Source organism: Grus americana, chromosome 3, assembly GCF_028858705.1.
Source record: "Grus americana isolate bGruAme1 chromosome 3, bGruAme1.mat, whole genome shotgun sequence".
Classification (NCBI taxonomy): Eukaryota; Metazoa; Chordata; class Aves; order Gruiformes; family Gruidae; genus Grus; species Grus americana.
The window spans coordinates 41,673,401-41,745,489 of record NC_072854.1 but is presented as its reverse complement, the minus strand read 5'-3'; positions in this window follow the sequence as shown (position 1 = coordinate 41,745,489).

Genomic DNA, 72,089 nt, shown 5'->3' with positions numbered 1-72,089 from the left:
TGTATTTAACTCTTCCAATGTTATAATTCTTGGGCTTTTATAACAAAGACGTGTGCTGTAGCAAAACGAAACAAAAAACCATATAGTTTTACATTAAAAGAGAGAATTGTGTTCTTTAAGGGTGGTTTTTTCAGCAATATCTGATAAAATATCTTTTACTGATGCAGCCTTATGTATTGGCTTTTATCAGAGGTTTCTATATATAGTTCTGTAGAAGGTCAAAAGTCCCTTTGGATGTGTGCATCCTAACAAATCAACAATAAAAATTCCCACTGTGTTACAATTTCTGGGGAAAGCTATACATTTCACAAGGTCCTTGCATCTGATTTCAGGAGCTTAACAGCGCAACAGTTGCACAGGTGAAATATATAAAAAGCTTAAATTTGCCTGTCTCCTCTGGTGACTAAATGTTGTAAAACTGCCCTTGACAAAGAAAGTACACCTCATTTGGCACAATCCAGACAATCAAAGACAAGATTTAATCAAAAATGCTTGGTTTTTTAGAAGTAGTCGTGTCTGCACAGGCTAAAAACCATTTGCCATTAGTACACTGGCACATCTCTGTGTGATGTCTCTATTTGTAATATTTATTATTTAATAAAGATATTTATTATCTAATGAAGGCCAGTTCTTTATTTGTGAGCTCTTAAGAAGAAGTTCATGATCAGAAAGCTCAGGTTTGAGTCCTGTTTTCCTTCTGGATAGTAAATAATGCAAAGATTTTCCCACTGATCTTCAACAAGTTGTCCAACTGCAAACAGTTCTGTTGTATTTAATTTACATGGCCTTAAAGGATATGAAATAGACTTTGTGAATATCACCTGAAGTTAAAGTAAAGATTTCAAACAACTATTTTTCCCTACAATATTGTTCTTTCTACAGAGACATTTAACCAACAAGATCTCAGTCTTTTCACATTCTTCACTCATTAGTATATTTCTCAAAGTTTTTGTCAGTGTCTTTCATTTCTCTCTTTTCCATTCCATTTTCTAGCTCTCATTTACTTTAGTACTTTTCTTTTGCTATCTTAAAAAATTTTCCATCTAAAAATTGAATTACACAGCTCTGGCTTCTTAGGACTTTCCATGATAACAGTGGTCTCAGTCAGCCATTCATTTCTTAAAACCCTAGATGAATCTTTTGCAAAGCTATTGCCTCAGGAACACATCTTCCTGTCGGGTTCTGTGTAGGCTGCTCTTTGTTCAAATTGCACACATGTAAATCTTGTCTTAGGTCACAAATGGAGATTACTCCACTACCATCTTCATGATTTCCCAGTACTAAATATAACAGTATTACTCCATAGTTTAATATGACTGTTGACATCTCTGTTGGAGATGTCCCAGAGTAGAAGATAGTTGGAAGGAAGACATTCTTGCAACCAGAAGCAGCACAATCCCAGGTAGAAAACACAAGTGATCTCCTGTTTCACAGAGCAGTACCAGCTCTAAGTTTCACCTGTGTGGTTTGCAGTAGTCAAGGACACAAATGAGCACAAAATCGATTGAATAGAGCTGTTCTTTTAGGATTAGTCCTCCTAGGCAGAAGAAAATCTTGGATGGCTTTGTAACACCTCTCTGCCAGACTCATCCCAGGGTACTGAAGGCACTCCTAAGAGACTGAGGTACCCCCTGTGCTCTAATTGACCATGTACCTCGATGTACTAGAGATGATAAGTCTGTTTTCGTGCCCCCTGTTTCACAGCTGTTGCCATGGTTAGGTACAAACTTAATCTTTTTTCACTCCTCCAATGATTCAAGCAAGGCATGGGAAATAGGTGAAAATTCAGAACTGATAATGCAAAATGAAACCATGACTCCTTTTCACTTCTTTCTTTGGAAAATTGTCTGAATACCCATTTGGAGTACTAGTTTGGCATGTAGTGACCAGTGTGTATCCTAAAATGCCTAGTCTTGTCAAGGAGGGAGTTACAGGGGGGAATGAGTACCTTGGACATGAAAGCAATAAAAAGGCAAACTGTGCTGAGCCAGACTGTGGCTTTGAAAACTGTTAAAGTGCCATTATTAATTCCTGAGCCCAGGAAACTCTCATAAATGTTCAAGCAATCAGGAGTACACCCTGGCAAGCCCTTAGGTGTTAGCAACTGTGTTGTTATTTGTAATTTGATCATCGTTGTCTAAAATCCATTCTGCCATAGTAAAAATTACTCATCCAAATGCAAAAGTGAAGAAAGCCATTGAGTTTTCTTCCTGTGTGGAAACAACAGGTGAACATTGCATTCCTATTAATTCAATGAACCTAAGGTCATCAGTTCATGTGCAACCTAGAAAGACTGTCTGATGGCTTAATTTGAGCTTGTCTGCAAGACCACTGGTCTCTTAAACTAGGAATCATATGTAGGTCACCGTTCTCCTACCACTGCCAAGGTTTTCAGATAGGTTGAAAGTTGAACTCAGTGCATTTGTAAACAGTTCCCTCCTCATTTTTATTATGTCATTTTTAAGTGACAGGTTAAATCTCAAAGCACTGCATCACTAGGTATCGTGAAATTCTTTTTAAATTGAAGAACAATTATTTTTGCCCTGTTGAAATTTTCTCATAATAAAAAAGATCAAGATTAGAATCCATGGATTTTTCCCCAGAAATATCTTAGGTTGTGATGAATCCTGTGATTTCCAATACTCTGCAGTTTCACCACAACCTATTCTTCTTTTCCACACCCTCATTTGACAAGTCCTCTCTCTCTGTGGAGATTTAGAAGTATTCCTTGTAACAGACTCCATAGAACTTCCTGTGAGGAGCACAGGCTAGAGAGGGTATTTGGAGAAAGCGTCAGGAATATGGTCAGCATGCGGAGGACTAGAATTTTTGTACTTGTTCTTTAAAACAGTTTTCCTAATTTAAAGCCAGATTATTTTTATGAGCATGAGGCCTAGCTGGTAATTAGCCAGCATTCAGTCCACGGAATACATAAAATAACAAGGTCTGGAGTAATGTAATGCCATATCAAAATGCATAAGATATGCAGAATGTTTTATGCAACTCCCTCTCATAATTAATGTCCCAAGCCACTCGAGCCACCACACTAGACTAGCATTCTGACATTGAGAGTAAACAGCTGGTAATTTCTGAGAGATGTTTATAGGTTGGGTTTTCTATGAATGAGTTTTCTTTCTCCTCTGTCCCTTTTCTTTGTGAGACGGAGGAGAAAGCTGTTTTTAATAAGCAAAAAGCCAGATTAATTTGTTTTGTTTTTTTTTTTAAAAGGAAGTGAAGGAGTGAACAATGAGCATAGCAGTTTCTTTACTTCATTTGTCCTGCTGTTGAAGCAGCTGCCCTTTTGCAGCTCCTGGTTCCTGACCCATGCCAGAGACCGGTGTGCAGAGAGCACTGCATCTAACCAAGACCCCAAATTTCTGCACTTATCTCTTGCCTGATACTAGTTTTTAGCAGAATGGGGAACTGCTATAATTTGGGACTGGGCTCTAAGTAGCACATCTGGTTTGATTTGCATCTGGAAGGAGCAACAGTTCGGCCAAAAAAGTTAACGCTGTCGTGATATAATTAAATCCAACACATCTGTGAGAGGAGATGTATTGTGTAGTAGGAAAGTGTCAATAATATTTGGCTAGGAGGACTTTTAGGAAATGAGGCAGCTAATCAAGACAGCCTTGAAGTCTGAAGAAGAAAAATCTGTATGTACAGCAAGAAGGTTCCTTACATACATTTTAACGGAATCACAGAAGTGAATACATGTGCCAAACGAAGTGAAAAACCCAACCTTTGAGAAGCCAATATAAAGATGCACAAACAATAGCTGTCAAAACAGACCATCAAAAAATTGCACAACTGGAATAAAAAGGGTATGAAGACCAAGCAATTATAGAAGAAAATACCAGGTTTATCTGATATGCAAATTTTTGCATAAGAACTTGCATGAGATCCTTTGGAATGTAAATGAGCGGTAGTCAATATTAAAGTGTCTACCTTACCTTTCCTATCTTCACTTTCAACTTCCTTGTTCCAGGTAATAAATTGAGGTTCTGCTATAAAGGAAGATTGTCAAAAACAGAGGTGCCAAAATTCTGTTAAGATGCCACCATCTGTTACGACGATAGGACAAGGATACAGGGGAAGATATTAGAATGCATTTACAGAAATTACTCCTCTCAGAACTGAAACCTGAGGTTTCAGAAACTGAAGATGGAAATAATTAAAGGCAAATGTCCTGTGAAGAGGTACTGAAAAGGTTATGGCCTTTACATCATCGCAAACATGTTCTGGCACAGATCCTTTCAAAATATATGTTTAATGCGTAACAGTGAGAGAGCAGCTGAACAAGATGAAACAAACTAGAGTGAACAAATGTGCAAAGCACTTTTATCATCATAATCCCTTGATACTAAGTATGTTAAAGATACTTCAACACAGTTTTCTGGAGAACAATATGTTTATTCTTTCAGTCCCTGTAACAAATGGAAATGTTTTAATTCTTTCTGAAGCTTTTAGCATTGAGATTTATGCAACCAATTCAATATAATTGACTGAATCACACTTCGTACTATGTTCTGTCATTATGCTTTACCAACACCTCTTTAACAGAATCCCATGTAACTTTTTTTTGTTTTATTTTAATAGCAAGATTCTGGATTAAGTACATCCACATGGTGACAGAACAATCCAAAACAGAGTATCCAGGAAAGTCTGCAAAGTCACAGTTGTACAGCGGTAACCAGATTATGTTTATATTTGTGGCTTCTATTTGGTCTCTTATTGGAATCACATTTGGCTCTCACTACACTCTTTCTCGTGAGAATTTAGACATCACAGTTTGATTTGTTCACTATCTGAGCAAAAGAAGGCAAAGTATGGCTGGGAATGATGCTGCAACATCACTGACTAGGGTCTGTCAATGCTTTAATGTGATGCCCAGAAGAACTTGCTTCTGGGAACATCAGGCAGAGAAATAAAAAACATGGATGATTAAAGCACATTTCCTCTTTGGAAAGTTATTGTATAAACATGGAAGCGCTTTATCGAGCAGATGTGTAAACTTTGTGTTTTTTGAATCATCATATCTGCTTATCTGAAGAACATGATTTATTATATTTTATTCCCATGAAACTCCGCGATCTGGGTTACATATACAAATTTAGAAATAAGTTCATCCTGACTTGCATGTGATTAAAATAACTGTTAACTGAGGGACAATTCTGAAATATGCAGTACATACGCATATTACATCCTAAGCATGTAAGCAGTCCCAGGGAAATCATTGCATAAGTATATATTAAGCAGTGACTAGGGAAACATTCAAATATCATAAAAGAGGTTACTGGTCTCAGTTGCAATAGATAGAGTCATAACTTCTGAATGTAGAACTTTTATTCTTAATAATGTTAGTATTTAAAATAACAGTCTAACATGAGAAACATTTATACTGCAGTTAGAAAAAAAAGATAACTTCTTACAAAATAAATTGAATAAATATGATTAGAAAGAAATATAAAGACAACAAGTATAAACATTCACAATACCACTTTTCAGAGTACAAGCACACTTGGAGGTGACCAGGTTTCCAACAAGGCTATTTTCCTGTTCACTAACATCAGCATTTTGACCTTCTCGTTATTACATGTATTGATGGACTGACTATTTTACATCCTACTCACAAAGTACCAAAATTAGAAATGGAGGAGATTGGAAATGGCTAACACACCAAATTGAAAACATTTAATAGGTCAAAGTCATAGACTTTGCTACAATCTTCTCTGGAATATATGCAGAGGTAGTGCAGTCCATCTTTCAGTTTTGTGCTAATCATTGTAAAAATTCTGTGAAATGTCAGTCTATGAACTCACTCCCACAGCAAAATAATTTTGTGAAAAAAGGAATGAAGTAAAAATGCAATCCATACTTACAGAATTTACGGTACACTTAAAATTGAGTAATTCTTTAGTCTATCTATACACAAAATGACAGGAAAGAGCTATAAAAACCAAAGTAGACTGAAGTCAATAATTTTCCTGTGCAAAACCTTCCAAAGAGCTGTCAACTCCTTCGGACAGAAGCCTCTTCTTATTGGGAATACTGAACCCTTGGCTACTCATCCTAATTAAAATGTAATTAAGTGTAATTAGGTAATAATACCACTCAAAACACTTAGCCTGTTTTCCACAATTGAATCCACAGTTGAGCTCACTACGGCATAAAATTCTGAACTCGGGTCTCATGGCACTAATTGCCTCTTCACCCCAATTTAATCTGACATGTAGGCAGAAGCTTAGAGCTGCAAAGAATGTTTATGGTATGAACCATGAAACAGATCTGGGGAATACATCCATGACCCATATGGTAGCTATGTGACAAAGGCAATGAAAATGCTGGCTGTTACATTTTGTGTTCTCTGAAGAGAACCTAGAAAGCCCATCCCACAGCTGCTGAACTACCCCACCCTTCACGGGCCAGTCACATCTCTGCCTTACCATAGCTGCATTGTGATGTATCTGCAGCAAACCACAGGGCTAAATGCACGTGCACACACGCACGTGCACTCACACATACACACACATGTCAATGACTGCTTGCAAACATGCGTAGAAAAAATCTTCAAGCTCCTTGGGCTGGCCGCAGCCCACGGCATCCCGGCTGAGCAGCTCCAGCTGACACTGCCACCAACCACAAACTGGTGCAGACAGAAGGAACCACCATCAGTTCCATGGCTAAAAATTCCTTTAGGGTGTCATGGTTTAACCCCAGCAGGCAACTGAGCACCACACAGCTGCTTGCTCACTCCCCCTAGAATGGGATGGGGGAGAGAATTGGAAGAGTGAAAGTGAGAAAACTCATGGGCTGAGATACAGACAGTTTAATCGGTAAAGCAAAAGCCGCGTGCACAAGCAAAGCAAAGCAAGGAATTCATTCCCCACTTCCCATGGGCAGGCAGGTGTTCAGCCATCTCCAGGAAAGCAGGGCTCCATCATGCGTAATGGTTACTTGGAAAGACAAACACCATCACTCCAAACAACCCCCCTTCCTTCTTCTTTCCCCAGCTTTACATGCTGCGCATGACGTCATATTGTATGGACTGTCCCTTTGGTCAGTTGGGGTCAGCTGTCCTGGCAATGTCCCCTCCCAAATTTTTGTGCAGCCTCCTCGCTGGTGGGGTGGGGTGAGAAGCAGAAAAGGCCTTGGCTCTGTGTAAGCACTGCTCAGCAGTAACAAAAACATCATCATCAACGATGATGAAAACATGTTATCAACACTGTTTTCAGCACAAATCCAAAACATAGCCCCATACTAGCTACTGTGAATAAAATTAACTCCACCCCCACCACAACCAGCACACAGCTTTTCTTATTTTCTTAGTCTATACAACTATCAATGTTTTGAATGCCTAGAGGAGAGCAGCACCTTAATGAAAAACAGCCTTTCCAGTTTAATATATGCAAAACTCGGTTGCTAGTGCCATTCAGACAGGCTACAAAGAGCTGCTTGGACAAATGAACTCATCTCCTAGCCAGAACAAATGCAGTCTCTTTTACCTTGTGCCATCAGGCTTCTGTGAAGCCTTCAGAGCCTGCTGAATTTGTTAGTAGTTGCCAGTTACTAATCTGTGGTTGGCAATGCAGGATCATGGCATCCTTTTCCTGACTGCAAGCACTTTTGCTCCCCCTTTATCTTCTCACACACTCCAGCCTGCTTCCGTGGACCATTCAGAGGTTTGGCGCTTACTACCAACGTTTAAAAGGGATCAGCACCCGCCTACCACAATTACATCATGATCTACGATAATGAATTGGCTTCTAAGGGAAAATGGGTATCCAAAGAAACCAATAAAAAAGCCCAACAGGATAATGCATGTTTTCCTCAGAAAAAGCATCTTGCTCAGAACGTTGTAAAATCTCAGTCAATTACATAATGAGCTATTAGAGGAGAGCAGACAAATGTAAACATGGTTTTGCTTGTGTTTCTGTTTTCATATGAACAATACACAAAGGTCAAGACCTAGAACTGAAAACGGTTGCGTACAAAGAAAAGATATGGGTTCATGATAACTTTTGAAGAATCAGATGATAAATACATATATCTTTGTACTTTATACCTTCTCCAAGAAGGTGAACAATATATGCACCTTAGCTGGCCTTAGTTTTTATCATTCATTGAGAATGCAATCATATTCAAAAATAATACTGAGCATGCTGCTCATTGTTTAAATTTAGAAATTATTAGAAATACTTGACATTAAAAGATTTAAATTCATTTTTTGAATCCTAATGAGTGCATTTTTTTAATCTAGTATTGTATGTACTTCTCTTGAGGATCTACTGAGGATTTAAACCCTGGTAGATTAATGTTTTGTCACGATTTAAGCTGTCTGTTTTGTATTCAGCTCTAAAGTTATTTTCCCCTCTCTGAATCATGTATTGATGATTCAAATGTAAGATTATAACTGGTATAATAATGAGAGCAATATAAGCAAATCATCACATTAATGTCTTTTTTTTAAAAAAATATTATTTCGTGCCCGAACACTCTTTTGCTAAAGTGACAACATTTTCAAGAGAGACAATATCCTAATGCATATCTTTGAAGAGCCGACAGACATATTCTTCTATGACCAATGGAAAAGTGGATAAAAAATAGGAAAGTCTATTACACTTTGTAGTATGGGGCGTTTTTTTTCACTATTTCCTCTGAATCCAAATCCGTATGTTTTTTTAATATCTCAGAAAATCATCATTATGGGATTTTAAATTGCCATCAGTTTATCTTTCATTTAAGTTGTTAGAAATAAATCATAAAAATATTCAAAATCTACTAGTTTAAAAAAAAAAAAAAAAAGACATGCCAATTTTCCATCAGTTATACCTAAGAGCCTCTTAGGTCTCCCTCTTTGAAGAAGCACATTAAAGGGGGTCAGAGGTTTCACAAATAAATTGGTTGGCAAGCAATATCAATGGTGCCCTAGACTGACCTGGTATATAATTGTTTGCATATCATTGCAGTAAAAGCAACAACGTGTTTAATCTGTATGTGTTTATTTTGATCTATATATGGACCTTAAGGGTCAATGCGATTTACTCACATTTACTGTTGGTTATTAAAAATGCTGAATAAAATGATGGAAAGGTGTTAGAAGGCATTTGCAATTAGGAAAGAAAATGACAGTCCGCATGGAACTGCTTACTCAGAATTTTATCACAAGGGTGTTGGGGTTTTTTCTACTCTATTTTCACAAAGCTTTATAACTCACAGCTTGAGAGAAACATATCAAAGCATTTTTTGCCTTTAGTAAATGGATGGCAGGACTAATCTTTCCTCACTGGATCTTCTTACATGATCATGGCTATTGCAAAATTATGGGCATAGAAAACACAAGGAATACAGTATTTTGCACTGCTCTGGTTTGTTTGGTTTGGTTTGGTTTTTTGCCCAGGCAATTAAATAGCATTGTTAAAATTGCTAGACTCTTCCAAAAATGAGAAGGAATATTGGAGTAGTCTCTACACAGGACCCCACTGAAAGCAGTAGAAAAATTTCTATTCACTTCAAGGGATTTTGGTTTTCTCTGTACAGTGAAAAATTTTCTGAGTCTCATGAAACAATATTCAATCAAGACCTGAGAGAAATTGCTCAGCCTTCAAATTTAAAGTTGATTTTACTTTCCTATTCTTAGTCAGTTATTTTACTTCATTAGGAACCTCTAAATGAAATTAAAATAAAAGAGAAGAAATGAGGAAGAGACAAGTCATAACAGAAAGCATTAGCAAAACAAGAACATGAAGACAGAAAAAACACCGAAAAGAGGCAAAGATAAAGACCAAAAAGACCAAATGAATGTAGGAGAAAGACAACAAGTCTTCAATTTAATATACTATATAAGCGAGTCTGTAGCTTTAAGCACGTGAGTAGAGGAACAGAAATCAAAAGTTGATTCAAAGGTTTAAACTAATTACACCCCAGCTGATGCACCTTGCTGAATCAGCTCCTCTAAGAGCAAAGCATAATGGGAAGGACCAATCTGGGAAAGCATTTTTACAGCTCACAAGCCTTAATGAAGTCCAATTGCAGCACCCCTTTTGGAGACAAAAATATGAAATGAAAAAGTTGCAGCGTTTTAAAATAGATTAATGACTGCTTACAGCAAAGGGATGCTTAGAGAACCTGGCAAACATTTCTTGTTCTAAATCCAGAACTTTCTCAAGAGCAGTGGCAATAGTCACTATTTTTAGGGATGAGACTGGATCACCCATATCCATGTAAGTAATAGAGAAGTGCTCATAAATTTGCAGTCAAAATGTGACAGAACTGAAGACTCTGTGAAAACATCATTTTTGCTGAGTTTTATTTTAATTTTCTGTCAATACTGCCTAAACAAGGTCTTTCGCTCAGGGTTTTGCCATTCAGCATCAAAACCAGTTGATTTACTGAACCCAGACAAAATGCTTCCTGAGAGAAAAATTGGACATGAAATCTCTGTTTCGTAGCTGCTCCACAAAAACATTTTGCACCCGGAGGCTCAGTGTTGTAGCCAGCAGAACTGACAGGACGACCTGGAGCAGTACCATCACCCTCAAGCTTACATTTCATTTACGGCTGTGTATAGTCAAGGTAGGAGTTATTCTTTATAATTTTCTTGCTATTCTCCTGCATACAATGCTCTGGTAAGCTCCTCGGAAAGTTCCTTCTGCCTGCTTCCTCAGTATAGCCCCAGGATAGCAAAAACTGTGTAAGTTCAGCTTTAAGCAGTACCAGGAGGGCTGAGGTACACGCTGAGGTGCTCTGCTGGATCAGGACTTGAAACCGGAGCTTTTCGTGCGGTCAAGAGACTTCTTGCCCTCCATCCACTTTGTTGAATGCCCAGTACTGGAAATCAGCTAAGCAGTTTTAGCACAAAGTTGTAATTTTTCTGTTTGTTACCTTACGGGGACTTGTCTAGCAAGTGTACTCGATCATCTCTCTTGATATATCTCTTATTTTGCTAAATACCGTGCACTACAACGCAACCACTCTGAGAAGTTGTATCTCCGCAGGGTGCAACAGCATCGTAAAATGCTAGTTGCCATTTTTTATTTGCTCCTCTAAGGGACAAGCCCCTTTTGGCCACTGGTAAAGCTTTTGAAGTTCCTCATTTTGCAGCAGCCCATTTAAACCATGTATCCAGGCCATGGAGTGACTGCAGTCAGATGCAGCCGTCCCAGCTGCAACACAAGCCTCACAGGGAGCTGGCTGAAAAATTCCTTGCTACCATCAAAGTAAGCAATTCCTGCCTTTCATTGTCATTTCCCCATGGGGAGAAACAGCCTGGGCAAACTGATGGATGGTTAGGTACCGCGGGTCTGATGCCCAGGAGCACGCACGGGAGTTGTTTAGCTGCAGTCACAGCCCTGGAGCAGAGGAATGGAGCAGACCAGGCGAGGAACGGAGCAAAAGCACCGCCCTTTGCAGGTCACGTCTCTCTACTCTGATGCTTCTGTCAGGCCACATTACCAAATATACTTAGACATTTGCAAGTGGATCTTTATATATAAAGAAGGAAAACTGCTGATTTACCTATGAGCCTCTTGAACAGACTTACTCACTAGCAGGACAATAACATACCTGAGAACAAATTATTCATGAAAATTTTGACTGAAAAATGTGTTAGTTGCGTATGGTTTATTTCCTTACTTGCCATATCAACAGGCAATGAATGGACTCAGTTAATAATACAGAACACAAAGTCAGCTTCAACCAATTAATATTCATCTTTTTACTCCATGCACCATCTAGCAGATTGAACCCAAACTTTTCTTGGAAAACAAAAAGGACGTATTTAAAAGCAGGCAATTATCTTTTACTGAGACATTCCTCATCCTAAGAAAATACACTTGATATGCTTTTAGAAACATACTTTGTTCATTTTAAGGAAAACATTTCATCCAATTTATGTTCTCCTAACAGAGCTTAATTTGATTGTTCAGATGTGTCTGTGTAGCTAAATGTTTTCTTTGCTTTGATTTCAGAGTTCTCCCTTTCTGAAATATTAAGTGTATAATCACTAAGTGTACTTTCTTGTTTATGGAAAAATGCCACTAAACTTCTACTATCCATCTATAAGCTTTTGGCAAGAGTTGATACAACTATGGTATAAGGTGATTAATGGTAGGCAAATAAAGGAGTAATTAATCAAACCACATAAGAAAGTGAAAATAAAAAATGATGCAGAGACTGACAAGAAAAGTCTAAACTCCTTGTGCTTTGGCACCAATGAAAACAGACCACAGAAAAAGGCTAAAAACTTCATGAATGTGCTCCTATTTATCTGTATGTGTACTTCGATGCTCTTTAGTTTGGTTCATTTAAATCTGAAATTCCCTTCCCCGTTGATGTCAGCTAGTTAGCCAAGATGGTGCATTACTGTTATGATCACTGCAGCGCATATAATTTAGATTTATCTCTTTAGGGACTCAGCTCCACCCCCTGCTAGCTAATATGCTCACCATGTTTAATGATGCAAAAAATTTCCCTGAGTACAGGTTATTTATCTTTATCAGGGGCTGCTTTTGGCTGGCTGTCAGTTATCAGCCAGAATATTTGTTCCTAAATGGTTTGTACTCATCCATATTCCAGGGCAATTCTGAGGCCCATATTATCACTGATGTTTGCAATAAAAGTGTTTCAGTTCTTCAGATACACCTTAGTAATACTGATTTATGAGTCTGGACTGGCTATATTTCTGATGCAGTGATATGAACCCTGAAATATCTGTCATGGAAGTGAAATATCTATCCAAAACCTCAGAAACAAAACCCACTTGTAGGGGTCTTGAAGAAATATGAGGAATGAAGATATTTCTTTGAATACATTTTGAGGGGAATGAGTCAGAGGTGAGTTTTTTAAACTGAAGATCTGTAGAAAATAAAATAAAATTAGGCACAGACCAGTGAAAAGAAGACAGATGAAAGTGGGTGTAAAAGGAACAGTGAGAAGAAGACAAGTCTGGACAGAGAGGTAGGGAGACAAAGAAACGAGAAAGGGAAGAACTTTTGCTGCACCAGATGAGTGAACACTTTCAGACTATAAGATAGAAAATTATAGTTGGAAAAGCAGAAAACTCAGGTTTATGACTTGAAAGTTCTTGCCTATTCGGCAACGTGAACAAGCGCCCAGCCTAAAAGTGAAAAGCAGATATCCCGAGTTGAGAAACAGTTCAAAACGTTAAATGCAGTTCTGCAGCGCAGACATGAGCATTATGCTACAGGTCAAAGAGGAGACCAGCAAGTCTGGCAAGTAAGAAAGACTGGAGATATGAAATAAGTAAGTAAATTTCAATTTTTTATAGTTCCGACTAGGATGGCAATAAGGGCAGCAACTGCATGTCAGATTTGATGTATGCAGTATAATAGGCTGGATTTGCTTTTCAGGGCATGCGAACATCTGTGGCACAGAGATTCCCAAGCTCACAGCAACCAAGCCTGTTCCAAAACTGGAAGCAACAAAGCCAGACATGCTCTCCCCAGGGTGGCATGCTGAGATAACACGGCTGCGCTGCTTCCCAGACCTGAGCTAATGCCTGAGCTATGCCGGAGAGACGCACCAGTTTGTTCGGAGCGAGTTCAGGTATCTCTAACAAAAGACATACTTCAGAGAGTAAGAAAAGCTAAATCCTTAGTTTAGATCCCTCGCCTGTTTCTATAAGGATACAATTACACCCAGCACTTCTATTCTCTTCTTCATATCTATGCACCCACTTGGTGGGTAGAGTCACACAATTAGTGGAAGATCATAAGCTGCCATCGATAATTCAAACAAAATTTGGTGTTGAAGCTGGCACACAAAAGGCTACCTTCAACTCAGGAATATGTGTACGTGACAACTGAATAGTTTTTATTCTGAAGCCTCCATCTATCAGACAGATCTTCCCTAGGGCCAGCACATCCATACTACCTCATGCACCCAACAGATTTTGTAACCACCCAGCTACAGAGTCACTATCCTTTGTCTAGGCTTAGGCACATGCTGGACACTCTCCTGGATGTAGTTTTGCCAGCAAAGTAAGTTGTTGCTCAGGAACCCATGAAATATAGTCCTACCAGAAGTTATGTCATCTTCAGATCGTCTGTCTGAGTTGCCCATATGCTTGTCTGTCTCCCCCCTCGTTCTTCACATTTCTCTGTGGTCTAGTGGCTCAGGCCTATGTGAGGGTAAGAATCTGTGTTCAAAACCTTTTCTTTGCCATGCTGAAGTAGGAGGTGTCTGCTTTTTGAGAAGGACATTAACAATAATCCATCTTTGCTTAACATAACGCAGAGTTAAATAAGTAGGAAGACTGGAGATAAAGTGGGTAACCAGAGAGGTACAACAGAAGAATAAACCCCTTTATTGATTTCTGAAGACGTAAAACATCTGGCCTAATTTTAAAAATATATCAAATTTGGATAAATTTCCTTCTTGATAAAATACCTTCTTGAAAAAGAATTGCAGCAGACATTCTCATTTTTAATCTACTTGCAACATTGAAGCTGTTATGGGTTAAATTATTTACATGAAGTTTTTAACCACAAGAGAAAAAAATCCCAAAATTGTGTAAAATAGGATTAATTTCCTTCAAAAAACAATTAAATGTTTTCAGCCTACATCACGTACAAATGTTAGTATAACAACCAGCAAACAGCATGTAGAATGGAAATACAGCATGCATACTTGAATTCCACTTTTGTTGGGTTTAGATGATATATTTGTTTGATTTCTACCATGACATGCTCTTCCTGTTCTGAAGTTTTCCAGAAGCCTAGATTAATGACAAAATGATCTCCAGTATAAACTTCCACAATGATAATAACATATGCTGGCATAGATGGAATACTATTACAGTGCCACTGAGATCCTCTGAGAGCGTGAAATAAACACCCGGCACTCAAAAAAGAACTTAATTTGTGTGTTATTTCCAGTATTACTGCCGTAAATATGCAGGGACTTAACTAACTGATCATTTAATATTAATAGGATGATATTCAATATCACAATATTCATGTGCTATGATAAGTATTTGAAATACGCACTCTGTGCTGTTAGATAAATTCCCTATTAGACCTATCCTTGATAATGTGCATATTGTTTCTGAAAGCAATTTCTGAATTATTTAGAAAAGACCTGTTTTCCTCCTGAGACATAAAATGAAAATGAACTGCAGATTTTCTGCAAGTTCTTATTACCATTTGGTCTAGACCACATTATGACCAAATTATGGTGAAAACCCTTGAATAAAGTAATTTCACAGGAAGCTGTTAACCTGCTAAAGCACCAAGAAATACAGATCAGACTGAAATGAGCTTTGGTTGTATGCTTCTTGATTCAACTATTTAGATAATGTACTTTCATTTAGATCAGCAGCTAAACGTGTGAAGGATAATAGCCTTTCATGTACAGGTATAATGAGACATTAGCGCAGTGGTACAGAATAGCAGCGAAGAAGAAGGGGAAAAAAGCAGTTCTGATGCCTGAAGTTCTCTCATGACAGACACTTTTTTAAAAGAATATGACTATGGAAGCAACAAGCATTTATGCCAGACACTTTCATACAACTGGAGAACATGAATCTGTCACCTGATGAAAACTGATTAAGGGCCATCAAGCCCAGAAGTGGAAATTCTACTGCTATTGAGAGAAAAAATGCACAACAGAAAGAGAGGGAGATATTTATGCACATGCCACCTCTTTTCTTAAGCAGAAAATAAGCAAATTTCAAAGTCAAGTTTCTTCCTTCCTCCATTCTATTGTATGTAAAATCAGTTCAGAAACTTTAGAGGGTGGATGAGATAATGTGACTTACTCTTGGCTCTGAAGTTCTTCTAACATATCTCTCATACAGTGACCCGCAACTCATTTCAGAAAAATCTAGTTCAAACTGGTGACTTATTTTCAGGTGGCAAAATATCTTCTTTTAGTACATTAATGTATATAATGATAGTGATAATCTGATTTTATTTTTCTTGTGTATTTGCTTTTGTATATTTTTCTACTGCCCTAACTCACTTTGATTATATTGCAGTTGACTTCAAAACAATGTAGAGATACTTCTGGATCACTTGAGTTTTATCTTTTTATTTTGCAGTTGTCTTCAAAAAAATGGAGAACTACTTCTGGTTCACTTGAGTTTTATCTTTTGTATTGATATTTGTGCACATGGCATACTACTCCAAAAATATAATTAATCTAGGCCCTGGACCAAGACAAAAAATCATGAGAAATTTAAGCCTGTACTTAAAATAACTTCATACAGAAGGACTTTGTTAGGTGAAGGTCCTTATCCTGTGATGATATTACCACCCTTGTTACTACATGACTACTATTAGTAGAGCCAGTAAAAAAGCAGAATTTCTGTTTTTCAACATGTTTCATTATTTCAAACTTTGTCTTCACTGGAAGTCAAATGAAAATTACTATTTTTACAGTTAAATACCAAGTGGACCTCAGGCATTTCCTTCCATTTGTTTGCCTGCAGAGGATTTATTATTTTGTTCGGTTACTCAGTTCTTTCATCATATACCAATGACAGTAAATTATACATCATCCAAGGCATGGCACAACACACAATATGTTACACTGTGCACCCCTCCTGATTTGCTAGTTTACATGAGGTATGTGTGTAAATTTAGCATACCACATAGGGGTCTACATGTGAGCTATTCACTTAGATATTCTCCTTTCTGTGAAGAGAAATAGCAGTTATGATGCACAATTCATTTGACCTAATTTAGATGTTTACTTGCTTAGCAATGTCATAAATCAAACCCTAGGAATGCCTGTTTCTTTCCACTAATCAGCATGAGCAATTTTGCATTGCTCTTGTTTGTGTGTCATAGGACACTTCAAATAATTTTTGCCTTGACTTTACTTTTTTATTCTGTTTTATTAGAGTATTTGTAAAATCATTATAAGAACAGCAGCTATGCTTATATTTCAGGTAGTATACCTTTTATTTAGTTATTTGTTTTCTGTCTCCCATTTGTGTTTTAATAGAGAAGTCTAATATTCAGCACCTTGAACAAAAAGGAAGACTAGTTTCTATATACTAACTAAAGGTCTGGCTACTTTCAGTAGCCAGGGAAAACTTTTCCAGGGATATTGAAAACACTAATCTTTTTTATTGGTTGCTGTTGCCATCATTATTACAGGAAGCTGAGATGAGACCTGAACCCTGCTTGGACTCTGCACTTCAGAATAAAGGGGAGACCAAAAGACAGAGCTGGTAGCATTGCTGAATAGAACAGATAGGAATCCCAAATGTTTCAATCTCTAAGACAGAAGGTCCATCCTTTTCACTTGCATAAAGGATTCAAATTAACTTTTATCTAATACATTTCATATATATATTTAGCTGTTAGGGAGAGATTTGTCTTTCAATGTAGGCATCACCAGAAAAGAAAAAAAACAAGACGCAGCAAATCTGTCTAGTGAATTGGAAGGATATATTGTAAGCCACTATTAGCAGTATGACTTTTCTTTTAGGAAGAAAACATTGAGAGAAAAAGCTTGGGAGTTATTTTTGCAAAATACTCTTACAAGCTATGAGAGATACAAAATACCATAACAATATATTAGAGGGGACAACTTGATACAGGAGATTGCCTTGATAGCTTACACAAAATTGAAAGCTCATGCTCGTAGGTTAGAAAACTGATGAAAGAATTATTTCTGTGTAGCGATAAATAGAAATGTACGTTAACCTACCTGGCTGGCATTCCAAGACTGGGAATAGGAAATAAAGGTGAACTTTCACTTACTATAGCTGCAATTCTGAAACAACAAACAGGCTACCTATATATATAAAGATGCATTGCAGGATATGTAAGGCAACAAAATGGAGCAGATGAAAGTGTATTTTTTTCTTTTGTTTTGCCTTAGACTGTTGGCAGTTCGGTAATGTACTTACATTTGTATACAAACATATACTGAACATTAACTATATCATGGATAGAAAGTGTGCATTTTTATAAAATGTCCAGGAGTATATTACACTTGTGTCTAGGATTGCTTGTGTTATATTTATAATATCTATTGTACTTTACATACTTCATTGATCCGATTACTTCACAGAACTTTTTTGTGTGACTTTTGTTGCTGCTTTTTGCCCATTCTTACAAAATATTGATTACTCTTAATTTCCACTTACTTGAGAAACACCAAGAAATTCCCTGTCTTATACGGGAGTTGTGGGGGTTTTGTGTCTTCTATTTTGAAAGAATGGTATGATTTCAATGCTTTGCAGGATCAGGGATCAAAGCCCAAAGTGTCTCAGATTCCACACCCACTCAATACAAGGGCTCATCTATCAAAAAGTGGGATTCATATCCCATGAAAAATCTCGGTCATTTTTTTGTCTTCCTGAAATAAAATCAAGAGTAAAAACTTATTTTCACCCCATGGACATACTAGGAGGCAAAGACTGGTCTAAACAAGTCTCAGCTTATATAAAAACCCAGTGCCTGATACACCTGAACTTTAAATTCCCATGAGACACGATGACAGCTCAGCTAGGTAAAGGCTATTACTGCCAACCAAAAAACTGGCCTTTTCATTTTCTTTCAGGAAGACTACAGAGCAACAAGTTCTTAAAATATATTTTTCTAGGATTTTTTTTTTATATATATATATGAACTTGTACTTTCAAATGCCATTGATGTTTTAAGAATGGAGTATTCAAGAATTTATCCATAAAAGCTATAATCCCTACTGGATAGAGAATACAATAATGAGAAAGGAAGTAGAAAATCACACAAAAGAAATAATCGCTTCAGAGTTTTCAGTATAAAACATGACCCTATTCAAAGTCTGTCAAGGTAACTGAGAATCTTTCCCATACCTTCAGTGATCTTTGGCTCAGACTATATTGATGCTCACTGTATCATAGTAATCTCTTTTGTTTCCTATTCATTTAGAAGATTTTGTATTACATTAATCCTTCACATACTGCAGATTTTGAGGTCTTCTCTAGCTCTAAAATCTGACTTGAAGTATGAGATTGGATGGTAATAAGGCAAAGAAGGAGCACTTCTTGTGGATATAAGTAGGAATCTAAGTTCTGCTGCGGTTTTCATCAAGTGTAACACTAGCCGTGATAACCCTAACACTATTAAAATACTTCTATATACACATAAATAAAAGTTGTGCTAAGAAATGCAAGTGTCAGAGATTTATTCATGTCATGTATCACCAAAGTAATACAGACTACACAAACACTTAACTAAGTGAATTATGGGTCTTCGCTATAAGCAAAATAGAAATCTGCCACCAGAGAGGGACAGCAATGACTGATTTCAAGTAAGTCTTTCTCTAAAATGAAACAAGAGCTGTTTGGTACAAATCACTCTGCTTCCCCATTGTGCTTCCCTCTGTAGCCACACAGCCATTTGAAGAAAAAACAAATAAAGAGAAAGTTTGCTTTTTTTCCCCGGGGCCCTGGTATAGTAGCGTCACTCTTCGATGTGCACACAGCACCGACTTGTAAGCCATGAACTGGATTCTGCTCATAACCCATGGCCCACCTGCCCAGGAGTAATCAGGGCTTCATCCCTGCGTTGGTACCAGCACTACCCATACACGGGGAGCAGTGCAGTCTTGGCTATCCCACCTTTGCATCCAGGACTCTTGCTTAGAATCACCGTTTGCCAGTGACAGCAAAATGACCCCGCTGCCTATTTTGACCATACCAGAGCTCCAGGACGGGAAGGGCTATGGGGTGGCAGCAGCAGCAGCAGCAGCAGCAGGCTTCCTTGCCCTCTGAGCCTTGCTTTTCGGATACTGCTGTGGAAAACTAGGTCTGCTGCTGCTTTCTGAAAGGCAAAGAGCTGAGGTCTAGTATCCCAGATCTCCAGGCTAACAAGGCCCTTCTTCTCTTCCTTTACTTCCCACAGTGGGAAAAGCGTTACTCCAACAAGGTCTAGTCTGCTATCCTTTAGCAACAATATTTGGATTTTATTTGCACCACTGTGAAGCTTTGAAGCGGCTCTGCTGAAACATGTGGTTTGATCTTCCCTCTTTTTTTGTGAGCGTTAACCATTGCCTGGGAATATCCCTCTAGAAGCCTTGTTAAATGTCTGGCTCCAGGGATCTCTTGGGACTATGAGGCTGCCAGTTACATAACCCTGTCTGAAGCATTTCACAGACGTTAAAGATGCTTCATCACTAAATTTAACTCACATCAGTCACTAAATTTAATTCTGACCGCTCAAGTGTTTTGAGCAACGGGAGGTAGCAGCATTTTTTGTTAACCTTACATGTCTTTTTCATATATTGCAGAAAGCTGACATTAACTGTAACATGAAGCTTACTCCTGCTTAGCCATAGCTCCCAGTGAAACCAGTTGGGAATTTTGTCTGTTTAAGAAGAAAGGAAGGAAGTATGTTCGGAAGGAAATATATAACTAATATGTGTAATTTGGCCCACTTTCTGAAGTAATACTCCCTGGTGCCTATTACTTACACTCAGGGTGTCTTGCTAAGTGGCACTGTAACTTATTTCAGTGTTTCTTTCAGTAAAATTTTAAAACATTTATCATGCTGAAATACTTAGAGCAGCACACTCTGTTTGGTATCATTAGATCTCATTAGCAATCAGCATTCAAAAACATTTTCTCAGGGTTTTTTCCTTAATACCCATACATATAGTTTTCCCATAATTAAGCAGATCTATTAGTTTCACATTGTGGGTGGGATGGAATTTTAAATAACATTCATCTCTTTCAGAAACTAAAAGGAGTCTGAAATGAAAAAGTGCTCATTTAGCTTGCTGTTGCTACAAGGGTAGGGAAAAGGATGGGATGGCAACAATGCAGCCTAAATATACCGTGCCGCGGGGCTGAGCAAGGGGTGGAAGTTTTCGAGTCAGTTCAAGCCTCAGCAAAGAATGATCACTTCTGTGACAGGCTGGGAAGCCTTGGCTCTGCCTAACACAGATCTAGCCTTTCAAGGAGGTTTTGCAGAAGGTTGATTTTAGTCAAACACTGAACTCTGCTAACACTGGGACATAAAGATGCTTGAGATGTTTGGAGATGCCAGGCTGTGCAGGTGTTTTGCTCAGCCCAGTTGCTGTCACTTTTCAGCACACAGGATGTTCAGCGCCAAGGGAAATATTCAGGTTTTAGAATTAAAACACCATTGTCATATTAGTTCACATGGTTGGGTTGGTGGAGGTGGGCAGGGCTGTGCTTTCCAGATTTGTTTCCATTTGGTTGAGAAATCAGTAGCACAGATCAGACCTGCACCTGGATTTGTTTTGTTTCTCTACAAAGAGGGAACAGAAAGCCAAGCAAGCTTAACTTAATAAAAGCCATTAACAACAAACATTTTACTTCTTCGGGAATTCCCAATTGCACAAGCCCTGCAAATTCTGTGTCCAAAAAGTCCTGCTCGCGCTCCGTCTCAAAGTCACATCTCACCTCTTTCTCTAACTTTTCAGCATACAGAGCACCCAGCTTGAAACCAATAAACCAGCCCCATCTTGTATAACCAGGGAAATTCATCAGTTGACAGCATGTATGTCTGATCTCCTTAGACACAATAAATAGACACAAAGCAATAAATATAGCAATAACCGCAATCATAATTGTAACAAGAAAAGTTCCCATATGATTATCTAATGGCACAATGAAGCATGGGGGACTATAGATATTAGAATTTTTTACACACAAGAAAATTAAAACATAAAGCCATACTTGGGCTTAGCACAGAAAACACTCAAAATATGTCAGTCATTTAGGCTTTTTGATTGAGTGCAGTCTGATTTACACCAGATTTAAGTTTTATTCACTGCTGGGGTACATCCTACGAAGAAAGAGGGAGGGGTTAATCGTAACTACAGAGCTGGGATGTGCCTGGCTGAGAGGAACGTGGAGATCTGCTGATCACACCAGAAAATAAAAACAATCCTTCAAGTTCTGTCTAAAATGTTTATTGCTTCTCAAGTGTCATGTTTTCAGCAGGGATAGAGTTAATTTTCTTCCTAGCAGCTGGTATAGTGCTGTGTTTTGGATTTAGGATGAGAATTATCTTGATAACGCACTGATGTTTTAGTTGTTGCCAAGCAGTCAAGGACTTTTCAGCTTCTCGTATTGCCCTGCCTCCAAGAAGCTGGGAGGGGACACGGCCAGGACAGATGATACAAACTGACCAAAGGAGTATTCTATACCATCTGATGTCATGCTCTGTATATAACTGGGGGCTGGCTGGCGGGGTGGCTTGGGAACTAGTTGAGCATCGGCTTTGGGTGGTGAGCAATTGTGCTGTTCATAACTTGTTTTGGTTTGTATTAGTAGTAGTAGTAGTAGTAGTAGTATTCCTTTTCTGTCCTATTAAACTGCCTTTATCTCAACTGACAAGTTTTACTTTTTTTTTTCATTTTCAATTCTCTTCCCCATCCCTCTGGGAGAAGGGGGGAGTGAGCAAACATCTGTGTGGTTGTTTTAGCTGCCAGCCGAGTTAAACCACGACACTCAAGTTAGAATTGCAATATTTATTCTTTCCTCAGTAGATCCCTGTTCCCAATCAGCACCTGTCATTGACTGGTTGGACCATGGTGTTATCTCCTTAATTTTTAGCTGTTGCCATCAGCTAGCCAGCTTCTGTTTTACTCCTGAACCTCATCCTCTTTCCCTGGTATTTTCTCTCCCTCACTGGCAGTTTGGACCCTGGGACTACTGCAAGTCTCCCCATAAACACCTAGCTGCAGGAATGCATGTCCCAGTGCTGTATGGAGAAGAGGAACAGCTGATGGAAGCATCAGACTGACCAAGTATCTTCCAAACTGGAAGGCTTCCCTCAGGCAAAATCACTGGTGCCTCTTCTGCTGGCCTTCCTCTCGCCATGGAGAGCTCTGGTCTCTCTCCAGGCAGCAGAGCAAATCTGTGACAAGTAATGCCAGATGGGAGGCAGGCATTTTCATTTCTAGCCAGCCTACCGTGAGAATCCTGGCTTTCCTCTTCTGAAAAGTCTTGTCATCTCTCAAAATGCAGCTGGAGTTCCTCACATCAAAAACAAGTCTGGGCTGCTGATAGCTGAAAATTGCTAAGTGGTGGGATGATTTTGTGTACAGTAAGCCTACACATTGGCTGTGCCAGCTACCCTTCTGCCCAGCATTAACTCCAGGTCTGATAAGATGTGGAAAGGAGTGGTGTGCTTATCAGTCAACCTGCATCAAGCTCAGCATGTGTTAAAGAAGGGGCTGTGATGGGAACTCTGACAACTTTAATCAATCTGCTGCTTCTCCAGACTTGCTCCTACACATGCCTCCAGCCCTCCTGCTTCCTTTGTGGCTGTGCCAAGCCTCAGATTTCATAGCGCCAGTCTGTAGAGACCATGCTGTTCATCATCTATCATGAACTTGTGAGCATGGTGTCCCTAACTTCTTTACTGTACAACTTTGAAATGGATCCTGTAACAAACGATGACTCTCCATCTATTTCTGATCTGATCTAAAACATATTTCCTCCTTTGCTGTACTTCTACTTTCTATCCCTGCTTTCCTTCTTATTTTTAAACTTTACCATGAAGCTCCATATGGTGTATTAGATTAAAGACATTACACAAAGAAGGCGGTACATTTTCTTGTACTGTTCCCCATCCCACCACACTGAACTGCAACGAGAATAGGGGAGAGTATTGTAGAGAAAGAAAAACAAGGCAAAATCTTCTCCTAACCATAGCTCCCATTCTCTGCAAATGTGGAAGAGAGTAAGTCATAGTCAACAGCCATACTGGTTAAAAACCATCTGTAGGACAGAAATTCCTCAAAACTAGGCTGCATACAGTGGACCAAATTAATCCCTAGTATAACTTCTCTTAATTCAGTTCAGAAGAACTTCATCCAACACTAGCTAAGCCCGAAGATATTTCTACAACGATGAACTACACCTTGGTTACATTTATTATGGAGCTCCAGAGATAGAATGAGAGAACAAAGACTCTCAGCTTTCCAAATGTGTATCATAGAAGCAATTGTATCACCAGCAATATGGATGGGAAGAATAAGCTTGTGCAATTAAATAAATATGAAATCTTTCAACTTAATGCTGAAGTCTTAGAAGAGCGATTTCCTGAACAGTTGGCAAGAACTGGAATAGTTTTAAGATAATCACAATCAATTCTTACAGTACAATAAAAATAGGTATAAGAGAAAAATCACTCATAACTGAAATGTAAGAGGGCAAAAGTTCATAAATTGCAATAGAAACCCCTAGGGAATTTGAAAATGTATAGGGGTTGGGGGTTTAAAAAAATTGTCTAGCTATTGAAGAAAAATATTGTATTAACAAATGGACAGATGAGAGTAGAGCTATCCCTCAGAGTCGCTTCATCAACCACAATCATAGGAAGAATCCAATGTACCTTTTTGAAAAGTAGTTGAAATACTGAATCTGCTAAAGCAGAGAACAAGCCTTTGTTAGCTACTTTTGAAGGTCATCAGTAGCTTTTAGTGTATAGGACGTTTTTACAACAATTAGATCAAAACTCAGATTGAAAATGTTGGTGGATTTCATAAGTTAGAATGACATCAATAGTTGACTCCTCCAGGGCACTGCCTGGGAACAGGGGTTTTATTCTAAAAAAATCTTGCTTCCACTTGGAGCACCACTGGAGCCTCACAATTTTATACGTTAACAAATGATTGTTTGTTCATTTTAATTTTAAAAGACGTTTGAAGAAAGATGGTTTCATTCTGGTCACTTTAGGTGTTGAAGATCTGAAAACCCTTGTTGCTTGTGTAAGTCCTGAACAGTCATGTGGATCCAAATAATCAAAACAGATACACATACGGTGTCTCCAGCATGACTGTACTTATACCATCTGTTAGGCTAAATTTGCACTCTAAGGAGATACAAACCCAGCATTAAGAGGTCATAACTTCAAAACTGAGATGGACCTCAACAAGCAGGCCTTCAAATCAATGCTAGTATCTCCCAAGTCTGAAAAATCCTTCACTTCATAAGGCTCACAAGCTTTATTAAATAGCATGACAAATAAAAATGTTGTAGATATCAAAAACCTCAGCTCCTTCAGCCCAAGCAGTATGCAGAATGTAAAATCTAAAAGATTTTAGGAACAAGAAAAATTCGGTTTGTCCAACAGGTCTGCCAGATTTTATTTCTCTTAATATTATGTGAGCAGGAAGGAAAATAATTATTATTTTTCCACACGAGACTAATTCCTTTTGCAACTGACAGACTGAACAAAGGCTGCACATGTGTCATTTGGCCAAAAGGCTAGTTTTTGTTTAAGAGTATAATGGATGATTCATTAGTTTAAAAAACAACCCTGCAAGAAAACAAAGAAAAATGTTATATTGGTGAGATGTTAATGCAAATATTGTATCGTACACAAACAGAACCTGAAACATTGTTTTCTGTCACATTAGCAGGAAAGATTTTTTAATAAGACTATCCAAAGGAAGCCAATGTCTTCTATTTACTTGTGGTTATATGTCCCCACTGAAAATATTCATGTTACCATCTTGAAATTTCTGGAGTGCCATCCCACAACATGCATAAATTTTTGTCAACCAGTTGGAAAGTAGAACACATGCTGCAGATAGTGGATAACAAGTTAAAGCTTATTAAGCACGTTGCTCACAGCCAATAGACTAGTTTTGTTCAAAGTCAGGTGGACCAAAAAAAAAAAAATTCAAAGGTAGAAATCATAAATATGGGAAGTTGAGTGTGCCTCTGCAGAAAACTGAAAAGGGCAGAATTTGCCCATGAGTCTGTGAGGGCCTTCTCTATTCTCTCACCATGCCTCCGAAACAGAGTTCAATCTGCAGCACCATCATCATGTTACAGTGAAAGAGAGAGACATACTTGGAAAGGGAATTAGATGACAGAAGATTCAAGTAAATAAAAGCTGTGATAAAAAAGAAAGCATAGAGATAGCAAATATAAAGCATATAGGCAGGAGTAAAAACCTTAAGTGGTGAAATCAATTACTTAGTTATTTAAGGGATTAAAGATGGGAGGGATTGGGTAAGATTAAGAAAATAAATGTACACAACAGGCTTCTAAATGGGGTGATGGTAAAAGATGTATTTGACTGCAAAACAGTTTCCCAAATGAAGTGATAAAAGGTCCATTACTTCCAACATTCAACCATAATGCAAGAAAAGCACTAGCAAATACACAAAGGAGGATTAATCTTCATTGGTAAAGAGAAGGGTGTGGTTTCCTAGCTGGGGTGTTAGGGAACATTTCCTATATTTCATTATATTTCTAGTTTTAAAAACTGAGGTACTCCATTTCATAACCATGAAGTTCAGCACTCTTAACCTTGCTGAAAAACAGTTGTATTGCACAGACCTGGCATAATTTTTATTATTCATTGCTGTATTTTCATCCAAAGGAGTAACACACATCCAGCAATACTGCATATATTATCACATACTGTAACACAAACTAGAGAGAAATTATTTTCTGTGACGTTTTGGTCCTTTCCTATTAATATAACATTGCCCCGGAGATAATGTGCATAAAGGTTTCTCTACCTCCTGTTATATCTCACTAACACTGAAAAGAAATGTGGCTGAGCATATGTGAGTAAACTCCCATATAGTTGTCAGGCAAATATTCTGAGTTGCTTTTGTCATAATTGTTGATAGCAAAGATAGTTATTCTGTTCTTGTTTTTGCCCTTGATAACCAAAGTCTGTTTCTGCCTGAGGATGTATCCAACAGTCAATTTTGTTGGATCATAGTATCTTTTACCTGATGAATGTAATTACTCCTGGTGATAAGTAACACGGGCTACACTCTAATTTTAAGGCATGCTCCTTACAGACTCGAGGACCCTGTTGCGGTCTCCATTCTAGCTGGCAGCTTTCTTTCAAATCTACTCTGCCTAAAGCACATTGCAATTTTTCCAGCAACAAAGAAGTTCTTAGAAAGCATCAGTAAAACTAGACCCAGCCTTTCCTGACATAATTCGTCAGCAATAACCCTTTCTCATTACCATTTTGAAAAGGAATTTTCACTAAACTCTCTTTTGACATTTTCAAAATCACGAAGGTCTCTTTTCTTGGTCAAAATGGCTTTTAGGAGAGAACTGAATTAACAGACAAATATGTTTCCAAATGAGAAAAAGCACACAAAAGATCTCGAAACATTTTGACAGACCAAATCAGATATTTCTCTCCCCTGGATTTTCAGTTCACTCTTACAAAATGTCAGTTTTTCAGTTCTGGATGAGACAGTGCCAATATTCAAAATCTTTCTAGTCCTCCTCTAACTCGAGCTGTCAACCTGGCATTTTTTAATAAATTAGTAGGTCTCCACTCTCTCAGAATTTATTTCGAGAATATTGCCCCAAAATATTTTTTAACAACTGTCAAGTCTTTTGCATTGATGGGTTGAGAACTGTTCAGGAACTTTTTACATCATGCACCTCTCCTAGAGTACATATCAAGGGTCCAGAAGCATTGTGACCACATTAGCACAGTGTCACATCTGAGAAGATAACCCTTTCCGCTAGGCTTATTAGTTGAAGCTCTGTGTCACATGTACCCTGCCTCTTAATTCAGAGCAGACATGTCCAGGGACAACGTGAGTTGACCTCCATATCTTCCTCTTGCACTGTGGCTACCCTTTGGTTGCACTGTGTGTGGCATTAGCTGAACACCTGATAGCTCCCGCTCATTCTTGCCCTCCACGAGCCTGCTCTATCAAACCTCCCACCTCGAGTGTGGTTCTGGAAAAAAAAAAAACCCACGTTTTCCCTACAAAGCTGCTCAGTAGCCACCTTGCCCAGCTGAGGCCTTTTGAGCTAACAACACCCCTCCCCGTCATGAGGAATTGAATAACAAGACAAATTTGTGGTACGATGATGTGTAAATTACAATCTGTTTTTACAGTGCTTTTCTTCTCATGGTTTTCCCCAAAAACACATAGTCACTATGATTTCTGTCAAGGATATTTTAAAACAGTGGAAATAAGAAGGTCTTAAAAAATCCAGCCCCTTTCTTTTTTACCCCCTAAAAAGGTCATTTGCGGTTCCAACCTCATCAGGTCATAATTTGTCTGTTACCTAAGAAGGCTTTCAAATAACCCTGGCTTAGGCTGAAATTTCTTTTGAAGGGAAAATCAATGGCTAGCTTTATTTTTTAAGTGTTCTACTTCTACCGTTCACAGTGTAAAGAGTGGCTGTAGGTAAAGAAAAAAATCCTTCCTCTCCCCCTTACCTCCCCCGACCTGCTACTTTCTCCCTTTTGAATGCCTTCAGCCTGAGCTGTGGAGACTTCAAAGACTTCAAAGGCAGCAGATACTGCTGCTGTGGCTGACACTGAAAATGCTGGATTCAGCAGAGAATGCAAAGATTATGGATGGTAAAATATCTTCATTTGTTTCAAAAAATTGGTGGCTTCATTCATTTCAAAGGAATTAAAATGAATATCCAAAACAAGCTAACAAACAAAAAGGAAAAACAGAGGGGAAAATCACAGAAGAAAAAAGGAATTAGTGTGCAGCAAGCAAGTCAAATTTTCTGCTGTATTCATGACATGCTGAAGAGACGGGACATTAGCTATGGCGCTCTCCGTGTCTACCTCAAGCCAAGTAGCAGAGCAACATCAGCCGGCAAGTATTTCTTTGGTGCCTCTACCAGCATGCATCATATTCAAGCCGGTTCCTAAACCTTGGTCCTGTTGCTGCCACAGGCTGTCGAGCAAGAGCAGAGAAGCCAGCACAGTGTCCCAGAGGAGACTGGAGGGTCCCGATGCTGGAGAAATCAGAGGCAAAGCCATCACGTGCACAGGGAGCTTTGCAGTGCCATTGGCAAGGGGCTAGAGGGACGTGGGAGGTGAGCTGCCGAGAAGGAAGTTGTAGGCAAGCTCAGGGATTAACTAGGGAGGGAGCCCATTTTATTTCTGGGCTGAATTCATGCCAGACCCTAGGAGAAAATCCTGTGAAAGGAGCTAGGCAGCTCTCTGCTTCTCCTGTATCAGCTGAACTGTCCCTTTCTAACTGGTTTCTTGCTGTCTGTATTGATCTCAGCATCAAGTCCGCTGCTTTCTAATCTTACATCTGCTGCAGAGGTCAGAAACTTGGTTAACCAAACACATGATTTCTACTATTCATTAGGATTTAATGGTGGAATTGTCAAAATAATCCTAAAATACTAATGTTTTATTTACGCAGATACCTGAAAGTCTAGCAGAACTCATCAGGGTTGGATACCACATGAATTTTATTTCAGGCATTATGCTTTTATGAGCAGTATCATAGCTTTTTAACTAGTGCATATCAGCTCTAATGGGCAGGCAATGCAATTAGTGCATAGGGGCTCCACATCTTTTATTACAGAAGATTCTGGGTTTTCAATTTTGGGATTAAACAATTAAAAAAATCACCTTGAAAGGGGTTGAGTAAGAGCCCTTCAAAATGAAAAATTATTTTCTTAGCTAGTTCTGGATGAACTACTCTGGTAAAAAGAATATTGTTTAATTTTCATTTTGAATTAAAGACCTGGAAAGCTGAGTAATACACAGGCTAATGCTGAGCTGAGCTGTGCTTCTGCTCCTCTGAGGGCCATAAAGATGTATTAAAACAGGAATTATTTTGTACACTGTGCTGTACTTCAACATTTAATTCTCAGCAGGCTATAAAATCACTTCCAGGATAATGAAATTACAAAAGAATTTTAATTTCATTTTCAATCTCTTATCTTTACAAATTACTAAGAGAAGATGGTTGGAAGATGACTAGCGATATTTCTACTCTCCATCTTCTGACTGGCCAGGGCTTTTTGACTGAAATACCTGCAAAAGACTGCAGGTAATTTAAATGAGACGTAGCGCAGAAGATCCTGAAATATGCAGCTGACTACATCAGTTTATGCAGTATGAAAACACTGTTGTTAGGGTTCCAAGTGGAAACAGCATTAATAGGCAAAATAATAAATAGGCAGAACAAATTACAGGCAAAACAATAATAATAGATATCAGTACAGTAAGGGTTTAAGGTAAAGGCTTATTGTAATAAAAGAACAAAACAAAATCATATACTCTGAATGTCAGACCAATGAAAAAATGAATGTCTCTGACAACTATGCTTTGGTGCTATTTCAAAAAAAAAAGGACAAAAAAAAGTTTCCAACGACAAAGCATTTCCCTGTGATTTGCAAAATATTCAAGGGTGATTTTTTTTCTCCTGAGCCAAAGTCCACAGTTGTTCAAGCCAAATTCTCACTAGAACCAATGGAGACATGTTAGATTCAGCTTTCTTTCTGAAAGTTATGCAGAAGAAGATGCAGGCCTTATAGGACTGAAGCAAAAATTACTGGCCTGTTACAAAGCAGATCTTAATATAACTGTTTATTCATGAAGAAGGGGTGCAGGGCTGGATTTACAAAACATTTAAATTCCCGCACATTTGAAATGCTGGTTTGAGCTAAAGTTAAAAGCTAAGATATCTGACCCTCTGTAAAGCCCCAGTAAATGAAGGGAATCTCCTCAAAGGTCAAGGAATGGAAATTCCAAGAAATAATCTCTCCAAAAGTAGATTTCTATAGAAGAAACAATGATGGTAAGTACCTAAATTGCATTCAAGTGTTAATGTCTAGAACTAAGAAAAAAAAAGAAAAAAAAAAAACAAACAAAACAAACTCCAAAAATTCCCCAGACAACTGCCTAAGCAGTTTCCCACACGCGATTTGGCACATGCTGTTAGACAGAGTACATCTTGCTTAGCCTCACGTTCAATGCAAAGCACAACAGAGCAGCTCACTTCCACTAACAGGGAAAGGCCTTTAATTGCCAAGTTTCAGGCAAGCAAGAGATAGGACCGGTGCACACCCTTGGGAAGGTGGGCTTTTTCGCTGGCAGGAAGGGACAGAGTGTGTGGGAAGACCAGCTTACTTTGCCTCCTCCAGCAGTCCTCGGTCCTCATCAAGCAATAGCTGAGTTTCTGTGAAGAACATCACATGTGGATGCCCATCATACTGAGCTGTGATTTTCATCTTCTTTAAGTGACCTTCTCTGTGATTTAAAGCAGTTCACGACCTGCTTCATAAGCTGTGTTGCAACATCTGAGAAGGAGCACAACCAGAGGTCTTAACCTCTTCTCGTCACTGGACCATGCCTACATAAATCAGCTTATTCATGCATCACAGTTCTCCCATTGCCCAGCAACAAGGGTGTGAGATTCCAAAGTTTTGGTCCCCACTCCAGCTGCAGTTTGTGCATCTTATCCAATGACTTGTAAGAAGAAAATGTATAAAGACAGGGGCTACGTGAGAATAGAGGCAAAGAGAAATGAAACAATGTGCTCAAGCCTGTAGAGCTGGACACTGTCCGAGTTTGCAGCTGAACTTTCCCACAACCCTGGTCAATGCTTCAGGTCCTGCCTCCTTTAGAAAATAAAGAAACTAAACCAGAGAGAGAGAAGGGAGGCAAGGGAAAATATAATGCAAATGTATCTTGGTTGTTCACTTCAGAAATACAGCTACACTACTCGGTTTTGCAGTGATTTATACCTGTTTAGCAGATGCGTGCTCGAAGCTCTCATGGGCCACGTGTGCCAACCTGCTCCCAAATAACCTGTGAAGATACGCCACAAGTGCTCCTCCAGCTGGGAACATGAGCTGTATTTCATTTCTTGTGTAACACTACAGCACTCTGTGTTTAACAGATTTCTTTCCTTATTTTATTTAGTTTAGTGCAACTTGTTAGCCTAACACAGTTAAATTTATGAGTCACATTTATTTATGCCTCTCAAACAGCCCCATTGTGATATATGTGATGAATACTGAAAGAGAAGTGATTCCAGAAGCTGCTCAGGCGTCTGTATCCATGCCAAGTTCCACATTATATTTATCTCTCAGCTATCACCCAAACACAGGCTCAGTTCATACTAAACACCCTTTCTGCTTCCACAATATTTTCTTCTAATTTCATCCATAAAATACAAATTACAAATCACCTTTACCTTTCTGTCACCTCTCTTTACCAGCACTTCTTCACTTCCTTTTTCTTTCTTTGCTTTATTCTTCCCAGTTTTGCCAATCTTTATAAAATGTAAACTGAAGAATCCCACCTGCAGGAATAACTGCCTTTTCCCTCCACCTTTTGCCAAGATCAGGTAAGCCAAGTAAGCTTGGCATTGATTAAATTAAATGCCAAGTGATACCATTATGTCTTAGAGGAGGGAGTCCCATTATTAGTTGTAGAAAGCAATGGCAAGGTGAATAAGGAGTGGAAGTGATTTTCCAAAAATAGACCAATGATGAATGAAATCTGGTTAACATCCATGACTAAATTGCACAGTTTAACTCTTTCACTTCCATTCAAAACTATGACCACTAGCAATCTCATTGATTGGGTCTTCAAGATATACCCCTTGTGTCGTTTTCTTACCCCCAAAAAACAAAGTCATTCACAGAGATATTCACAAGCTTGTTTGGTTTCATTTCAAAGCCACCAGATTCCCAGGGTTCTTTAAAATATATATATGGGTTCCCCTAGGAAGAGAAAACTCACTGGGAGATCTAAAAACTGCCAAAAAAAAATGAAGGTTGTTCAGAAGTTCGTAGTTCACAGCTAACTTGCATTAGTCCAGAAAAAGTCAGGGGCCAGTTAACTTTTTAAAGCCATTAGGCATAGGATCAGCGTGACGACTAAACAGATAAAGCTTTTTGTCGTTGATACTTTGGCAATGTCAAGCGCTGGTACACACTTATGTCAAAGAGCTCTTCATCCTCATAACAGTTCTGCTGTAAATTAACATCTGGCCTGGCTGTCAAAGATACAGGAATGCAATAGGAAATAAATTACAACCGAGAGGTCAGGTGTCTGGGGGGGGAGGGAAATGCAAGCTGGTGTGATTTAGGTATTATAATGAGGAATTCAGAAGGAGTTTTCTGTAGAAGCCATGTTGAAAGCTAGGCATCCGGAACCTGCTGTGGTACAAGGATTTTTATCCCTGTTTGCATAGGGTTGGCACATATAACTGAGTTCCCAAACCTACACTTGCATGGGGCTTTAATGACCCACTGCTCAAGCCAGATTTTAAAGACTTATGTAATGAACGTCCTTCTCATTTTTTTCTTCTTTTGATATGGAGTGGAGGAGCTCTCATTTCCACAGTTATGAACATGTGAATCATCACTCCATTAAAAATATACTGTTTGCATTTCAGATCTGAAGTTTCATGTTTTCTGTGGTCTCAGGTGGACATTAGGAGTGGTTAATATTCAGTTCATATTTTTACACTCTTGGTACAACTCATAAATTTTAAGCTGGAAAGCCACCATCAAAAGATTATTTTGTTTTACTTTCAGCAGAACATAGCCACAGAAACGTCTCAGTAATTTCTGTTTGAACTATGGCATATGTTTCAGAGGGACATTCAATACTAAAATGAAGGGTCCACATGGTGGAGAATCAACCACATTCCTAGATAAGTTATGCCTATGTTTAACTACATTCAGTGTTAAAAATGAGTTCCATATTACAAATCTAAATTTGTCTTGCCTCAGCTTCCAACTGCTGAATCTCATTATGGTTTTTACTGCTAGATTAAAGAACTGTCTATGAGAAATCTGATCCTCAGGTAGGTACTCAAAGACCATGATCAAACCAACCCTTAGTCTTCTCTTCAACAAAATAGGTAGATGAAGTTTCTTAAGTTCCTTAGTATGAAATATGTTTTCCAAATCCAAAATCTTTCATTTAACTTTTTTTGAATGCTTCTCACTTTTTCAGAATGCTTTTTAAACTGCAGCACTAGAAATGGTCATTTTTTTTCAGTTATGGTCTCAGTAGTAGTATACAAAAGATAAAAGCACCTCCTATTCTTAGCTGATATTCCTGTCTGTACAGCCAAGGCTTATGCTAGCCCGTCACACTGATAGAAAAGAGGCAACTGCTTATATTCATGGCCTTCAGACCCTTTCCAGCATCACTGCATTCCTGGATGGAGTCTCTCATTCTGGAATACTGACCTATACTCTGTTTTCAAATGTATGACCATGCCATTTAGAGTTATAGTTCATTAGGAGTTTTCATTTCAGATGACTAGTAGACAAAAACTCATCTTCCATAGAATTTACCTTTTTTTCCTGGAAATAGTTCATTTTTTAATAGATTCTTTTTCTGTTAGGAAATTTAAATGAATACTTGCTTCAGTATAATTTACATACTCTCATTTCAAAGCATAAAAACATACCCTCCCTAGGATGCATTCCCTTCCAGGAACTGCAGTTTATGCCCCAATTGTATAAGGCAGGCTCATGAGGGACTGCACCCTACCATAATGCAGTATCTACCAAATTGTTGGATAGCACTCCAACTCCCCATTTTTGGAGAAGAATTTTTTGTTTTCTACTGGGTTGTTTTGTCATCTCTCAATTAAAGCCTTTTATCTCTCATATTAATTTTATGGCAGATTAGGACTAGTCAGACTTGTTCATGGGAATGCTATGTTAAGTCTACTGCCTTACGGAAGCCAATTATGCTCCGTTCCAGGTTTGTTCAACAGGACCTATTTTCTACAAAGTGCATCCTTATTGGCATTAACTATATAACCAGTCCTTAACTCATGACAGGCCACATTCCATTAGTTTTACCAAGACTGTGTCAGGTTTGGTTTCAGATGAACAGGATACAGTTTGTAAGCTCATCCTTTCAAAATCTCAACCCACCTTCTAAGACTTCCATAGTATTACAGGATTTACTAAGGAACAAAATCAATGGTTATGAGAGCTTCTTCCCAATTTTTTCCTGAATGAGAAAGTTCTCCTATGTGAAATTATCAGCTGTGCTGACTAAAATTATTTTAAATGTAATTACTATTATGGCCTTTACAACCGTTTATGCATGCATCTCATTTACTGAGATCTGAAGTTCAGTAGAACCAGAGAGGTTGCAATGCTGTTAGATGCTAATTTGAAGCTAAACACAGAATATTAATCTCAGCAAGAGGCCAGTTCTTTTATGGTATTTCTACATTTCCTGGTGGATAAATAAGCAAATGGGAGACAAATGTATCTGGAGGATGTGAATAATTGTGCTGCTAGATATTCTTCCTGGAGCTGAATTGCTTCTGACAATCCACATTTAAGCATAGACAACTGAATATCTAAGAGAAGCAGGGGTAAAAGACCACCTTCTTTACATATAAAATCTAAGGGCAAGCTGCTCAAACAGTGTACTGTCCAGAAAGATAATACGTATGTTTTATCCATACAGCCCTATCCTCTCATTGCTGCCGCTTCTCCTGAGGAAGGTGCCAGCTGCTACAGTGAGGCAGAAGTTTTTACCTCATCTCTCTTCACCAATCTACTAGTCTACTCCAAGCTCTTAATTTTAATTGGGTTGTCTTAGCCTCATACAATTTTGCCTACATGTTTGGGAAGCTCTGAACCAGAGCTAATGAAATAAAATAATTTCTGACAAAGCTGATAAACATTTTCAGGTTTTTGCCCATTTTTTACTTTGTTAAAAATAGTCTGCAAAGAAAAATAGAAAAAATCTCATTCTTAACATTAAAATAGAGGGTTTGGCATATTTTTTCTTTGCCTCCTTTGACCATTCTGACAGAAATTCTGTTCTCTCTTTACAGTGGCAAAATTAAAATGTAGGTCATACTAAGTAGGTCCTTATCTAAACGGAAAGAACAAAGTTTCTTTGTGAGCCAAAGAAGGCAAAAACACTTTTGGCAAAAAGTACCATTTCCCCAAGGAAAAAACGCATGTGTTGGGATGTCAGGACCACACACAAGCTTGACTACTGCCGTAGTATTGATCTTCCCAAAGGTCTGTGGCTTTTGCCAGCTATTCTTGCTATTCAGCTTGTCCACTGCTAAACTTGGCTTTACTCTCTTGAATTTGCTCAGTCCTACATTTATTTGCACTTGTCAGTGAGGGAAACAGCAGCAGACAGAAGGGAAATGTTTGTGTTGCCTACACCAGAGTTGAGCTCAGGCTTATTTGTATTCTCAGTTGGATACTTTAACGTGCACTTGAATTTGAGAGGTGCCATGGTACACTCAGTGAGAGCCCTCGTGAGAGTCCTGTGGTGGTACCCTCAGTCCAACTCACACTGCTCTTCTGTTTCTTTGAGGGTGAATCTGAAGCAGCATCAAAATGAAAGGCTCAAAACCATTTCTGAAGCCATGCAATACCAGGAGAGGTATTTCACTTCTGTCAATGGACGCAACAACAAATACCCATCAACATAAGCAATATTTTTAGTGACCCATATCCATCTTGAATACTCAGATCAGTACATTAATTTCAGAAAGGCTAGAAAACATCTCAGATGGAAAACAAAGGGAAGGTACTAAGTGGTAAATGTTCTGCACAGTACGTGGTAATTGACTTAGCCATGCAGTTCCCATTACTGTTAATAGAAATCAGATGGCTAAATCCCTATGCTAAAAATGTACTTTTAAATAGATATCTGCATGAGTGCCAAGCACAAAGCATCAAGGTAGTGTAAACTACCAATGAGGAAGATACGACCACTGAAGACATTTACTGAAGGCATCAAGAAAGGTTACAGAAGGACTTACGAAACTGGGGCAAAATTGTACTATGAGATCATTTACTGGAAGTAGTGTTCATATAAATTGGATAAGGTTTTAGAGAACAAAGTGTGCACTGGCTGAGAACACAAGTCTTCAAAGGCAGGGGAACAGCTGTGCTTCTCCAGTAGACATGAGGAGAATAGGGGCAGGAGTACACAACCTTGACTTGCTGCCTAGGAAACTCCACAAACACACTTAGTGGTAGGACAAAAAATGGCATGTCTGTAGCTGCTGAGTTTATAACTGGTTTGCAAGCCTGGCTTACTGCCTTAAACTCCTTTAGTAGACAGGGATCAGTAGAAGAGCTACTCCGTGTAGAAGCATGTTGCAAATGCATATTGCAACATTTATATTTTGCAATAAAATATAAATGTCGCAGAATGCAGTCAAAGCAAACACCTGAAATCAACTGAACTTTTAAAACTCAAGATGATGTTTGATTAGTCTTATTTCTGATAGATAAATATAAAGATAAGAATGTAAATATATATGTGTGTGTGTACATATATATATATAAACCCCCCCCATTCATTAGGGGTCAGATCTGCTGAAACAGCAAATCTACAACCTGGAGTTGTATCAATGTCACTGATTACTTGTTACATACAATTGTTAATAATTGTTATAATTGTTAATATTGTATTAATTTTGATAGCATAATTAAGCCCAGGCTGTCAAAGGTGTTTATGTTACTGAAAAACATCAAACAGTGAAACAAGGCTCAGGGTCTGAAGAATAAGGACTACTCAGTTGCCATGACAAAGTGAGAAGTCAGTGCCAAAGTCTGGACATTTATTGACTGAGATACACAAAAGGAAAAGAATCAAAACAAAATAAGGAGTCTTCTGAAACTGAAATAGAGTTTCTGCAAGAAGGAAAAAGAATAATCAAACTGTATCAAAGTCCTTCTTTCGGAGACAGGGTTTTGGATACACTTTCTGATTCTGTCAAGTAATCTTTCTTCGTCAGGATGAAAGAGTTAGTTCTGTTGTTCAGGTATGAGCTGTGAATGATAGTTTCTTTCCCTGCCTTTGACAAAACAGGCAGACATGGTTACAAAAGGGAGAAAAGATACATAAAGGTGGAAGAAATACCACTGTTATTGATGTTCTCGGGCTCTATGGCAGCTGTCAAGTTACAAGCACGCCGTTCTGGGCTGACAAAGATGATCGTGATGCTCTTACCTTGAACTTTGTCTTGCTGATATCATCTGAGTAGGCTGACCAGTTTACTCTGCTTGTTCAGCCAGACTCATCCAGGCCATTTTGTCTTGCCTCTGTGAGGCTATGAAGGGCCCACTTAGACATCTCGGCGTTAGATGGGACAGAGCCTGTTCTGGTGCTGTGGAACATTCTGCACCCTCTCTGCACCTCCTTCAGAGGCTGTGAGGTAGTCCTCTAGGCCCTGTCTGTAAGCTCTTGAATTACTTTGGTCACCACTGCCAGAGGATTTGAAAAGGGACTGATTTTGAGACTGTGCTGAACTCAACACTGTACTAAGTTGTCTGCATAGTTTAGTTTAGCTGTACGTCTGAGGTCAGATATCCAAACATCCACATGATCAAGATCCATAAAGGACTTTAGGGTGATGAAACTGACCCGTGGTTTTCAGTTCAGCTGCTTGGCTCATTCTTTCCCAGACATCAGGATCATGCTCTCCCAGGAGTGCATGCCTGGCACCGGCTCAGAGTATTTCCTCCTTTACTTCATTTTCTGGCTTCACTAACCCTACATTAATTTAATTGTGGCCCAGGCTCCAGTGGAACGTGTCCCCTGTACCAGCCTGGCCTCTGCTCTGGAGGCCAGGACACTCTTTAGAGTGCAGGATATGCAGTTTTAAATCCCAAAACCCTTGATGATGTCATGCTTGCTAGGCAGGTGCTGTAACCACAGGGTATTGAAGGTGCACAGCTCTTCCTCTAGCTGTGTCTCCACGGAGAGAAAAGGAACAAGCAAACCACTCACACCGGGATGAGTTAGTACCACAGACCAGAAGGATGCTTTTGTTTGCAAATCCCACTTTCACATAAGCGCCTGATTCTGGGCTGTGGGTAATTTTATGAGAAAAGTGGGATACAAGGCTTATTTCTCCTTTCTGAATATTTGCTTCTGGCTCGCTTTGGCTTTCTTCGAGTCACTATGTCCCACTTTCTCCATTCATTGCACAGGGCCATAGGTGCTTACTTGGGCTCTGTGTACTCTACTCCTAAAACTGCAAGATTTACTAACCCTGCAAGGCCCATGCTTCTCTGTGTATCTGGGTCTGAGTGTCCTTGCTTCCAGTTCCCTCTCAACTGAACAGCAAAAGCCATTTAACAGGCCAGTGAGCTTGGTCCTTTCAAGTCAGTCAGAAATGAGTTGCCCTCAGAAACCATTCTTCCCTTTTGTCCTCTCATCAGGATTTTGCAGTTATCCTTTTTCATTCCTAACTGTGGCTATTTAGAACTTGAGTCTTTTGTACTGATATGTCACTGCCACAGAAGTGGGCAGATTTGATTATCTTTCTGATCCTTGTGAGTAATCTCATTTCAAACTTTGACCTCCCACAGGCACCTGCTCCTTTTGACATCAAAGCCAGCTCTTTATCATGGAAGTAGCTTAGCCTTATGGCAAAATTATCGATTGCAGATGACTTATACGCTTTCCCTGCTGTGTTCTATCAAAAGCTGATCCTCTCTTTTGTTGCTTCTTTTGAAAATTAGGTTGAATTTTTTACTGTCTCAAGCAGCTGGCTCTATGCTGGCTCATAACTTCTCAGGAATTGTCTCCATCTCTCTTCTTTTTGCATCACCCACTTCCCTTCTTTACCCTCCGCACCATTATTGCATAATGGCTCAGGCAGACGCATTACTCAGGCTCCCTGTTTTTGCATCGAGGCTTTGTGGTAGAGTGCGATTTCTGCCCGTTGTAAGTCTCTGTCCACACTCAGCCGACCTGCTTTCCATGCTGTGTTCTGGAAAACAGCCCTCCCGTGGCAGAACAGGCAAGACCTCCCTCTAAACCGGGGCGTGCCACTGGCTTTACTCCCTTCCTCAGCCTCTTCCATTTCTGTTGGAGGCACCTCAGGGCAGGGAGTATCTCACCGCCCATGTGAGCTGTGACTTGCGGCACAGGGATGCAGTTCTGGCAATACTTGTAGTGGCTAGTGTGATTATGCTTGCCTTGCCATATATGCAAATGTCTCCTAGCAGGCTCACCAATATCTTAAATGAGAATTTATTACAATTGACAAGTTCCCATTTTTTTTAGACAATAGGTCTAATTCATCTGGTTGTGATCAGTCCCCTTTTCTAGTAGAATTTTCTTCTATTTTGGCCAGAATCCAATTTTTCTTTTCTGGGGCTAATGGTGCATGGAATGAATGTATCTGTTTATCAATGCCAACCTCTTCTATCAAATAAAATTACTTTCTCTACCTTCATGTACTCGACAGTTTTCTTAGACTTTTCCTAAAAGGGTAATGACAAGTTTGATATTGTAAGCCAAAAAATTAAATAACTACCTTATGCTCTAGCTTCAAGATCTTATTTAAAGTAGTATCTCCTTCTAGTTTTAAGCAATTGCTCCTGACAGCCTTTCCCCTTTGGTGCTTTATTCCATTCAATTTCACTTACAACATTCTACCTGCTCCCAAGGTATTAGGGAGTAAGTGACCATTGAACATAAGACTCTTCAAATGAAGGTTGAGCTGCAGAGCAAAACACAGAGAGAAGGAGCCTGGGAACATTTTCCGCCCCTTTATATAAAAGAGCTCAAAAGTGGGGTTTCCCCAGAACTAACTCAAACCCATGTCTAGATTAGAATTTGTCTCCAGTTGCAAGACTGGAGTGACTTTGTAGTGCCTGGCTGATGACATTGCACAGGATGAAATGTGAGCTATGGGGACACGAAGATTTAGTCTGTACATCTGGTAAATCGGAACTACATAGGAAGAACTGCCTGCCTGGCAGGTGTCACCTGCTGAGAGTGATACTGCAAACCACAGCCCTAGAATCCTCTATGTCTAGCAATGGCTGCTTAATTTAGTGCCTTCGTTATCATCTGCATTTATTGTCAGAATGCGGAGTTATCTCTGTTACTGCTTTGAGTCATTTTTTTGTAAAAATGTTGATGATACAATATTACAACAATTGAGAATGCTGAAGTTTTAGGACTAAACAGGACGACAGTTTAGCTAAGAATAGGTTTCAAAAGGCTTTACTGAATTAAACCACAAATCTTACACTCAAATGCATATGACCTAAATAAAATAGCATGCTAACAATAAATGGAAGCCTTCTTACTATCCCAAATCCTATAAAACAGGATTTTATAAAGAGATCCCTGCATAAAACTATGAAGTACCTCATTCTTTGGAGAAATAACGGATATGTTGAAGGACATTTTGACTAAGAGTGATATCTGTGAGAAGTGAAGACCTACAAAATAAGTTAACATTTATGTGTATTTAATAGAAAGAAGAAGAAAAGGATAAACACACATATGTGCACATTACTGTGAATCTTTCCTCCCTGCTCTTAATGTGTCAGTTGTCTTCACTGAACAAAAGTTCTTTCAGAGCAGAGACCCTGTCTACTTACAAATACAGTACTTTGCACAATGTGTCCTCTATTTGATGGTCTTTAGGTCTCTGATATATGACAAATGTAATAAACAGGACACCACTGACAGGAGTGCTTTCTCATTAGTTACACAAAATCCAAAACCTGGAAAACTTAGAAAGCATCTGATTTCAAGCTGGATATTGAGAATAGATTTTGAGTGTAGATTATACATTAAATGGTTTGTGATGTTATTCCAAACTTGTTTTTTCAGCTCAAATTCTGTGATTTTTCTTCCTTTTACATTATTACTAACATAAATAATCCAGACACTAGACACAACCATCCCATTTGTACCAGTGTGCAAGGGTTGTACTATCATCAAATTCTGACATTTAACACAACACACATAATTTGAGACCATTGCAATTCTGAGTTAAATCCAAAACTGATTTATAAGAGGTAAATTTAGGCTCTTGATACATCATTGCACCCTGAGCAATAAAACAAAGCATAATAAGGTGATAAGGTGTAAATTAGACTAAAATATATGCTCACTTTTCAGGTTCTTTACAGCTTCAAAGCAAAGCCCATTGAAAATAAAGGAAATTTTCCTGAATTCAGTGGCATTTAGATTCAACCTCAACATAAAATACTTTTGATGGAATCAATTGCATACAGGGAAAATAAAGGATCCTAAATTTTTAAAAATTGGCCTACTATATGCACACTGTTAAACCTGACAAAAAGGTGAAGTGATAGATTTTTTTCCCTTCTTCTCTCCAGATGAGGAGTTAAGTATGACAGTCATTAAAGGGCTTCAGTCAGGCACTTGATGGCTTTGGGCACAGATACATCAATTTGCATGTTTCCTATTTCCTTCTGGAATTTTTTCCTTTGGCCAACTACACCAAAAATTATCAGCTAACACTTCAATTTCCCTCATGATATAAAAATCCAGGCACAAACTACCAAAATCTAAAATTCCTATCTTCAGTGGCATCTATTAAAAGATCCCTAGCACTCTTAGCATATAGCATGCATCAGGAACAATCATTACCAGCACTGCTCCTCAGCCTGGTGGAGGCATGGAAAGGTTATGCCATCACACGCAGAACGATGGCCCGTTCAATATATGCTGAGAGCACACTTGTGACCACAGACCCATACTTTGTTGCTGACCATGGTGGTTCACAAACTCCAGCAGACACTGCCAATTTTAGCTGAAAGCTTCATATTTCCAGCCTAAAAGCAACCCTTAAATCTCCACATAGAGTGCTGGTCTACCTTGTCCAAAACCACCATTTGGAGACAGGAAAATTGAAGCGTCCTGGCTGTGGGACGCCTTCCAGGTTCACAATATGATCCCAAACTGATTGCCCACCAAGGGCACTGGTGGCAGCAGCAGTAGGAAACTACATGGCTATTCTTTGGTTGCAAATATAGGATGAAACGGGAATTCAGAGTACGGCCCCTGATACAAAATGTGCTCTCATGGCAAACATGAGGCAGGTCAAGGTGTTTGCTAGAGGCGCAAAGCTTTCACAGAGAGCTCCCATGTGATGGCACACTCCTGCCATTGCAGCCCCCACCTCTTGATCCGGGAAGTATTGACTACTCTCTGGAGTAAGACTGGAAAAGGAACAGTAGGTGAGAAAGAGGTTCCTGTGTCTGTCTGAGTGCAAAACACGGTGAGAGCCAAGAGCTAGGCAATGTTTTCAGATACCTCCCTCAAGGCAAAGCAGCTCTCAGTTCCTAGTCTTGCAAAGTGCAATCTGACATCTGCTTTCACCAAGCCTTTGGTCCCGCAGCCAGAGGTTGTTGATCCCTGCCTTTGGGTATTCCTTTGTGGCACATGTGGATCACAATGCATGCTGCAGGGGCACTGAAGCTAAGAGTGGTCAAAAAGCTAAAAGCAGGACAGTCCAAGTCACACAGATATCAGAAATTTGACCTACCTGTGCATTTGGGCCAGTATCTCTGCTCTGTGCTGTGTGGTCAACGCTAGCTCTATTGAATAAATGTAGCTGTGTCCTAGGCAATGCGTGAACACAGTAGCCAATTAAATGAAAAAAAATGCATTTTATAATTTATGTAGTTCCAGTCAGCAACTAATTGCCATTATTCTTCTCAGTTGAAAAAGAGATTTCAATATAAAGTTACAGAAGAATTAGAGCATTTGAGTAAGGGTATATTTATGTGTGTTATCTATGTTTGTCATATATATAAAAAAATTAATTGCTGTCAGAACCAGGTATAACAGTCTAACACTTCTAACCTATTCTTTCTGGCTTGATTTTCCTCATGAGAGAATTTCCCCTTTTGGAAATGGAACAATGAATGTCCCTAGGAAATCAACTTTTTTTGAACATAAGTTCAAAAACTCTGTGGTTTAAACACTCTCAGAGCTCTTGAAGCCAAATAGCTGATGCATTCTGGCATTTTCAACATACCTTTGAAAACTCTAATGAATATTTGAATAAAATAAAAGAGATATTTTAGCATTTATTTATTTAATCCAAGTGCCTTGGGAGTGGAAATTAGTGACTCCCATTTTATCACTCAACCTTTTCCTTAATTCTATTCACATGTTAGTCAGCAGCATTGAGCCTCCTGATATTTGCATGAGATGCTGGCTTTTTACAAAATTACTCTGTAATAGAATAGAGTTGCCAAGCCTTTGGTGCCTATATCAAATTAATTCTGACCCTTCCTCTCACTCCTCACACTGAAAACACATGGTTATCCCAACCTAGCCATTTTCTCTGAAGGACAGTAGAGCCCTCTGAGATGCAGTGTCTCCCACAGGTGTTTTCCTTTCTTTCTTTCCAAGTTATTTCATCACAGGCTGCCTCCTCTTTCACGGAACTTGCACTGCTATCAGAGAATGACCCAAAAGATTCTCTTGACCAACTTGATTTTAATTTCTGCTTTTATAACACTAATGTCATGGTTTTGCCCCAGCTGGCAGTTAAGCACCACGCAGCCACTCCCTCACACCCCCCTCCCCCCAAAGGCAATGGGGAGGAGAATGAAAAAAAAACTCGTGGGTTGAGATAAAGATGGTTTAATAGGATAAAAAAGGAAGAGAATCATAATAATAATAACAGTTATAACAACAACAACAACAATAATAATAATAATGCAAGTGATGCCCAAATGCAATTGCTCACCACAATGAAAGGGAAAAAAAAAACCAACAACCACCTGATGCCCAGTCTGTTTCTGAGCAGCGAACCTGCCTCCCAGCCAGCTTCCCCAGTTATATACAGAGCATGATGTTCTATGGTAGGGAATATCCCTTTGGCCAGTCTGGGTCAGCTGTCCTGGCTGTGCTCTCCCAGCTTCTTGTGCACCTGGCAGGGCGTGAGAAGCTGAAAAGTCCTTGGCTTAGTGTAGACAGCACAACTACCTAGCAACAACTAAAAACATCAGTGTGTTATCAACATTATTCTCATATTAAATCCAAAACACAGCACTATACCAGGCACTATAAATAAAATTAACTATCACAGCCAAAACCAGGACAACTATATATACTTTGGACAATTATCTTTTGAGAAGAGAGTGTGCGTGTGTGTGTGTGCACATACATGTATGTTTCTTTATTCTTTTGGATGTTTACTTCGCAAGAAGGCAAGTGTTGCTAAGCTAGTTCACTAAACCTTGTGCCTGGTTCTCAGGCTGAACTCTCTGCAGATGAAGCCAAATCCAATGTTTTATGGACACCAAATGCCCACAAAGTTGACTAAGAAAGATTTAAGAATTTTTAGCGGGGGTTACCAGCTATCCTTCCATAGCTGGCCTTCTTAGGAGTCCATAGCCCAATCTTGTGCCATGACAGAGGGCTTCAGTCTTTGTGAATTGGCAGAAATAAAACTCTCTAATCCTCCAAGGATTCCAGTATCACAGGAATCCCAGGTCCTCCTTTCCCTTTATTTTGACCTTAAACTTTTAAGGAAGTTTAATTTTCAAAACACAATCAGCAAACAGACCAGATCAGTCTTTTAGATATTGTCTGGGAAAGTGCACGTGGCTTCCTGCAATGTACACACACAGGCACATCTGCTGCAGCACTCCAAATGCGTGGCATATTTTTTTTCCAGTCTTACCACTTAATTCTTAGTCTGCAGTGATTATGAAAAGAATTGAAGAGAACCATTAATCTGGTATATGTGTCAATCTGCACCTACATTCCTGTAATAAAATCTGTGTCTTTAAGAAATGGGCTATTAAGTTTCCTCTCACAACAATATTTTAGCTTATTATTTATTATTATAGGCTGAATTTCCTAAAGGACCCTATAAGACTTTGGTGCCCAAATCTCAATGAAATTAAGTAAAATGTGTGCACTTAATGCTTATGATTTCTCTTAAAAATCTCAGTCTTCATACATAATAAATAAGACACTATTAACTATTGCCATCTAACATCATTCATAATTGATTTCCCAGAGGAGCATGATGACAGAATTGAGTCTAATCTTAGGGTGGCTTTCAGAAAGAGGAGACGAGGTTAGTGACCTTACCTGAGTGTGTGACTTTGGATACTTAAGAGGCAAGGTAGATAAAAGTTTGTTAAATGAAAAATGGATGGCCTTTTTCCTCACAGACTGGAGTGCATTCCCCTTGATGGGAAAGGAAATTGTGATGGGAATCTGGGACATCCTGAAATCTTAATGCGGGAATAGGGCTTCTGAGTAGCAGCTCATAGCAAGCTAGAGCAGCAGCTCGCTGCTTATTAAAGCATTAGTGAAGTATTGAATTCTAGGGACAGAAATGCCTTATTTTTTTGGACATAATTTATTTCTTTTTGGGCAGCCACTGACCCTGAATTTCCACTTGTATGCATTCTGGATTTGCTCACTGTGTGGGACAGTACTGGAGTCTTCCATTTCCTTAATTTGTGGATTTTGGTTCAGCGATTTCAATTGTGTGTCACTTTGCTTATTTGCTTTGATTTGCTTCAAAGCATGATTCCCTTTCGGGTCCCTTGACTCTCTTCAACTGAATAAATTGTAGCCCTGATCTTTCACTGTAAACTAGGTACAAATACAGTGGCACCTCTCAAAGCAAGCATACCTACAAATACCACATTCGTCCCTTCCAAATATCCATTCCCGAGAATGAAACTGCAGCACTATAAGATTAAGATTTGATTTGCATTTCTGAAAATTAATTCCCACAGTGCAATTTAATTTTGGTTTCACAGGGGGGTTTTGTTTATGCTTTCTGCTCTGTATTGGTTCAGCTATCTGGAAATGGTAAACTAGGGGATGGTTCTGCTAGGTTTTTTGGCAGATTCTGCGGTGCTGGCATCACCTCCCCATCTTCTCCATTTCAGTAATCTATTCTTATAGGTATATGAACTTTCATAAGTTTTCTCTGGATAGAGTGGAAGGACTCATTAGTTAATTGAGTCCAGCCTCTTAGTTTGAGAAGAAAAAAAAAAATAAAAAAGGCTTCCAATAACCAAGCACTTTTGGATAGGAAACAGGTTAAAAGGGATATTCGAATTATTTCAGCCTTACTCCAGATATAAAAGCAATATAAACCAAGGTGTTTGCTGATCTAACTTAGAAAATACAAATCTGAAGATCTGCTGAGCAAATAAGTGGAAAATAGAATCCAGGATCTGCAGTCTACCCATCTGTTGCCCTGTCTCCAGCTGCAGCCACCTCTGATGTTTCTGAAAAAGGTGGAAAAGAAATAAAGGCAAATTAAGACATAAACCCTGAGAATATATCTGCCCAGTGCACAATGGAAATCCCTTCTCTTCACTGATCCCCTGAAGTCTTGGTAAGCTTTGGTTGCAGTGGTTTTCTTAACAAAGAGTTTCAGGTGTTATGGGCACTCTAAGGGCTGTATGTAACTTACTATCCTTTCCCTGGGCCACGAAAGGATGACATGAATATGGGTTTTATACATTTACAAGCATTAAGGTCAGAAAGGACCACCGCAACTGTTCCACTTGAGCCTCTGGACCTACTAGATGCAGAATTTCTCCCAGACAGTGCATCAAATCACATCTCCTTGAAGGATTTTGAATTTTATTTTGAAGAGCTAAATCCACGTTCAGTTGTCCCTGTCCTGTCCCCCCTTTAACCCATTTAGGAGACACTTACTTAGTTCAATTATCCTCTCTGCTAGAAAGCTATGACTCATTGCAAGTCTGAATTTGCCTAACTCCCAGCCACAAATCTTGTCAGGTCTTTGTCAACAAGCTTGGAAAGCCCCTGCTATTGGATCTCTTTTCCATGTGTAAGTACCTAGACATAATGATCAAGCCATCTCTCAGTCTTCTCTGAGATAAGCTGAAGAGATTGAACTCTGTAAGCCTCACATAGTACAACTTGTTTTCCAGCTGCCGGATCAAACCTCCCAAACCTTTCATCTCTGGCACTGTTATTAGGCTGCACCGCTACCTTGGAATGTGGGAGGGCTCTTCAAAGGATTTTAGACTGACCATCTGATATCCACACTGAAGCACTGTCTGAGGGGATTTTGATATTTCTTTTGATTCAGACCTTGGCTTTAAGAACCTCATGGCTACGGCTGTTTTAGGGGTCAGTAATAGCTTTGCCACAAGCGAGCAGGAGAGCAGCTTCATTGTTATGGAAGGCAGATGTGCCTCCAGGTTTCTCTCTGCTATGCAGAACATATTCCTGGTATCTTCTTTTTTTTTCTCCTTCTGCTCTAGCAAGTGAAGCTGTGGACACATGTGTGTGATGAACGACACCAAAGCTCTGCTTACACCTCATACAATCCATCGTATGTATGAAGAAGGGAATGCAGCAGCCCCCGAGAAGTGGCTCTCTTCTATAGTTACAAGCTCTAATCTGAAAAAACCTACCACAAGGGACAAGTACACAAATACATAAATGTGTATATACACTTCTTTGCTCATCATTTAACATTTCTAATACAAACAAGTGTGATCTAGAACAACAATGTTCTGAACACTTTCATACTAAATGAGGATCTAATGCATTTTCAGTGACATTTCAAGTCATTCCCTTTTGGGAGGTGCACCGCAAAGCCCACAAATGTGCAAGTATGTCTTTCCATTGACTTCAGTGAGTTCTAATCAGTTCCTTATACTATGAGGGTTTAACCTTTTAAAGTTATAACTAAATTCACTAGTTACTTTGTGCTATCCTCTGACACCATTTCTAAACTAGATGGGGTTCTTACTAAACTCATTTTACAGGACCTCGTAGTGAACTATAACCTAATTTACAAGGAACTAATGCTATAGTTTAGGAAATAGTTGACCATTTATCCCCCACACCTTTCAAGGAATGAGTAGGCTTAAGACACAATAGAAGTGTTTGAAAGCAATGAAATGCATTATGTACAAGTTCTTGTACATTTATAAATTCACTAATTAATAAAATTACAACTATAAAATAATTAATAAAAGCTAAAAATAAAATCTTGAGTCTCTTCTGCGATTTTCTCACATCCTCCTTGCAGACCTCAGACATTGTCACATGGATCAGAGTTTCCCAACTAGGGGCAAGGGTACAGACACTTTAGGCAAGGAGCAAAGCAGAGCATCTTTACACAGGTCAAGTCCCTTGCTTGACAGGGTTTTAATGTACTTCTCACACACACAGACTCACAGTAGCAGCTCAGTGCCATGTTTATTTCCTCACCTCACAGATGGAGTATGTTTTTCTCACCTTTTCACATGATGCAGCACATCCCAAGAGAGATTTAAACCTCTTTTCCCTGGCTCCCATGTTCAGTTATCAGCACCTGGCTCTGTTGCTGTCTAAAGTCACCCCTGAGAAGGTGGACTGAAAATCAATTGGTAATAAGCAGCAAGAATTTGTTGCTGTCAAGGTGTCACAGTGCAAAATTAGTAGCTGGTTTTCTCAGACATCTCTGAAGCTTAAGTAACCTACCCAACTATCCTCAGCCACAAAGAAAGAATAGTACATCACCAGCTCTGCTGTCTGTGTTTGGTACCTCTCCCCACAGCTCTCTCAATGCAATCCTTTGAAGGTGCTTATTCTGCTTTGTGCAGCACAGTGCTGAATCTGCAGCATCCAAACAGTATAATGAGAGTCCCAAAACTCAGTACTGATAAGGTAAACACTTCTGAATGAACTTGTGCTGCTGACACCAAAGCCCATTTTGGCACAAAGGAACATGTTAACAGAGAAAAGGAAATCAGTTGCCCCTTAGAGTCCAGCAGGAATTCACAATTTGCAAAGTTCTGTCCATTGCTGTCTCATGAGTAGAGGTCAATTCGCCTTCCCCATGTCCAAGCAGTATGGGGATGGGCTGGAGCAGAGCAGGGCAGGGCTGAGGTTTTGTCCCAGGACTAGGTGCAAGACAATCATATGCCACCAAAACAAGCCAAGGGCAGGAGAATTCATGTGGGTAGCAATGCATAGGATCCTGCAGTATTTGGCCATGAGTTTTCTTGGACTCCTTCTGTCACTGGCCATAGCTTTGAGGAGTACCCGTGAGGCTTCCAGTGAACAGCTGGAGATCTGACCTCCCACTCTCCTTCTAAGGAACAAAGGCAAACTTGGATCCCAAATCCACAGATGATCTCTGCAAGCTCTAGTGTAGGAGTTCTGATTCATTAGCTTCCAAAGTCTCCCACATACAGTCCTATCTACTGCTCCAAATGCCTTAACTTAATTCATGTTCCATCAATTCTTAATATTATAAATACAGCAATAATAAACCCTGGATACATTATTGGTCTCAATAAAGAATGTAGTTACCTGGCAAACATAATAATATAAGTTTGCTTATTACAGTGGGAGCTAGTAACCATTGCATAACAATTTGCATTCTAGAGCCCTGTCCTCATTTCTTATAACCTTCAGGTGTTCAAAAGAGGTGCCTCATACTGAGCTATTAATTCCATATTTAGGAATACTTTGACTTTAAATGTACTGAGTGCCTCTTGGCTCTGATGAATGTCAAACAGCATTCAGATTCAGAAGATTGTATGAAATTCTAATTTTTTTTCAAGTGTCTGGATCTGTCCTTGAAGGTAAGGCAATCTCTTTATATATTTGTATTGCATTCAATAATAACATTAATCTTTACCTTATAATAATATCAATAATAATAACATTAAAAGGAGCAGGGGGTATGATTTAAAAAAAAAAAAAACCAACAAGAGGAGGAGAATGGCCCAATTAGTTCTTCAAAAGTTACCAGAGTTAGGCTTTCACAAGAAATACAAAATTTCCTATTGAAAGAAAGCCAGGTTCATTAACAACTGAGTTGTAATACAAACATACAGACAGACAGGTGTGTGTTTATGTACCTTAGCTTTTACATTTCAAGACTTGTCAGAGATCAATCACACTAATGTTTACATATTTAACAGTTACTTGGCACTTAATGTTTTCAGACTCTGATTTGAAATTACAGACCACAATTTTTCTGTTGTGTAATGCTCTGATTCCTTTGTTACACACAATAAAACTGAGTTTTCTCAATATACTACAGATTACTGGTGTTGTGGCTTTACAATAACCATTGAAATAGGAAGGTTTCATTTTCAGGTATCTGATGCAGTGAGGGAACTGTTACATGTGGATGATGACTACCTGGATATGAGGATGTGGACAAAAATTTGAAACCATTTGGGGGCTAATGAAACTCTTATGCAGCTACTGAGGGGAAATTCTCAAGAGCTTCCACACAAGAAAGGAAAACTAATTGCCTGTAGTCACCCAGAGAGCTGTTACTAGGAACAGCAGATGAGAAGAAAACATTGAGCAGGCAAGTTCTTAGACAAGTTCTAAGAAAAAGTATTTTTTTCATTGGAAATGTCTTCTATCATAGAATCATAGAATGGTTTGGGTTGGTAGGGACCTCAAAGATCATCTAGTTCCAACCCCCCTGCCATGGGCAGGGACACCCTCCACTAGACCACGTTGCCCAAAGCCTCATCCAACCTGGTCTTAAACACTTCCAGGGATGGGGCATCCACAACCTCTCTGGGCAACTTGTTCCAGTGCCTCACCACCCTCACAGGAAACAGTTTCTTCCTAATATCTAATCTAAATCTACCCTCCTGCACCTTAAAGCCATTACCCCTTGTGCTATCACAACAGGGCCTTGTAAACAGTCCCACTCCAGCTTTCTTGTAGACCCCCTTCAAGTCACTCTGGAAGGCTGCTATAAGGTCTCCCCAGAGCCTTCTTTTCCCCAGGTCCTCACAGGAGAGGTGCTCCAGCCGTCCGATCAGCTTTGTGGCCCTCCTCTGGACTCGCTCCAACAGCTCCATGTCTCTCCTGTACTGGGGCCCCCAGAGCTGGACGCAGCACTCCAGGTGGGGTCTCACAAGAGCAGAGTAGAGGGGCAGGATCACCTCCCTCGACCTGCTGGTCATACCTCTTTTGATGCAGCCCAGGATATGGTCGGCTTTCTGGGCTGCAAGGGCACATAGCCGGTGCTTTTTTTTTTAATTACCCTCTTGGTTGAAACCTGACAAAGAAGGGAATTAAGGTATGCAGGAGAAAGGAAGGGAAGAAGACAAGAAGGAAAGAAGGAGGAAAGCAGGAAGAAAAGAAGGAAGGAGGGAAGGAGGATGAGAGGGAGGGAATGTAAGAAAATACCGTGTATATGAGAGGGATTGATGTGATGACCAGGTAGGTCTTTTCCAATTTCTGTTTTAGCACTGAAGAGTTCAGTGTGATCCAGATGGAAGATGCACCAAGGACTTTGTAGTGCTGGGCTCTAAGCTTTGTTTTTCCCTTCAATTTTTCAGAAAACATTCAGGTATCACTCATTTTTCTTTCATGATGGAGGGTTTTTTTCCCCTACAGTTTGGACTTGCTCTAAAATAAATACCTCCTATGATAAAATAATAGACTCCATCTCATTTTAGGCCCTGTTAGTTCAAAAGCCACAGATTTTTGTGAGCGAGGAGCAAAATCCAAGTATCCAATTAATAGCAGGCTCAAATTCTGATTAAGTGACCTGCAATTCACCCCTCTGCCCTCATATTCATTTTCCATGGATAATTATTAAATAAACATCCCATTTCAACTGATCATCTTTTGAACCAAATATGATGTAGGGCTTTGGTAACTTTATACTTAAAAGGAACTCAAAAAGAAAACAAAACAAAGAACAGTTATTTTAATAACATACATGATACCAGCAATATTTCATAGAATTAAAAATTGTAATTTTTGGAAAAGGGTTAGCCTGAAATATATTTCTTACGCAACAGGGAGGCCTCTATCTTTCAGAAGCAGTCCACTAGGAACACAGTGGAAGAATGGACTCTGCTGAGCTTAGGTATATGGCCAAGTCCCAGACACTTAGGATTAGCTCAAAGTACTTCAACTGTGTCATAGCAAGTTCAAAACCTTCACAGAGTACCAAGACCCACTCAGAGCAATGATAAACTTAAATTTGATAGAATGGGAAGCAGAGACTAAAAAGACATTGCTCAGATGGGAAACTCATTTCTTGCATCTTGTACTCCTTTTTTTTATCAAAAAGAAATGCCAAAGGCTTTCTGAACAACAGAAAATGTGCAATTTCTTTCACAAACATACATCTATGCTTTGTTTTCTTATTGTTGTTGACAGAACCCTTCATTATGCCCTTAAAGAATCATTTTATGTTTATTTGTACTGTCTATACAGATTTGGGGACTTGTTTTATGAATTGCCAGAGGGCGATGTCTTTTTTTAATAAAAGTTTATTACAATTTGATTGATTTCCCTGATATTCATTGCTTATGCCTGTGTTACAGTTACTCATTTCTGTTCTAAACCCCAAATTACTCTAACTGATGTTCCAGAGGAGCACTGTAACTGTTAGCAATTGACAATGCAAAATGTTGCTCAGTTTTGTTTTTCAATGCAGATGTTTCCATGGAAAAATCATTGAGGGCTAGTTTGCCAGGGTCCTTATTCATTAATTCATGGAAGTTTGCAAGAATAAGTCATGAGTGTGAAGCAGCACAAACGTGAGATAGAGCTCACCCACCTGATCACATTACCACAAATTAACAAATCACTGTACATCCTCTGAACTGTGGTGGGGATGTTAAATGTATCCATATGTTAGCATTTAACAGCAAAAAATAAATACATATTTAAAATATTGGCTTATCTTAACACATAGTGAAAGAAGCTTACACTAAACCAAATATACTCCCATTTTCTATAAGCTAAAAGCGTACATAGATACAGCTCCTGTGGCTCTGCTGGTGTTTGGTAACTTGCTAAACACCAGTAATTTGAACATGATTCAGAAATACATGCCAGAATGTCTTTTTTGCTCTTCCTCACTATGAAAATCACTATATTATTTGCCATTACTTGCAATTGTTCCGGATCAGATTAAAATTGCCTGAGTTTCAACTATTGGTGAGCCAATTTTTATCTCCCAACAGAATTCCTGTCTTTAACTGAAGCAATGTTCTTCAAAAGTGGCAATGGCTTTTTAGAGGGGCAGAATGGGATGAAATGAAATGTTTCAATGAAACCTGAGGTATGTGTTATTCCCTCAGTGCTATCCTGCTTCTCATATTGCCTATGGGGATGGTTAGATTAGACAGACACACTGAGCATACTCTGTGGAGACTTCTAGGGGAGAATCATTAAAACAGCCTAGTCTTGCCTTCCATCACTTCACCTACTCTATGTGCAACCTATTGCATCTCAATAAAGACTATGACGACTGATTATTTTACAGCTAGATATTCCTGCTCGCTGAAGGACATAACTGAGCTGGCAGGCTGCGTCTTGAAGAGAAAGAAATTGGCAACACTCATTCAGCGACCTTTGGTGAACGGTGGTAAGGCGGTGTGACTTCAGCTGCTGAAAGGACAAAGCTGCCTGGCCCTGCTAGCAAGAGATAGGAATTAAGCCATGAAACTAATGAACAGTAGAGGAGCCGGAAAGCAAGGTTATGCTGTCCTTTGCCTGTTGAGATAGTCCTGGATTTTAATTCTCTGTCGTGCCTCCTGTGCAGTCAATAACGGCCATCACACAAGGTTAAAACATATTTCTGTACAGATGTGCTCTTCTGCAAAAGCCCCAGTGGGCCATCCTGATGCCTTCAAGTAGTGAATATTGGGAGTGCTTTGGGCAGCCTAGATTTGATTTTGAAGTAGGTTTTCATTTGAGCAGGAGTCAGATCAGGTGACTTCCAGAGGTCCCTTCCAACATAAACTACTCCACCACTGTGAATCCTTCCCAGTCATCCCCCTCCAGCATTTGGTATCAAAAAAATGGAACTGGTGCTGCTGTGCTCTGTGCTGGCTGCGTTACTATACAAGCACCAGGAGCGTGGGTTGGAAACTGGGGCTCCCTTTGATTAGAGCTGACCTGGGTCTGGCCTCCTTAAAAGCGAAGAAATCAGGAATAACTCCCCTGATAGCAGTGAAATCACCATACTACAGAAAACACATGAGATCAGCCAGTTCAATATGTTTTCGTATAACTTTGTTTCTTTTTCTTTTAAATGTATTTGTTTCCCTTGCTCGGATACCGCATCCCGCCTTCTTAAGGGAGATAATATTCAACTATATAGCATGCTGTAGGTAGCACATGCCCACGCTATCATGTGCAGGCACTCCTCCGCTTTCTGAGGCTTCCCAAGCATTCCGGAGCCTTTTTTTTAATCTACCAGCCAGCGTTTGATACAGAATCTGGAAATTATTTTGCTGCCAAAAGTGTACAAGGGAGGTGGGAGACAATCTGTGGGCTTCTGCTAGAGCAAACACAAAGAACCATTCTCTCATCTAGTAAAACAATAAGATTAGTCCTTTTATCATTAATTTTTTTTGTCTCCTTCACTGCTTTGTAAACACTGCTTGTATGACTTTGCCTCTTATCGTCTGCAAACTGAATCTGCTTTTGTTGAAGCAGTGTCAATCACAAGGGTTTTTCTGCTCATATACTTAGTGATATGACTGATTGAAAAAGAAGACAGGCTTTCATTTGGGTTTGCAATATGTGACATTCTCACTGTTGGAAACATAAGGGGGGGAAGAAAACAAAGGGAACAATTCGGTAAAGCATAACCCAAAGTTCACTTGCTCTGTCAAGGAGATTAAGATTAAACTGAAGGAGGTCAAAGCTATTAACATTTAGACTACAGGGTATATAACAAGTTAGCATCTATTTAGATATTGGCTTTCTAATTGGAGAGAAGCTTGTTTCTAACTTTTTATGTAAACACTAGCATTAGGAAAAGTCTGGGTGGTCTCAATGTTGTAACCCAGTGGACATATTTGATCCACGTCTCCCTGCAAAAAAATGTCCTCTATGACCAAGCTAACATTTAAATTGTAAATAAGTCTCTAGATTCCTTTCTGCCAACTGTGACAGCATTTGCAAAGGGAAAACTTCACAGTGATACTTCTGGGCTTGCTTTAAATTTGTTTTCCCAAATGCCAAATTCTCCTTCACACCATACACTTTGTGACAATCTTATTTATGTTCAGCTCTTTGGACCAAACAGGAAGATTACTGCAGCCACCAGTAAGGTGTGCAGACATGACTTGTTTGTTAATTAACTCCCATAGAAAGACTAACTCTTATACAAGTCAGATGCTTATTTATGGTATATCCTTCACATTTTCAAGTCACATTATTCTCTGATTTTACGGTGCTCTCTCTACAGCTTCTTGTTCTAAATCCAGTGGTGAGTGAAGCAGGATGGGTTACCAAGGGAAAATAAATTAGATGATACCAGTCAGCAGGGTTAGCCTTTGGAAGGTGATTTGGTTAAGCCTTGAGTAGCGCTGACCCAGACAAGTAGCACAATGACTGTAGTTTAGCATATTGCAGGCAAACCCGGTTAATCTCTCCCTCTGCTGCATTAGCATATTTTCTGAGGATGAATATGTCTTGGCTTGGTATGTGACCAGCTTAACCACTCATCTCTTACAGGGGGATGGACGAGTGCTGGAACAATGAGCTTCTGCCCTCCTCGCAGTGCACTCTGTCATCATTCCCCAGTGTGATCCACCTTTAATCCAGAGATTCATTTCTGTAACCCACCTGCTTTCCACAGGTGGTACTGGCACAGGGGGATAGGTAAACACACAGGAAAGGGATCATGCAGATTTTGAACTGAAAATAATCCTCAGAAATTCACTTTGGCTGCTCTGCTAAAATTTGAACCATAGGTTTTTCTCTCCCAGAAAAATGTGAAAGCTGGAGAGGGCTGTATTCAGCGAGCTGTCCCACAGAAAGACTGACAGCATGAACTTTCCTCATCCACTGGCAGTCTCTGCCTTCTTAACGTGGGTTTTTGCATCATCAGAGGAAGTGGCGAAGCACTTCATCATGATATCACCCTACCTTTTAAAACCTATTGCAGTCCTTTGGTATCAGGAAGGCACTGCGTGTTAAATTCTCACCCTCCCTTTGGAGCACAGAATCACCAAGTGCAGCAGGGGTTATCAAAGCTTTTCTGGCCCAGTTGTCTAGAAGTTGTATGTGGCTGTATCATCGCTCTGACTCTCTCTGTTTAATCTCTCCATCCATCTCCAGTCCATCACTCCCTACCTACTGACATGACATCGCCACCATGAGTAGCATCATCAGCCTGCCCAGTTCTCACTTTGATAGACGCTTGTGAAAGGAGGCAAGTGTCACATTACCACCTCATTAGTTAATCAAGTTTTCATTGTTCAGCAGAGTAGTCTTCTTAGAGAAGAGATAATATAAAAAAAAAATTCAGGGAGAAGAGTTTGCTTCAAACAGATAAATAGAAACCTGTTATTTCAGAAGGATCAGAACAGTTTATATTCAACTTTTTGAAAGTATTCATGAAACATTTGGCACTAGCGAGTCTACATTTTCCATCAAAAAAGTAATTTCACAAATCTCTATTTTCCAAGACATGCATTTGCTTGAGCATTTAGAGGCCACAGAAAAATATCATTTTAATGTTATTAATTATAGTGAGAGTCCTAAAGCAAAAAGGTCATTTTATGAAAAGCAGAGGGTTTCCATGAGGAATGCAATACATTTTTGGCAATGTAAATTGACTAATTCTGTTGAACATTGATCTAATTTGAAAGATGGAATCATAACTGCACAAAAAAAAATAATAGGGTTTCGAATTATAAAATACACAAGTGTATCCTAAGTGTTTAACATCAACACACCAAAGATGAACAGAATCATAAATGAGGTAGCTGCAAAGTGCTCTAAAAACTCCCTAGCAGGAATGAAGGAGAACATACTCAAAACGAGATCAGCTTCCTTAGCTCAGGGCACAAAGTTGGCTGTTATTTCTAACTTTGTCCATTAACAATTACAATACCGAGCCAGATCCTAGATCCACTGAATTTAGCAGTGTCTCCCACTCAAGAGACAGTTTCCTGGTTTCTAGTGTACGTGTTGTACTGAAGCCTGACTCTGATCCACTTCACCATCTGGCAATCTATTGAAGAAAGCATCAAGAAAGTATAAAAAGCTGAGACAGGCACTATGCCCTTCTTAAAATGTCATTTAGGGTGGAGCTGTTAAACATATTCTGCTTCTTATCCATCCCTCTTCCTTGGGAAGGATTCTGTGGGAAGCCAGTTCTATTCTTTCTAAATTCTTTTACATCATCAAAATAAGGTAAAAGAGATACGACAAAACTAGGAAATAGATTCAAAGGCAGAAGTAATTATTAATCTGTAGATTGGTGTGTACAAGAGAGATACAAAAAGGTATCCTTTTTTTCTGTTATTACTGCCTTCCGCAAGTGAAGAGGAAAACTATCTCCTTAAGTAACCATCCATAACAAAAGAAGGAAAATAAACCATGCAATGTCAGCACTTCAATCTGAATAGCATAGTTTGGAGTTTTCATGCCACCAAATTACTATATCCTTGGAATATGCCATAAATGATGAACTCCTTAAGAAGTGCTGCATCCAACACTTTGGGAATGCTGTATTGCATTATTTTATCCTTATAGATTAAAATAAAATATCTTAGAACTAAAGAAAGCAGCAGTAGCTTAGACAAAAGTGATCATGATTTGCTTCTGTTTGTTATATATAATCAGAATTAAGTCCAGACCAGTAATATGTATACTTGATGGATTGGAAGAGCCAATTTTGCAAAGCTGAAAACAATTATGTGCTAAATCAGTTGGGAGAAAGAAATTAGACAGGAAATGTGGATAATAACTGGAAAGTGTTTAAAAACATTTTACCAGAGGTCTAAAAAAAAGAATGCTGGGCTAGTCTAAATGTTGACTTGCACAGAAGTGAAAACAGCTATGTAAATCAAAACAGTTGGGGGCGGGGAGGGAAGGCATTTATTAGAAGTTATGATTATTAGACAGAAGATAAGAACTACAGAAGACTGGTAAGGATGGAAGCAAAAAAGTAGGCTTTTTCATCAGAGTTAAGGATAACAAGAAAGATTTTTGGTCTTGACTACACAGAAGTGTAGCCATGTCAATTACATATGCAAAAATCTGTATTTTCTGTAAATAAATCTGATCTCTCTTTGAAGAAAAATCAGACAAAATTAGTTCTGTCATAAGAAGACAATGCAATGTTGTTCATTCCAGCAGTAAATCAGGAGAATGTTAAATACCAAATTAAATCAGCAGACCTGCATAATTTGCAACCAAGAGCTTTAAGAAAGCTGGCTGAAGAAATTTCAGACCCATGAATATTCCTTTTTGGGAAGTCTGAGAACACTGGAGAAGTTCCAACGGACAGAAAAAAAAAAGAAAAAAACCAGAATCACACCAATTTTTTTTTTAATTTTTTTTTTAAGTTATATGTGTAACCCAGGAAATTACAGCCCTTTCAGCCTGAGCTGGAAGGATAAAATAACTTAAAAGCTAATGGAGGACTAATTTAGCAAAGAACTAGAGGTGTGTAATACAATTAACGCTAAGCAAAATGGTTTAACAGAAACAAGAAGTCCTTCTGAGCCTTCGTGGAAAACTCAAGTGTTTTTACTGTCCTTAGGAAGTAAAGAAAGGCAAATGTGTCCAGGCATGTATAAGACAAGATGGGCCAGCAAACTGTGGTCCTTCCAAGTCTGCAAAGAGCCTGTGGACAAAAGTAACAAAACAGCACTGGCAACAGAAAGATTGGGTGTTTGGAAGAGCCCACGCAGATGTGAACAACCCTCCACGCAGAATAAAGCACCTTTGAAAAGTGGATCCTATGTCTTTTGTAGCAACACTAAGTCCCATCAAGCTGACGGAGGGTCTTTCTGTAACCGTGGTTCTTAATTTCAAATGTCCTTTTTCCACACAGATATTCAAGCAAGGTTTACCTGGCACCGAAGCAGGGCAGAAAGACTTTAGTGAGCCTGGCACTCAATTCACCGAGAAACTTACAGCACAGAGAGGTTTTCTGTATTAATACAATTTCTGAAAGAGTAAACTAACTCCTAACCAGGTACCCCAACTAATAATTGGGACAACTTGCTAACTGGTTAGGGTTAACTATGTGTAACATTGCCATTGATTTATGACTGTCAGGTTCACAGGTTACTTAGATTGTTCAATTTAGCACTTTTCCCCAGCTTTCAATTGAACATTTTGAATCAGGTGTTCAATGGATTGATCGATACTAAGTACAATAGGTCTCTGTACCGCTCCATAAACAAAGTTGATTTTTATAGCCTTGGTGTGATTTAAACCTTTAACACTTTAAACCATTCTGCAGCCCTCTTGCCATGTAACCATACGCTTCTCTTCACTTTCCTTAATTCACATCAGATTGTGACTTTTAGCAACGTGCAGGGCAATGAAACCTGCTGTGTGCCTAGAGGGCCTGATCCTGCAAATGTGTATGCACGACGCTGCATGCAGGTAAATAACTCCTTTGATCCCAGTGAGGCTATTCACGTATATATAACCCTGTTAAGGTGAATTTGTTGTAAGGGAAGGACTGACATTTGAATATTGAGCTTTGTGGTTAGGGAGAGCTTTGCTACTACACAGAGGTCATAGGGACAGGCAGGTCTCGTTTGCTCAGTGTGACCTGCACAATTTTTCCGCATGTCAGATTCCCTGCCCCCCATGAAAATAGGTTCATATATCCACCTTTTCAGTCTGCCCCCCCACTTCATAACTGTACGTATCAGACGCAGTTGGGTAGGGGACTGCTCATGCCCACCTGAAAGATGAATTTGGCACCTGGTTCGGGGAAGAGAAGATGAACCTCAGGAGAGGAGTGAAACGCAGATGCAGCCCTGAGGGCTCTTCAGTCTGTAGAGCCCTGCTGGATGGCAAACTCTTGTTCTGTACCATCACATTGGAGTGAAACCACCAGACACATCATTTCCCCACTGCATGATCCGGCGCAGTGTTTCCTTACAAATTAGCAAAGATGGTACTTTAAAAGGTCTGGAGAATGAAAACCTCAAATCAGGTTTTGGGAAGGACCTCATTCTCACTGCTGCTTGGGGTGCAGATGGCAGAGCAAGCAAATCCCAGCTCTTCTGTTCTGAAACCAGGGTTATTATTCTCATGCAGGAGCTGAAAAGGAAAGGGATAGCCTCACTTTCTTTCCTCAGCACCATGTCAATGCCCTCCTGTTCACACATACACACCCATCACGTTGCTCTTGAGTAAGTGCTGCTGGTTTGGCTGACCTTCGCTGGAGATTTCTCTAGAATGGAGAGGGTCTGTCTGACTAAGTACCCCTCGGGCATGTGAAAAGCTCATAGGGATAACTGATGCAGTCAACACATGGAAGAGTTTACTGTCTTACCCCGAGGTAAGAAGCAGATCCTCCTTAACCACTTAAATAACTACAAATGTTTTCAACTTGGTGTTGGTATAAAATAATAATAAAAATAACCCGTCCTTCTTTCTTCAAAAACAGCAGGAAGGGAAGGGAAAGGGTAGCTCTCTGAGCCATCACCACAATCCAGCTTTCATCTCACACACTAAAAAAGACATAGAAAATGTGAAGCAGTTGCAAATGTCTTAAGGAGCAAGTTAAATGATTACCACAGGCTGGGATCTTTTAATATCTGTTGAGCTGAGTGTCACAGACTACACACATTATGCATTTAACGCAGCTTTAAATAGTACACATAAATGCATGTCGTTGAGCAGTGACAGGAGAATCAGGCAAGTATTTTTACTTATAAAAATATCCTCCTTCTGTGTTGCTATTCCACCTTGAAAAAGTGCCACGTTCAGCATCCCAGGCCCTAGGCCCTGAGCACCCTCGTTTTGTGTCGGCCCCTGTGGATCAGCCTCTCTGAGCAAAGGAGAAGCATTTGAAAAGAGGTCGAGTTTGCCCCTGGCCTCAGAGGCTGTATTTTGAAGAAGCGGCTTTCTTATGTTCTTACGCCGACAAACCTGTGAAAGGAAATGAATCATGTTTTGATTTCTGCAAGAAGCTGGTGATTATGCAGATTATTTCCTGATACATTACAAGGAGAAATGCTTACTTTCATAAATAATGTAGTTATCTAAAACTGTAGCCAAATAAAAGAGTGCCATCTCTTAGCCATCAGATCAAGAAACTGCTGTAATTTAACAAACTGAAACTGAAAAAGAAACTTCTATTATGAAATTACCCTCATAAAATGATACCTTGTTATAAGAAGTTGCTATAACACAGCCATGGCATTAATAGCAGAACCGTGTATGTGTGGAATGAGATTTTACCTGAAATGTTATTCAGTAAATGAAAAGAATCATTGAAATATATTACAAGCTATTACTAGAACAATCCCTCCACGTAATTTTTATATTGTCATCTTCTTCTTTTACAAACTCATTGCAAATTTTGAGGGAAAGATGCCAGACAATCAGGAAACTACTTAGAATCACAAGGAAAGAAAATATTTTGCTAATGACTTGAAGGCCTTACAGCTGAGACCAGCGACCTGGGTGAGGTCCAGCATAGCCCCTCGGGCACTGTAAAACTGGACGCCCCAGTCACACCTCTGCAGAACTGCAGGTCAGGATGGATCTTCTCATGGCGACAGTGATGTTCACTTTACTCTGTCAGAAAAGGAGAGATTAGCCGGTGACGATTAGCCACTTCATCATTGCCAGTGTCCCTGTCTTGAGTTGCTCGGAGCAAGTCAGGATGCTCCTTCTAGAGCTACACTTACACAGGTGCTACGTTTGTATAGTGTTCAGCACAATGGGGTCCTCTTCAAATCTCAGAGATCAAAGACACTAAAATTCTGCTACCAGTGATGATGATCATGCATATGTTGCTTTTTACTCGGGAAAAGGTTGCTAGATTGTCACTAAGAGAAGTAACAGATGGAAAAAAGAGACAGAGAAGTTTCCACATTCTCTGATTTGAATACCCCTCCTACAGAAAGTTGTCTGCAGGCTCCCCAGTCATACTTCTGCTAACAAGCTCATAGACAAAGGTGATGTATAATTAGAGTCTGACATTTTAGCTATTTTTTATCACTGGAGTTAGCTGAAAACGTGCATACCTATTTTTCATAGCTTAGAATACTGCAGTATTTGAATAGAACTTTTAAAATCAAAATTGCTGTAATAAAATATTATAAGTAAATCTTTTTTCATGTTGATGTACAGACAGATGCAGATGCAAATTGTTTATAACCAATTTGCACCATTTGAAAATCCCATTCTTGATCAAAATTAGAATAAATAATAATATTTAATAATTTAAACATTCATGGACTGGGCCCTTCAAAAGTTTTTGTACACAGCTTCAGACTCTCAACTTCTTATGGTTGTTCATGAAGTTCATGAAGTTCATTTTTCACTGTTCAGCCATGTCCCTAAAAAAAACCCAACTGAACTATAAACCAAATGTTAGGCCAGCCTGTGTCCAGACGGTGATTGTGAAGTTCTCCAACAGTGCTCTTTTTGAAACTCTTCATTATTAAGGCACCGCTGATAAAAAGTAACTGTCCTGCAATATCTCAAATCTACTGACGTCTGTTATAAATTTCCCCTTTCTGCACTGGAACGAAAGACTCAGCTCTGCACTTCAAGGAACAGAATTCCATAGCCAGGCAGCTTAATTTGCCAATTCACTTGATCCATAAAACATAGTCTACACACATGGACTATATTATAGGCATTTCAAAGGTGAATGAAAAAGAGGAGTCTATTGAATAAGGAACATAGGATGCAGCCATGTACTGTAAAGCCTTTTTTAAACAAGTACCAAATCTTAAAATTAACACACCATTGCCCCAAATGGTCTCGGTCAGATACAGAATGACCCATATTCAGGCCCAAGTAAGGCCAGCTCTGTTGAAACTCGGTGTAACAGAAAGGCCTCTGCTCCAGAAAAAATGGTAGCTTGTGAAATGAAATAAAACATTAGCACTTAGACACAGAAAAAACAGCCTGGGATGAAAAACTGCTTTAAGTTCATGGCAGCTTCATGCAAAAAAACATAGAGAAAACTGAAGAATCTGTTTTAATTACTCACCAGAAAGCTGAAAGATCAGTGAATCTCACTTTAAAATGGCTTTTTCTGGAAAATAAAAATATTCCCAATTCAAAAAACAGCTGAAGAAGAAAAAAAATCAAGACAATTTCAGTTAGAAAAGTCAACAGCAACTCAGAATTAAGATTAAGAGATATGAAGATACATACTACTGCTTTGTGAACAGCATTGAAATGATTTGAGAAGAGAAGGTATTGCTAAGAAGCCTGCACCTGCCAGTAAACTATTCTTGATCATCTGCAGGGCACTGGCGATACACAAGAGCCGCAAACTTGCTGAACCCAGGTCAGCCCTTTTTTAAGAGAAGGACTGTTTTGAGAACTGTATAGCAAATGAATTGACCTGGTTTCTGGTAAGAATGTCTCAATCCTTGTTTCCCACATGTACTGCCTCCCACAATGGAAATGTTACCTTTTCATGTGTACAGTGCAGCGAGCTCGAGGATGGTAATGAATATCAAGCCGACATTTCTCTCAGTGTCCAGTTTTCCAAATGTGGACAGGCAACCGTATGCACACGCACTAATCAAGTCTCCCTCTTTCCACAGGAGGCTGCTTAAAGGAATAGATGGTAGCAGGATTCATGTTGTGTTGCTTGGGGAATAGAGAACAGGGAACAGATGGAGAACATTTAATTCCCAGGGCCTATGGCTGCTAGGGGATTCCCCCATACCACTTAAGTCTTTGAAATAAAGGAAGAAAGTTTCCCATACCACAGAAAGCAAAATTTTACTCCCCACTAACATTTCTATTTATTTAAAAAAAAAAAAAAGCTCTCTCAGCAGAGAAAATATTTCTCTGCAGCAGATATAACAACTGCCCCAGATCCGCGGAGCAATCCCATGGTGTACGCTGTGGTTGTCCTGCCAATTTCCTTTTTAGCTAAACCACAAAATGATGGGATGTTAGCCACAAGAGAGCATATTATTCTGATGTTTGGCACTTACGTGTGGAGAATATTAACTGATCCCTTTTATTGATTAATTGCACCTTTTAATACCATTAGGGAAAGGGTTACATTATAGATTCCTGCTGAATGGGACAGGCGAGTGGCACACAGGGCTTATAAATCACCCAGCTCGCAGGGGCTTCAGCAGCTGTGCTACTGTACAGATGTGGAGCACAGTAGAAGTTAATTGTGGTCGTGGTAGTCACATGAACAGAAACACATAGACAGTGGGTTTTTTTGAAGAAAACAATCTTATTTTGACCATGGTAAATAAACTTATTATTGATGACAGATGACTGCTGGATTGAAGCATCTCACTTGAACACCAGAAAGCCAACAGCACATGGTGAGATAGCTGAGGGGTCACCAACATGAAGACCTTAGACAAGAGTGGCTGTCCTGAGGCTGATGAGGTGATGTCTAGGGACACAGCAGTGCACTCTGACTAGCCTCTTGCCAGGCAGGGCTGCTGCACATTTCACTGTAAGCAAGTGCAAATGCAAGTGTAGAGGGTGCAACCAGGAAAGGGTTGAATACAAGTCAACAGGTACCAAAGTCTTATTTTTAAAGCCATGGGCCCTGCTTCCCTTCCCTCTTCTGCCCTCTAATTTCCAGTGGATCACTAAGAGAACAAATGAAGGTAATGTTTAAACTGTAATTTAGGCCATGGCAGAAGAAAAAATGACCAAAGTTGTGCTGGGGGCCTTTTGGCTAACAGAGCAGTTAGATGCTCTTTTGTGGACTCAGCTTAAAAGAGTGAAAAATGTTTGTATTTATTTTAGGAAAACATCAAAACCACATCCTTCCAATCCTGACTGTAGCCTCTAGGTACTACAGTGATTACTGCAAGAGCAGCTCTTTTTCTCATCTGGCTGAGCCAATAACACTGAACTTACTCCTTCAAACAGGAGTTTAGCTTCTCCAGTCTTTCCTCCTCCATACTATCTTGTTACAGAGCAGAAGGCAGTCGCATCCCTGAACCTAAAGCTTGCAGTATAAAGTTCTTTCAAAGTATCATTTATTTGCAAGTTCCAGGTCCCAATGTGGAGCTGGAAGGGGAAGGAGGGGGATTTAATTGTATTATAAATACCCCTGCAGGAGGACAAGATATAGATATAGATATATATATAACATTAAGATATAATCTTTCCTCTATCTTTGGACTGGCATCTTCTCACTTCACCAGCTCCAGCCCCTCAGAAACTGGCCAGCCCCACTGAAGAGGGGCAGTTGCAAGTCAAACCAAGGTTGTGAACTGGAGTCACAGCCCCTTCCCGAGAAGGTGCCTCAAGGTCTGCTTTTCATTTCCAGCAAAATCTCACCCTACACAGGGCCTCCCCACCTACGTGCCTCATTCACTAAATAAAACAAGTGGTGGTTTCCACCAAAACCACAGCAAACCCCAGCTTGTGGCATAATGTCCTCCTGCTGCAGGTGAGGAAAGCCCTGACACATCCCACGGGCATGAGGTCCTGCACGCACGCCTTTCCCAAACCCACGGAGGGGTGGCCAAGTGGCACAGCACAGGGGCCATGCAGCCCCGTCCTGCCCCGCACAGAGCAGCGGAGGTGAGGGGCTGAGAGCCGGCGAAGCATTCTCTTGGGGAAAATCTGGGCGAACACAGGCAAACATTTCATGAAAAGAGACACGCAGCATTTAACCTTATGGCTGTCTTCACACACAGAGAATATTTCTCAGATTGTCCCTTCTCTGGCACAGCCTGGCACAGGCACGTCCCCGGGGGATGCCCAGCAGGACAGGATGATCTGGGCTCGGAGAGAGAGGGGCTGCAGGGACAAGGGAGATGGTGAGAGGTGAGAGCCATTCAGCTCCTTCTCCTACACACTGGCTGACTGCATAGGAAAATTGACCTGCACCAGAAAAAGGCACATGAAAAAGGAGTGTAAATTACCTCTTCGTTTCACAAACGAGGAGGGAGAGGCAAGACAAACTATGCCACTCTCAGGTCCAGTGCCTTCCTTGTATACTTCCTGGGGCAATGCAGTTATGTGCCTGCCTAATAGCTCAGTCTAGCTCCAGGTAAGCAGTCATTAGTTTTCTTTGGAAATGCTTTAGCAGTAAGGCACATAAAAGTGAGTAAAATTATTTAGTCATTAGTGTATATACAGAGAGATGTATATATACACACATATAAATATACGTACAGGGGTACTCACACATACACACAGCTTCATAAAAATTGATAGATCTGGTGCCACTTTCTGTAGGTGGTGGAATAGAAAGAAAGAAAAGGGGGGGAACATACGAATTTAATAAGCTCAGACATAATTGCCATGAGTAAATGTTAATGCATAGGGATCAAATTTTTTTTTTTACTTTATTCATATTAATAAGCTCTCTCTTTGAGAAAGAATGACATCAGACATTGATAAATTTGACAGAAGTGAAAGGAAAAAATGGTCGCACTATTAGGAACACTCCTGAGGTGGTGTTGAACGGTGTCTTTGATACATCAGCCTTCAGTCTCTGAGCACATTCATATTAACTCACATGTACACCCAGAATTCAAATGAGCTGCTGCTTTAGATGCTGACTTTCAGCAGCAGTCCCACCAGACGGGCTGGAATCAAACTCACAGTTTCATGGTGCGGTATGGTATAATTTTCTCAGAACAGTTTGTGCCTACTGACTCTCTCAGAAGATTAGAGAAAGAGGTAGCATACAGCAGATCGTTAAAGATCCAGACAAGGCTGAAGGGTGAAAAAAAAAAAAAAATCTTCAATGAGCACACTGCTCCAAGCACAGATATTCTCCTATGCCAAGAGATCGGTGCAAGGCTGTGTATTTAATTTTGCTGGAAACAGAAAGACAACAAATTGCTTGGAATGGATTCTCTTAAAGGCTAACCATTGATGTCTGAATACTTCAGCAATGTCTGAGTGCTGATGCATCGCCACAACATGGATGCTCTTTATAACCCTTCAAGAAACCACTGTGAAAACAGTGCTACACACCTGCAATATATGTGTTTGTCTGGAAACGTCATACCTCTGTGGTAACTGTCCATGAATTTTCCAGTAAAGCCAACATACCCAGGTGCATCACAAGGCTTAGGATTCACAGTGAGCCTAGAAATAAATAAAAAACTGAAATCATGCATCTTTTTCTCATTAGCCCATTGCTTTTAAGAACGAGATGTGGAGAGGCTGGGTTTTTAAGATGCAAGTTAATACTACTGACACATGTTTCTGAGCAGCTTCAAACCAAAAAAAAAAAAAACCACCCCACACCAAAAAAAAGGCCAAAAAAACCAACAAAAGAGGAAAAGATTTGGGAAGTGGAAAAGGAGGCGGCCATGGGAAATAAATGCATAAAGAGAAGAAACAGAGATGAGTAAATGTGTGTTAGATAACAAGGATCTGTAATGGAAGGAAAGAAACTACAGAATGGGAAAAAAGAAAGATAATAAGAAATTGTTAAATAATTGAAGGCCACAAAGGAATATATCACATAAAGGACATACATCAGTCCATTAGAAAATTCTATTTTGAAATCTGGTTTTATAGAAATTTGAGTTATTCAGTGAGATTTCTGTAATAAAGTCTACTTTCAACAGATAACAGGAAAAGTAAAATTCTTTAACAAAAAGTCAAATATTCAATAACCTTTTTCCTCTCCTTTGTCCCACCAGCAAGCAAGCATTCTCTTTGTAGTCACACAGACACAGAAGTAAGATAAATATCCACTTTTCTGTTCATCACATAAGAAAACATATTTGGTTCTTATTCATTTTCTTATCTGGTTTCATAACAAAAGTTTGTCCTGTTTTCAGCTCAGATAGAGTTAAATTTCTTCCTAGCAGCTGGTATAGTGCTGTGTTTTGGATTTAGGATGAGAATTATCTTAATAACACACTGATATTTTAGTTGTTGCCAAATAGTCAAGGACTTTTCAGCTTCTCATACTGGCCTGCCAACAAGAAGGCTGGGGGGATACACAGCCAGGACAGCTGACCCAAACTGGCCAAAGGGATATTCCATACCATATGACATCATGTTCAATATATAACTGGGGGAGATGGCCAGAAGGCAGCATGGCTCAGGAATTAGCTGAGCATCAATTCTCAGTGGTGAGCAATTGTGCTGTACATCACTTGGTTTGTATATTTTTTTTTACTCTTCTTGTTGTTATTATTCTCTTCCTTTTCTGTCCTATTGAACCATCTTTATCTCAAACCATGAGTTTTACCTTTTTCTTTTCAGTTCTCTCTCCCATCCTACTACGTGGGCGGGGAGTGAGTGAACGGCTGTGTGGTGATTTCAGCTGCCTGCTGGGTTAAACCATGACAAAGTTAAAAATATTTTTTGGGGGGGGTTCTTTTAAAAAATGTCAAAGTCTCCTTTTGGTAAGCAAATGTAGGGCATTGCCTATATTTTTACATAATTTTTTTTTAGATGTCAATCATAGGACTGCTGGCAAATTAATTTGCATGTATAGGCAAGATGATGAGTGCTAGTAACAAACTTTAGCTCTTATGTGCAAAAAACAAAGCATCGTGGTCCACTCAAGACAAACAATTTTTACCAGATCTACTGTATATTTGAATCTCTCAGTACCTACTATCACAGCATGCCTAGTAGTTAAAGATAATTAAAGTGATAATACTCCTGTTAACTGTGGGGATATTGCACCTACCATCAGACTGCTTAGAATAACTAAAACAAACTGGCAGAAGCGTTGAGCAGACTGCATGTTTCTGCTGGCTAAGAGAAATCTCACAACCTCATCCTGTCATCACTGAAATAAAGCAGAAGTCCTCCTGCTTGATAAAACAGAGGCCACAGACTGATAGACCAACCATTTTACTGATCACTCTCTTCGTCAAAATCAGGTGGACCAATTTCCTTCTTTTCCACCCCTGTTTGAAGCAGCTCCCTTTCCAATAACATTTCTCTTTAGGAAAGGTTGCTGCTTTGTCCTCTAAATAGCTATTAAGTGCTTAAAATGTCTTTTACCTTGTCTTAGAGCAACCCAGTGCCTGCAAGCCTGTTCAAGATAGGACCTGAGTTTTCCCTCACCCTGTGTTTTCAGCATCATCGACATCAGCGTTTTAAGCAAGCAGACCTGTCTAAAGAGCAGATTGCTTCTGAATGACAGAAATGAACAAATACCATGTTGCTGAATAGATTCAAAAATCACAGATAGGCAGAAAGAAAATAATTTAAGAGCTCCTGTTTCTACAAAACAATGTGCATACTACAAGGACAGAGGTGTTGGAATTAACTGGCAATGACCACTTTTATTCTGAGCAGGCAATAACCTGCAACAACAGATATGTCCAAGCATTTTACTCATCGGTGAATATTCATTTTCCTGCTTCTGCAGATATCCATTCTTTGTATGTGTCCAGTGGCTAAAAGCCGAGAAACTCATTTTATGCTTGATAATTCATTGCTAATCAGTGGTAATCTGTTTGGGAAAACATCTATAGCTGAAGCACAAAGAGATTCAGATCGGTTCGGCTGCATTGGTGGTGACCGTCCACCGCTGAGTGCAGCTCCATGAGCTCCTCTATGGGACCCACCTGGAAGTTGGCAAGTGGCCTTGCACCACGAGCCGACACAACATTGGTGCTTCTTGAGACCTGGACATTTAAAATAAAAGGAAGAAATTAACCCTGGTGCTATTTGCACCAATTTCACTATTCACATTTCTCAGAACAGTAGTCACTACTAGTACAGGTTCGCCACTGCAAAGCTTGTGGGAGACCATTTTGATCTCACTGAGACTTACTCAACTAAAAAAAAATAATTGTTGGAGCTTTATAAGGGAGGTACACATTGTGCCAGGTTTGCTTTGAATTTATGGCACTTGAATTTCCATTGGGCAGATATCCATCACCACAAAGTTTTAAATGGGCAATAATTAGGAGCAAAATTCATATACTGCAATCTACAAACACAGCACTGGAAAATGCAGCTTCCTAGTAAAAACAACTGTAGACTGGGGAGGGAATGGAGGCAAATACCCCAAAGTCAGTGAAATCAAACAACTCGTGGCTTCCAAACCCTGGGAAGGCACTCAGAGAACAAATACTGATTTTCCTTTATGCAAAGTAATGTTTATGGTATTGCTGCAAAACTCCTGACATTTTCCTGGAGGCTTCAAGCCATCTATTTCTGCGTAGTGCAGCAAAGGCGCAATTAAGCTCCTCTGCAAGACCGTGCTCTGCCCCGGCCATGGCTCCCCTGAGCAGAGGCGCTGCGGCAAGGGGAGCCGAGGCAGATGGAGATGGAGCAGCCACTCCTGCATCCCGCCCTTCATCTCAGGGCTCGGGTCTGAGTCGAGGTTGCTGAGGCACATCCCAGCTCAGCTGGATGGATCCGTGGGGTGGTTATTCAAATGAGATGTTGTCCCAGACTCATCTGGAACGTCTGCATGACAGCATTTCCACACTCCCTATTTATTTTTATCCATTAAAAATAAGACAGCATGAGCCTCTGAGAAACCTGTCTTTAAAATAAAGGTCTGCATTAAAGCCAGGTACGAAAACCTATCTTCCTGACAAGCAGTCATTATTTGGAAGTGCATCTATCTCTCAGGGAATCGGTTATGTGCCAAAAACTGAGAAACAATCCCATACAAACAGCAACATTAGGGGAATCTTAAGGTTGAAATTTAAGCACTGAAAAGACAGAGTGCACCTCAGGAAAAGCTAGATTAGCTACCTTATCTCTGCCTGCAAGCATACATGCAATATTACAGCCCTTAATTAAACAGACATGTTTTCTCTCTGACAGAACATATCAGATGGTCTTCTAGATCTTCTGTGTTTAGCATATATTAACAATTTATGTCTTCACTGTGTGTCCATCATTTAATTAGCATAAAAGCCCCCTAGCCCTCTGTTTGCTTGGTCGTCTTTATAGTACATCCTCTTATCTCAAAGGTAGTTATTTTAATAATTTCATCAGTACAGATGCAAAATGCATTCAACAAGGCATTTTTCCCTTTAGAGACAGATGTACTTCTTAACAGTAATTCATTATTTATTACCTTGCAATCTGTTTTTCAGACAAATAAACTCACAATTCCATTACCAGTATCTTTTAACGATGTTTCTGTTTCAGATTGCTTTATCATCGGAGTCTAATCCAAATTTCACTGAACTTTGCCATTAATTTCAGAGATCTGAAGGCTCTGTTCTTCATTTTCCAAGCAGCTGCCCTCAAAGCACATCTCAGAAAAATCTGTATACTATTTATTCAATGAAACGTTTTAAAATAAAAAGGAAAATATTTCTTTAACATCAAAATGCCTCTCTAATGAGCAAAACATCCTTCAGAGGTTTTTCACTAGTTAGCTGAGAGCACGTCCTAAAACGCAGTAAGTGAACGAAACCTACATGTTGAATGATAAATGGGAGCAGGGCGTTTTGAGAAATTATTTTAGAGCATAGCACAAATGAGTTTCATATGCAGACTTGCAAAATCATCATACTGAGAGAATTTGAAATCTCTTTCAAAATGGTAATGTTAAGACTGAGAAGAGATAGTATTACAAGAAAGTGTTAGAAGAATAAGGTGGTCTCTGGATCTCTGGGCTGTGCACCGCCTGTCCCACACTCCTAGACGCGACTGTGGATCTCTGAGGATTTCCTGCTGAGGGAAGCTGTCTGCAAAGAAGAGACGAAGCTCTGAAAAGTAGAGGCTGTGTAGAGTGACCCTTCCTCTGTAATACTCTGT